The following is a 72,089-nucleotide window of genomic DNA, read 5'->3' as shown; positions in this document are numbered from 1 at the left end:
TCAACCACCAAACTCCGCTTGTTGAAGACTCTGAATGCTTTGCTTGTCGATGAGTATCCCAGAAATACTCCATCATCTGCCTTTTCTTCAAAAGTTCTTAGTTGAGCCTTCCCATTGTTGTGGATATAGCATTTGCACCCGAATGTGTGGAAGTGGCTTACATTCGGTTTTCTTCCATTCCACAACTCATATGAAGTCTTTCCAACTCCTTTCACGATCAAGGACCGATTTTGGGTATAGCACGCTGTATTGATTGCTTCTGCCCAAAATCCTTGTGATATGTTGGCTTGCGATAGCATGGTCCTTGTAGCTTCCTTGAGAGTTCTGTTTCTTCTTTCCGCAATTCCGTTCTGTTGAGGTGTTCGAGCAGCTGACAGTTGATGATGAATCCCGTTCTCGTTGCAGTAGCTCTCGATTACTTGATTAACGAACTCTCCACCTTGATCTGACCGAATCTTTAGTATCGAGACATCCTTTTCAACTTGAACTTGCTTCAAAAGATTTGGCAGGGCAATTTTTGTCTCACTTTTCTTGGTTAAGAACACGGTCCATGTGAATCTTGTGTAGTCATCTACTACCACAAGAGTGTACTTCTTTCCCTTTATGCTGGGTGGATCCACTGGGCCAAATAAGTCCATGTGAAGAAGACTTAATGGTCTAGTGGATGATGTCTCGGATTTGCTCTTGAAGGAGGATTTGATCTGTTTGCAACGTTGACATGCCTCACAAATTTTATCCTTTCGAAACGTCACTTTGGGCAGTCCTTCCACTAGGTTCCTCTTAGTAAGCTTGTTGATAGTCTTGAAGTTCAGATGACTAAGCTTACTATGCCAATCCCAGCATAAATCTTCCTTGCTCCTTGCTAGCATACATAGGGATGGTTTTGCAGACCTCCAATCCACTATGTACATGTTTCCTTTCCTTGCTGCTTCCAAGACGACTTCGAGAGATTCCTCGCTCATAATCTGGCATTTGCTTTTGGTGAAGACAACCTTGTAGCCTTTGTCACAGAACTGGCTTGTACTAAGGAGATTGAACTTGAGCCCTTCAACGTAGGATACTCCCTTAATGACCAGCTCATTCTTTTGAATTTCACCAACAGCTTTTGTGCGTCCTTTCTTCTCGTTGTCGCCAAATGTCACCAAGGGACCTTCGATAGGTTAGATGTTCTCTAGCAGTGTTAGATTTCCCGTCATATGTCTCGAACATCCACTGTCAATGAACCACATGTCCCTGGTGTCCTGCAAGGCAATTAAGCAAGTTTAGGTACCCAAACTTTGGGTCCTGGTGGGTTAGTGAGTTTAGGCATCCATTTATACCTTATGCCCATTATTCCAGGCCTAGGCGCAATGTAGCCATTGTACGTTTGATAATCATAAGGAATGCTAGCAAATGTTTTGGGCCTCTTTGGTGCATAAATCAACTTAGGTATAGACTTTTCGATCGGCTTATGCACAATGCCTTTCATACGCTGTTTGGTCATGTGAAATTGCTGAAAGTGAGGTTTCTTCCAGAAATTGTGATTCGATGACCAATTCTCACTAGATGGATAGAGTCTGCCTTTCTCCATCCGTGAGTTCCTAACTATGTGGATCTCAGACCTTCCATATTTGCCTTGAGGCGCATTATATGGAATGTAGCTCTTTTTGTACTTGGAATGGCCTTGCGAGAGATAGCAAGGTGATCTCTCGATATTGTTTACCCGGCCATTCTTCGTAGCTTTCCTATACTTTCCATTTCTGGTGTATAGGGACGGTTTATGAATAGCTACCCTGGTCTTTTCTGTTGGTCCTTTATGACCTTTATTTGGTTTGGGTTGAGATCCTCCATTTCTTGAAGTTCCCAAACCGTTGGTCTGTTTATTTCTCGAGAGATGGTCTCGATGGAACCCTAGACCGGTTCTATCACTTGTAGGTCTGTTATCATTCACCATTTTCTCCATAGCTTTGGAGGAATTAGAGTATGATGCTATAACCTTTCTAAGATCATTTTCTGTGATCTCTCGAGTTTTGCACTCTTCAGTCAGTTGGATTATTTTAGCTTCTAACTCACTTACTTTGAGAGTTAGCTCTGAATTCTCTTTCGAGACGTTCTTAAGCATATCTCTTTCAACAGTTAGCTTGCTGTTTTCTTCCCTGATTTTGGCATGAGTGTTATTAGCGACTGCGAGATCCCTTTTAAATGTTTCAAGCATCTCAAAGGGATCTTCATCGCTTCTGAAAGAAAAACAACGAGAGGTAGAAGTAGAGCAGCGAGATGTGGAAGTAGAGGTTACCTCATTGTCAATGGCCATTAGGCATTGATTCTCTTCTTCCTCGGTGTATAAGCAGATGAGCCCCCTCTCATCCTCTGAGCTGCTGCTGCTTTCACTGGAGCTCGACGTCTCGGACTCCTCGATTGTTCTCTCGAGTTCCTCAGCAACAAGCGCCTTTCTGCGCAGATGTTTCTTTGTATCTCCCTTGAAGCCAATTTGTGCTAGCTTCTCTTTAGGTTCTTCCTTTCTCCTGGAGTCCCTGCCTTCTAGGCCTTGATACTTGCTTACCTTAGGGTAAGGACAGTCAGCCTTGAAGTGCCCCGGTCTCCTGCAGTTGTAGCATAGACCTTGATCTTCTTCCTCCATTCTTCTGGATGTGTATTTCTCATTTTTCCTTCTTGAGGAGGAAGGTGAACTTGTATTGCTTTCCGGTGTCTTCTTCATGAACTTCCTGAATTTTCTTATGAAGAAAGCAAACTGTTCGTCAGATAAAAAATCAGTGGGATTAGGATCTGACCTTGAGGAGGTGGTTGGTTGGTCCGCAACCAGTGCCACATTCCGTCTGTCCACCACGTCCTCATCTCTCGGAAACATCTCAAATTCGAAGGCTTTGAGATCTTTGAATAGTTGATCGGTTGTGGTGTTCTTCAAATCCCTGTGATCACGCATTGTGATCACCTTCATTTCCCACTCCTTGGTAAGGCCTCGTAAGACCTTCAGGTTTAGCTCCTTTTGTGGAATCTCCTTCTCGAGATCACTGATCTCTATTGATAGCTTCATGAAACGAGATTCCATGCTGTCGATGCTTTCCCCTGGCTTCATCTTGAAGTCCTCGAACTTCTTCATGGCCACGGTGAGCTTGTTCTCCTTCTCCTGTTCGTCACCTTCACCAATTAACATCAAAGTATCCCATACCTCTTTCGCCGTTTTGCACTTTCTTACTTTTGGAAAGATGGTTTCGTCTATAGCTCTGAAGAGAATATCCTTGGCAATGTTGTCCAAGTTGTTTCTCTTCCTATCATCACTTGTCCATTCTTCCCTAGGTTTGGGGACATACTTTGGTGTATCTCTGGTTTGCTCAGCAGTCGTGTTTACCATCATGATCTTGACTGGTCCAGATGTTATAACTTCGGCCATCTCATCATGGAGGGCTGATAGATACGCAAGCATGCGTGTTTTCCAATCATCGAACCTGCTAAGATCAAAGAGAAGATGTCTCGACAACATGCTGTCCATTTTTAAAATTTTATCTCGTGCTTTGAAAATATTTTCAAAAGATGTTTCAAGGAAGGATCTCTAGGCAATATAAACAAAGGTTTATATCGATCAGAGAACTCGCTCTGATACCAATTGTTGGTCCCAAGGGGATGGGGTACAAGTCTAGAGGGGGGGTGAATAGACTTGTATAAGATTTTGCAAATCTTTTCGACCTCTCGTGTGTATTGAACTTAGGATGTTTAGGTTCGATACCTCACGGGGTGAAGACAAAGTTTTATGCGCAGCGGAAATGTTATCCCCTTTTAGTTAGCACGAGTTTGAGTTAGTTCGAGAAGTGTGTTAATATGCAGTGCAATCGAGAGGTTAGCGAGAGATAAAAGCAGTAAGTAAATGCAAGAGAGATTTTTAAGTGGTTCGGCCAACTCGCCTACGTCCACTCTTCTTCCAGAAACTCCCTGGAAGGATTGCACTAAAACTTCCCTTTTTAGTACAATGTCGAGCGCTTGAGCTTTGATCACGAAGCCCGCCTCAAGCCTCAGGTTTTTCGCCCCGCTTCTTGTTACTCCACCTCTCGAGCACTTGACCTTTGATCACCAAGCCCGCGTCAAGCCTCAGGTTTCTTTCACTCGGACAGCTGCCAGGTTACTCCACCTCTCTTGCTTAATCCAAAGCAAGGTGTTTTTGGTTGTCACAGTTGAATGTAACAGGCTCCAATCTGACCACAAGCTATCGTTGAATCAACTTCGATGTAGAGCAGCTTCGGTCACCTTCTAGATGTACAACAGTTTAAGCTTTGTAACTCTCTTAAACACTAAGATGTGTTTTCTCGCTGTTTTGAATATCAGGATGATATTCCAAAGTTAGTACTTGCACTTGAACGTTTTAGATAGACACCTCTTAAGAATTTCGAACTAGTTGAACCCCTTAGAACCTCTTTCTCTTCTGTGTCTTCACGTCCTTTTATATGAGAGTAGAGGAATAATTCCGTTGGAGGGAAAATTATTCCGTTTGAAATTTGTTTCCCATGCTGATCATGGGTCTTGCATATTTTCAGCATATTTCATGGAGTGGTGATCTTGTAACTTGAACCTCTTTGTCTTGTAGTGAATATTCCATAGTTCACTTTCTTGAGTCCATGCTCCACTTTCGTCTTTTGGTAAAAGTTACTCTTTTTATATTCCCATTATTCCTTGTTTGTAGGGAATAAGACCACTTCAGCATTGGTGCACCTTTTGACCGTTTGTGGTGGAAATCTGACGTGTCATCCATTTCCGCCCATTTTGAAATCTTCACGTTCGGCACCTCTTCATTATTCTATCTTCATGATATTCTTCTTTTCCAAACTTTAAGTATGCTTCCTGACCGTCATTCAGCTTTGTTGGAGAATTGTTAGTGTATCGAGACCAAGGTTGACATCTTGATTGCTTGATGTCTCGTACTCAAACATCGAGATGTCTATCTCTCGAACTCTGTTTATGTCTCGAACTAGATAGCTGTATCGAGAGGTCCTACCTCTCGAACTCTGCTTATGTCTCGAGACTTAGTTGATGTCTCGCAGACCCTTATTCCTCCAGAGTTGTCCCATGCTTTCTTCTGTCCCATGCTTTCTATATGATTACAACACGAGACTTCTAAGATGTTCAAACAGGTTTACCTTAAGCTTAAATATTTTCCGAGTTGAGCTCAAAGTTACCCGGTTGTATTTTCGCTCTTGGTTTACTTGTCGAACTTACAGCGTTTTGCCTATGTATCGAGACTTGGGGATTTCTACTTAACAGTTGGTATCATCAAAACCTATTACATGATGTTCCTAACAATTTCCCCCTTTTTGATGATGCCAACACTTATACTTACTCTATATGGCTGATTTGATAGAAAGAATTAACATAGATTTTATTTTTCAGCGCATGTGGTAAGTTTGACAAATACTCTACTAAAAATAGTACTCACGCAACACCCCCAGCAAAAGATATATATATGATTATAAAAGGGAATGTTTACAAAGCAGAGTTTAGTAGGAAAGATTAAAAGACCTATTACAGTTGGGGATTTCTACTTAACAGTTGGTATCATCAAAACCTATTACATGATGTTCCTAACACAAACTGGAGGGCAGCTAGGCGTAAGGAGGGAGTGTCACGGCTGGGAGGTGAGGGTGCAGATCATTTTGAGCACTGGAATCCGCCACTCGGCTTACACTTGAAGGTAAATATTGATGTGGCTTTGGATGAGGGTCGGGGTCAAATGGGGTTTGGTTGGGTGGTTCGAGATGCGGAGTCTTTGGTGGTTGGGGTGGGTATGATGAAGTCTCCGGGTGTTTACTCGGTTTGTGAGGCGGAGACGATGGGTGCTAGGGAGGCGTTAAGTTGGATTAAGAAAATAGGTTGGACTCGTATTGTGCTGGAAACTGACGCTCAATTGGTGACGAATGCGGTGCAGAAGGGGTTAAATATTACTCCTTTTGGAGCAATTATTGATGATATTCAGCTTTTACTAGGGAGTATCGAGGATAGTTCCATTACTTTTGTTAGGCGCAGTGCCAACGAAACAGCCCATGTGCTTGCGCGTAAAGCGTTATGTAATAGGGATTTCTCTCTTGTTGAGTTTTTTAACGCTATTCCTCGTTGTATTTCTGCTACTATTGCTATGCATTAATGAAAGTTTAAGGTTTTGTTCAAAAAAATAAATGAATTATGTGATCAATTCATATTTCAATTGGTGTTTGAAGAAGAGCCAAAAACCTTTGAAGATGTTGTGCACTCAGTCGATTCCATATTATGGAAGGAGGAAATCAAAAGTGAACTAGACTCTATACAATCAATCATACTTGAAAATTGGTAGATCTAGCCAAAGGGTGTAAACCAATTGACTGCAAATGGATCTTCAAGAGGAAATTAAAACTAGATGGCTCTATTGAGAGATTCAAAGTCAGGTTAGTAGCCAAAGGCTACACACAGAGGTTTGGTGAAGATTACTTTATACATATTCTCTAGTAACAAAAATTGCAACCATCTGTGTTCTGTTTGCTCTAGCATCTTCACACAGGTTGCTAGTCCACCAAATGGACGTAAAAATAGCATTCCTCAATGGTGATCTAAAAGAAGAAATCTACATGAAATAACCTTCTGGATGTGTTGATCCTTGTCAAGAAGGAAATGTATGTAGACTCATAAAATCTCTATATGGCTTAAAACAAGCTCCTAAGCCGTGGTATGAAAAATTTCATAAAATTTTAATAAACTTGGGTTATAATGCTAACCGGCCAAACAGAACTCTTCGTGCCAAGTTTGATATGAAGGATCTAGGTAAAACTGATGTTATACTTGGGATAAAGGTTACTAAAACCAATAAGGGTTATCATTTATCACAAAGCCACTATACAGAGAAACTTTTAAAGAAGCTTGCTAGCTATGATATAACTCCGACTAAAACCCATTATGATCCAAGTATCAAACTATCAAAGAATCTGGAGACAAGTGTGTCTCAAGAATAGTATGCAAAATAATTGGGAGTCTTATGTTTCTAATGAACTATACTAGACTGATATTGCTTTCGCAGTGAATAAACCCAGTCGCTATACTCACAACCTAAGTGGTACACATTGGAATGTGCTGAAACGAGTGCTTTAGTATCTCATATGTACCATGGACTGGGACTTAGCTATACAAGGTTCCCATGCCAGCAGTATTGGAAGGGTACTATGATGCAAACTGAGTCAATCACAGTTAAGATGTCAGCTAGACTAGCGGATATGTGTTCACTATGTGCGGAGCTCCTATATCGTGGAAATCAACTAAACAAACTTGCAGAGTTCATAGCTCTTGATCTGACAAGTCAAGAAGCTGAGTGGCTAAGAAGCCTATTGGCAAACGTGCATTTGTGGGGTGCCCAACACCTTTTGTGTCAATACACTGTGATTTTCAAACTGCCATTTGTGTTGCAAAAAATAGTATCTATAGTGGGAAAAGGAGACACATAAGAGTCACTGAGTCAGACATGAGTCTGTACGACAGTTAATAGTGGATGGCGTCATCACAATGGAGTTTGTAAGATTTGAGAGGAATATTGCATATGTGTTTAAAACCATTTGTGTTCAATGTAAAATGATGTAACTCTATAGCCTGGAAAAGGTGGTCAATGTTGAAGATAGACTTGACAGAGTTGAGTGCTAAGAGATTCGAGGAAAGTCAAAGAGTTTTTACTATGCAAAACCTTAAAAAGTTAGAGTTGATTTGTGCATTTGATTTCAAAATTTATCTAACCAGTGAGTTGAAGAGATTTCTCACTCTTGAGAAGAAAATTACTCATCAATGACACTACTTGACAGTTCAAGTTCAAATACTGGCAATAAGGTCGGCTCTCGTGCATCGCTCAGACATTATTCATTCCAATCTTGCTTCTTTCAATGTGTGGGGGATTGTTAGGAAATTATTGAAAGAACTTAAACTTGCAAATCACCTTTGTTGGCAGACCCACGTTCTGTAGCTCACCACTCTTTGCGTATTAAATTATGGTTGAAATTGGATATGACAGTTATATGGAGTATTATATAATCTGTCATATCCTCATCATCAACACACAACAATTGCTTCTTTAATTTCTTCATCTTCCTCTTCTGTCTGTATGAGCATTCTGAAAGTCATGTTCATCCCGAGTAGTTCTTGTTAACCTATCGAGAGCATCGGATAAATGCTTTTAAGGAAGTGATTTAATTAACAAGATACAAGAATTCTTTCATTTTCTTTCCATATTTTTTGTTTCTCAGCCTACATAAAACACGTAGGTTGTTCCTAATACAGTACGTACGACATTGTGTGATGACATTTCGGTCACCATTCCAAATGGGTAGTCATAAAAGAATCATGAGTATTTAAGAAAAAAAAAAAGAGCAAGTTAGAAGAAAGAAATATCATTATCCATAATCAATAGCAATATATGTCTATAATTATTTGGACAAGATTTATTTGGAGACTTTTGAATTTATTATTTAAAACTTGTAGAAAACATGCATGCAAAAACTAAGACACATCCATACACACAATTTATTGCAATGGAAATTAGAGATAAAACCATATGAATTATATAGAGATGCTGTTAGGAATTCCTTTTCCGGCGAGTCCTTCTTCTCCGGTAGGGAAGAGCAAAGTGTACGGGACATTGACGGGGCCTGTCCTGTTCTTCCATTTCCGATCACCATTCATCGTTAGTATGCGCTCTTCTATTGCAACCAGCTTCTTCCCAAACCTCCCAAATGCTTCCAAAGCCTCCTTATCCTTGGTCCACTCAGCGTGCTCTCTTTGCCCCAGGTAAATCTCATCGGAAGCATGCCTAGACAGGACCTCAATGAGGGAAATTCCGAGCAAAGTTTGTGGCAAAGCAGTGATAGTTTTCAAGAACGCCTTATCAGGGTGAGTTTTCAGTTCCTCGTAGTCGGGAGTTCCCGGCTCCGGCATGAACCTTCGGCTCAACGTTGGGCGGCAGGGGTTGTAACCTGCATACCAATGTAAATGAATCGAATCGAGTCAAATACCTTACCAAATTCGACTATATTGAGGACTATTTGTATTCATTAAATATTCGAATCTCAAATTTTATTCGTGTTCAATGCGACTACATTATTCGAATATATTGTATTGGAATATTGAAATTTGAAATGTCTAACTCAAATGCGAGCAGGATTTTTGGTGCAGATTGCAAACACCACATCTAATGGTGCATTTTCAAATACTTTGTGGTGCATTTATGCGTGAGTGACCGCACAGAAAATAAATATGTCCGCACAGAACCCGACTCTCTCTCTCTCTCTATCTATCTATCTATATATATATATTCGAATTCAGATTCGTATTCAATTTATTCAAATTTAAATCGCAATATACAAATCACAGCAGGAATCGAATTTAAAGTATTTGATTTGTTTACCCCCCTAATTACCTGCTATGCATACTGCCCATTAAGTATGCATAAATGTACCCTATAGTGTTCAGACATGCATCAGAATGAAACGCACCACAAAATACACCATACACCAAAAAATACACCACACCTAATGATGCATTTATCTGTGAGTAACCGCACGGAAAACAACTATGTCCGCACAAGAATCTGGCCCCATATATATATATATAGATTTTGGTTCAAATGCGGTTGTGCTCTCCTGTGCGACCGTGCGGTCACACACCACTCAATGTTACGAAATACACCACTCAATGTTAAGAAACACACCACAATGTTAAGAAACACACCACAGTGCATATTTGTGTGGTGTGTTTCTTAACATTGAGTGGTGTATTTCGTAACATTGAGTAGTGTGAACCGCACGGCCGCACGGGAGAACACGGCCGCACCTGATCATGACTCTATATATATATATATATATATATATATATATAGTCGAATTCAAATTCGTAATATACAAATTTAAAGCACGAATAGAATTTAAAGTATTTGATTTGTTTACGTCGCTAATTACCTGCGTATGCGTACTGCCCAAAATTGACGGCGGCGTGGAGGGCCGAGGATATCCAGATGATGGTTGCGCAGGTGTCGATTAGAAGGTGGCGAGAGTTTATTTTGGGCCACCACGGCTCGTCTTTCTTGTCCTCATGTCCCTTTTGTACAACCTCGGTCCACCAAGCTTGCACTTCTGTGTCCTCCCAAACCATGCTGTCATTCTTGTAGTAGAAATTGCAGTAATCAGAGACCCAGCTCTTGATTGCTGACCATATTTCAAGCCCATCAACCGCATATGGATAATCTTCGATTAGTAAGCGTACCCCGTGTGGTGAACTTGAGTCCTCCACGGCCATTCCTCTGCATTATTAAATAGCAGCAATTAGTTTATTTACAAGTTAATACTCAATATAGTTCTGAATTACATTAGTTTTATTTTTTGAATTAGTTTTAAATGACTTTTGTGCTTAATTGGGTCTTAGATTTTGATTATTTTATTTAATTAAGTCATGGCCGTCAGAATGTATGACTAAATCAAGAAAAATTATTATAGCAGAGGACTAATAAATTCGGTAAAAATTACTATAATTAATGATGAAAATTAGGTAAAATCATTATAGTTAAGAACTAAATTGGTATTAATAGACGGAAAAAGACTAAATTGGGTATTAATAGACGAAAAAAGACTCAGTTACATAAAACCATCCAAATCCATGATCCAATTAAACACAAAAAGTCATTTAAGACTAACTTCAGAAAAATCAATATAGTCTAATACTAAATTGGGTATTACCGGCCATCTTTTTTTCTTTTTTCCTTAAATTAAATTTCATTATATAAATTTGCTTAATTAGTATCTAAGGAGGTCATTAGAAAGCGAATGATATGGAAACCCCAAGTTTTATACAAAACAGTAGACACATAAAATGAGTCTGGAGGAATTATCTCTTTAGGAGGTCATTAGGAAGAGAATGATATGGGAAAACCCAAGTTTTATAAAAATCAGTATACACATAAAATGGGTCGGAGAAATTACCTGTTTAGGAGGTCATTAGGAAGAGAATGATATGGGAAAACCCAGTTTTTATACAAAACAGCAGACATTTCCATTGCATATTTTCCAGGAAGACATGTTTTCTCAATAACTCCATCAGCGTTAGTGAGGAGCTGTCGGCCCAATGCTTTGATATGCATTGTGTCACGGAAATGAGGGTGGAGGAGCTTGTAAATCGGGTGAAGAAAGCTTAGCTGTCTATTTGTTGCAATTATAATTGGCTCAATCACAGCATGAGTGTTCAACCTGCAGCATATATATATATATGTGATTAATCATATAGCCAAGAAACATTTGACTTCTTTGTGGGAAAGAACTCCGAATAACTCGAGTTCGATTTTCACAAGTGACAATTTCTCTTGGACCAGTTCCTGTGCCTCTCGGAACGAACAAGAATTAATCGAGTGGACTTGAACAGTTAAATAGACGGAGAAAGACTCAAAACACATCATGAGTTTGCACAAAATATATATATATATATATATATAATGGTTAAATTTGAGGAATTTGTATTACCAATGGCTGATGAGTTGATGGACTCCAGAGTCGTTGACGGCTGCATAAGCTTTGGCCAGTTGCCAGATTGAAGCCTCGACGCCTTCTTCAGCTGGGGTGTACACTTTGCTAACACAACCAAATTGATCGCCATTAGGATGGGGCAAGCTAAGTTCAATAGCTATTGGCCTCAAAGTGCCATCCTTCTGCAAGAACAGCAAAGTCCTTGTAGCATAGATTTTCCTGTCCGTGTTGTCATTTATTCGCCTTGCATATACCATAATTCCATCATGGTGGTCCAGTATGAATACTCGGTTACTCCAAATGGCCTATATATATGTCAAACAAATCTTGTTTTACTTGGAGAATTCATTCAATAATTAAAAAAAAAAATGCCGGCATAAGTAACTCAGTTGGTTTTTAGATGGTTGATTGTGGGTAAAGATACAAGCTAGATTGAGCTCGGGCAATAGCCCGCAGTGTGAAGTTACACCCAATGTGGTGAGCACCGAGACACTGGTCCTCTCATCTAATAGTATGTTGAGTCATTGTGAATTTGTGATTACTTCAATATTATCCTGTTAATTCATAGGGATAGGAGAGGGAATTTTGTTTTTTGTGGGCAAGAAAAGAAAACTATATATATATATATACCTGCTCAACTCTTAGCCCATCTAACTTATCTGCAATGTGTTCTCTTGTTATAGTGCTGGTATGGTCTCCATACACTTTAGGGTCGAGCGTGCTTCTTGGTGGGAACACCTATAATATTAGCATTGCATTTGTTTTTTTAAACCAAGTTTTAAATTATAAAGTGAATTGATGATCTTATTATATATAAAGATCAGAAGTGATTGAATTGAATTCAATGTAGTTACTTGGAGGCGACTAATGCAGACTGGGTTCACTCCGGCAAGCATTTCTCTCGCGAATTCCTCATCTGTTCTCCATGCGGTTTTGCTAGCTGTTTCATCACAGAAATTGAGTTAAATATGTGTTTGGGCGGAGGCCTTAAAGACCAATCATTATTGTGTGGACTATGGTCCACATAGCTGTGTGGACCACACTATTAAATAATGCACATTCAATATAAAAATAATGTACATTCAGCATAAAAATAATGTACATTATATTCAGGGGACGTACATTATTTGTGTACTGAATGTACATTATTTTTATAGTATAAAAATAATGTACATTCAGTACAAAAATAATGTACATTTAGTACATTAAAAATATACATTTGATTATGGTCCACATAGCTGTGTGGACCATGGTCCACACAATAATTTGCCCTAAAAGACCTATTAGGCTCAGGCGTGAAGGGCTAAGTCAAATACAGTGGCTAAGTGATTGTTGGGCAGAAGGCTGAAGGACCAAATTCAACACTATTAATGGGTAAATTAAATGATTGTTGGGCAGAGGTCTGAAAGGTCAAGTTCAGCTCAGGATTGATAGGCGGAAGTCTCGAAGGGCCAAGTCTAGCACCTAACTTATAAAAAATGTGATGAGTATAAAGAAAGAAAGTTTTATCTTTAGTTTAACTTTTGGAACAGTGATAAATGTTTGATCTATAGAAAGCAAAGTGGGAGAAATTAAACAGGCACATGTACTACGTACTACCTGCAATAACTTGTGGCGTTGGGAATTTGAACAATTTCTCCCCATCACTTCGGAGAAGTTCCTTCACCATCTCAAGAGAAATGTTGTTCTGGACGTGCTCCAGCAATAACCCCCTGGATAACCCTCCCTCGTACAGCGCATTCACATCGTCGAAGCTGTCAAACTCATCACGGGTTGCATCAAACCGGGAAGCAATATAAGGGAGAACAGATTGCCCAATGGACTTCAATGCATAACCAAGAAAATCCGATTGCTTGATATGCCCAAATTTCTCGTCCCTTGGCACATATATGTCAGCACCCGCAGGTAACAATGGAAGTCTACTTTCATACTTAGGATCTGCACACAAACACAGTAAACACTTACCACTATGCCAAAACCCAAAAGCTTTAGCTGATAGCAAACTGCCATCACATTTTCGAAAGTCAAGTGTTGGATTTGACCCTTTACCAATATCTACCTAACCGTCCTCAACAAATTATTGTGTGGACCATAACAAAAAGTACATTTTTAATATACTAAATATACATTATTTGTGTACTGAATGTACATCATATTGTATAATGTACATTGAGTACACAAATAATATACATTTCCTTTATTTAATAGTATGGTCCGCACAGTTGGGTGGACCATAATCCACACAATAATGATTGACCATCTTCCTAGTCACATGGGGTTGGGTTTGGACTTAGCCTTTTTTGGCCTCCACCCAACATATATAAAAGAAAATGAAGAAAAAAAAAAAAAAAAAAAAAAACGTCACCAGAGTAATTTGTAAACGTTTTAGTTAGATGGTTCATGACCTGTTTTCGTCATTTTCCGACCAGTTCTACCGCGACGAGGATACGGGTATTCTGGGTTTCCTCCAAGGATTGGTCGAACGTAATTTTGGCCCTTGTCGGGATCACCCAAGTCATTGTAGTAATCATAGTCATAAACCCTGTCCCACTCCTTGCGTTCTCCGGCGCCGTCTCCTCGCAAGTTCTTCAGCTCCGCTTCCCTGAAGGGGCGGAGCGGCGCCGGCGTTTGGCTGGGGAGATACGCCTGGTTGGCGAAGAAGATGCGGTCGTAGTTGTACTTATCGGCGGGGTAAACCCAAGAAAAGCAGACAAACTGAACGGCGCCGTGATTGGGGAGGTCTTCCAGGGTGAGTGTCTTGAGATAGAATTCACTGTGGTGATTGTTCTTGACGATGACTGCCCCGGGAACTCCAAAGCTTTCGTCCCATTCGAATGTAACGTCGTATGCGCTTTCTCCGGCTACCAAGGATGTTATCTTGCTCCAGTTTTCCAGGTACGCTGCCTTGCTTCGTTTCCCTGCTAAATTTTGTGATAAGTTAGGCTTATCAAATATTAAATGCACATTTTTTTTGTTAATCAAAATTAACATTCATTGATCCTCAAAATTGTATATGTACACGAAGGCCCAAAAGTGACCTCATGCTAAGAAAAGAGCGCAAATTATACCGTGCACCACGATGCACATAGCAATGTGCACCACGTACGTAAACGACGTCGTTTTAAGCATTGTAAACTAACCGTTCGTTTTTTTAGAAATCATGTTTCCCGTTTCGGCCGATCTCTGTATTTATGTTAATATTCTGTGTATTCCTGGTAATCATTCTGTGTATTCTAGGCAACCGTTCTGTGTATTCATGTTAGTAACACATGTTGTGATGCGTTTGTGCATTCGAATGTTTAGGAGGATGAGTTATGTGTATTTTGTGCCAATATTCTGTGTATTCATGTTATTAACACAGGTTGTGATGTGTTTGTGCATTCGAATGTTAGAAGGATGAGATCTGTGTATTTTGTGTCAATATTATGTGTATTCTGGACAAACATTCTGTGTATTATAGGCAAACATTCTATGTATTCTAGATAATGATTATGTGTATAGATAATGAATTCACTGGAGTCATTCGCATCCGTGTCCACTAACATCTGTGTATTTTGTGTCAATATTCTGTGTATTCTGGACAAACTTCTTTGTATTATAGGCAAACGTTTTGTGTATTGTAGATAATGATTATGTGTATTATAGATAATGAATTCCATGGAGTCATTCGCGTCCGCGTCCACTAACATCGAAACGACGTCGTTTACGTACGTGATGCACATTGCTATATGCACCGTGGTGCAGGGTATAACGATTGAGAAAAGAGGCTAGGAGCCTTACTTCAAGACGGGCCAAGAGACTAACCATAAAACCAACTAACTAAGCAAAACAAGGCCAAAAGGCTCTCAAACACATCAAGCGAGTTCTTATGCCATAAATCTAAAGTCTCCCCAATTATTGTGTGGACTATGAATATAAAAGTACATTTTTATTATATTAAAAGTATATTACTTTTGTACTGTAGGTACCTGATTTGGGCAAATTATTGCATGGACCAAAAATAAAAAGTACATTATTTTTATACTGAAGGTACATTATTTTTGTACTGTAGGTACATTATTTGACAGTATATATCAAATAATGTACCTTCAGTACAAAAATAATGTAGTTTTTATTTTTGGTCCACACAGCTGTGTGGACCATGGTCCATGCAATAATGATTGCCTTATTTGATAGTATATATAAAATAATGTACTTTCAGTATTTACATAATGTATTCTAAAATAATATACTTTATGTACAAAAATAATGTATTTTTAGTATATTAAAAATATATTTTTTATTTATAATCCACACAACTGTGTGGACCATGGTCCATGCAATAATGATTACATCATTCATATCAAAGTTGCATATACAATCACAAGTTTCGTGCCCCACACAAGAGGGTGGGACCGATGCCCTTATGGCGCAATTTATCATCTAATCCCCTGCCACCCTTAGAGCAAACACCAATCCTCAGGGTACAGATCTCTGTACATTATCCCCAAGAACCATAGAGATGTTCACCCTAAGCAATAGCACTCACCTGTTACACCCTTGACCTCAAAATCACCCCCAAATGTACGGAGCTCCGCATTCTATCACCGGGAGCTCACAGTTTATGAAGCCAAGCAATGGCTCCCTATCCCACCACCCTTAGCATTCAGGTCAACCTCCCCGCACAGATCTCTGCGTCGGGAGATCCTGGTACGTAACTTTATTATCGAGAATGAAAGATGCTAATGATTATAGTGGAGAAAAATTAGTGGATCTAAACTTTATTTTTGAGAAGAAAGTAGATCTAAACTTATAATTAAGGAGGTGTTTGGTTGGATGGAAAATTTTTTCAAGGAAAATGTTTTCCTTAAATTTGAGAAAATCTAGATTTTCCTTTGTTTGGTTGGATGGAAACCATTTTCCATTGGAAAACATTTTCCTTAAGAACAAGGAAAACATTTTCCTTGGCCATTCCATTTTTTTTTTCATGGAAAACAAGGAGGACAATTATGCCCTCACTAACTTTCTTTAATTATCATTATTATTGTTGTTGTTATTATTATGTAGGGGTATAATTGTCTTTATACTCATTATTCCTTACAATTCTAAATCCATCCAAACAATGGAATTTATATTCCTAGTAATTTCTTTTCCACCAACCAAACAATGAAATCTATTTTCCTGGTAATTTGTTTTCCATGGAATTTGAATTCTGTTCCTTCAAATATTTTCCAGCGAACCAAATGGGCGGTAACATGTACTTCCAAATTTTATTCTCTCTTACTTTTATTTCATGATGTGGTAAACAAGGATTGAATATTTTCATTATGTGTATTCATGTAGTATTTTCCTACATCAAGAATTTGTGAGAGGGTGTAGAAGTTGGGAGTAAGAAGTGGGAGTATATATAGTACTTTTCCTACAAAATTTAAACTACAATTGAAGGAGATAATACTAGTTTAAATATGAAAATCCCCTATACCCTAGAAAAATTTCAAGAATGGATGAGTCAAAAAAGAGCATGGGGAGTAGTAACTTTAAAATCAAGAGTTGAAGACATGTTAAGACAATAAAAAAGCTTGTGTAGTAGGACATAGTAAAGGAGGAGAAGTAGAAGAAAATTACATTATATTATAATAATTATGAAGTAATAACCAGTGCTCCAACATACTTAATAGAAATGCATAATAAATTAATAAACTTAGAACATAAGCATGACCCAACTACTATCGAGTATTATACAAATGTCATCGAGTAGAGGAAAAAGCAAGTCACAGTCGAGGCAAGCTCGAGCTCTGAAGATCCATTTTGAAGAAGTATTAACTGGCCTGATGTAATATCGTGTGTATTATCAATTATTAGCAATCAACTGGCCTAATGTAGCCTAAAAAACTACAGTATGCCAACGGCTGATCTCTGGCCCAATGGGAGTATTAACATATTATTATCAAAATATTATCATGGCCTAGTGATGACATAGTATGACACAAATATATTATCAAGGTTCTCTGTCCAAAGTGGCGTATTATCTGGTCTAATGCACGTATTATCAAAATGTTATCAAGGAAGATTTGTCCTGGCGAAAAATTCAAGAGTATTGCCATTGTATTATCTCAGTATTAGCAAGTATTAATGGAAAAAACCCCAAGAGAAGAAATCAAATTCAGCCAAAGATCAGTGACAAAGTATTATTATCAGATGGTGGCAAAAGAAGATCAAGAAAAATGCCTTATCAACAATGGAGCAAGAAGACAAAAATGTTAGATAGCAAAAATAAAAAAGACTTTATTAGATCTTATCTTATTGTACTTAGGACTTATCTTATTGTACTTGATGTAATAACTTAGATCTTGTATTATTATACTAAGTGTGTACTAGTTTGAAGACTTTTGTGTAACTTGTTAGCTAAGTTTGAAGACATTTCATGTAATAGTTATCTCTTAGGAATTGTAAAAACTTTGTAAGTTTCCTACAAAGTTTTCTATATAAGGAACCTCTTTGTGAAATAAAATCATCAGCTAAGTTCAATTTCATTTGAATTCTTGTGTTTCCTTATGGCCTTCTAAACTTTCTTTCTTCTATAACCAACCTTCAAGAGTATAAATAAACATACTACCCATAGAAGAGAAAAACTCTAGAAAAAATTATTAAACAATTGTTGGCAAAAGTTTGATATATTGTGTAGAAATGTTAGAAGATTCGTGGAGGACTCCCAGCTTCTAGCCTACATCCCGAAGTGTTGAGTGAACAGTCAAGAGAGAAGAAGGGCAGGAAGGGTTGAAGTAATCCGGTGACCTAAGACGTCTATACAAGGAATGAGCTAAGCTGACTTTGTTTGATGATTTTTAAGAGTAATATCTGAAGGGTATGTTGTTTAGAAATTGATGGGAGGTTATAGATAATTTAAACGCAATGATGTTTACTTTAAAGATGATTTGTGCTTTCCTTATAATGTTTGTTCATATTATTTGTCTTATTAAATTCTTGAGCGTATTAAATAAAATTAGTAACTTATCCACATTTTTTAAGGTTTAAAAGATTTTGGAACGTATTAATATGGAGTATAATGAAGAAGATTCAACTAGTAATAATTCGAAAATTTTTACTAAAGAATGGAATAAAATTATTAATAATAAAAATAAATTAGAGCAAGAAAAAAGAGATTGGTATCAGGTAGTTAATTACCATAGAACTAGATATATATTGTGTAAAAATGAGATAGGAAAAAATTATCATTATGATAAATGTAAATAAACAATAAATAATTTAAACAAACTAGATAAAAAGATAGTAGAACTTGAAAAACTAGCAGCAGAAAAAAGAAGAATAGTATTAACACGTATTATAGAAAGATTTAAAAAATTAGAATACCCAGATTAGAATCATGAGTAGTAAGGACAAATTTAGAGCCGAAAAATTTATTAAAACACTTGATAAAGCAATAAAAATTAACAAAGAAGCCTTAATAGAAATAAAAAGGACTTATGAAATTCTTAAAGAACTACACAATAAAAGTCAAGAGAAACATCACAAAATAACCCATGAACTTTCCCAAGAAATCAGAGGAACTAAAATAGAAATTACAAGGATATATAGAAGCAAATCTACGTGAAGCGACTCAACAAATAGATCAATTTGCCCAACAAATAGAAAATAATGAAATAGAAATACAAGGTTAGAAACTTTAAAGTATAGAATATTAACACATTTATTTACTTAATTTATAAAAATAAATCCCTTATACTCCTACAATTCTAACTAGCCTACCCCACTTTGGAAGGGGAAAAAAAAAACAATTCTAAGGGATGGTATGGCATTAGTCTATTCTCAAACTTTTCGGAAAATTATTTTTGTAATTCCTTTGCCCTTAACTATTTGTTTTTTATATACTAAAAATTTATTCTATAATATACATACATGATACATACATACAAATCTGAGCCATTGATCTGGACAAATCAACGAATCTTTAAAAAAATTCTACACTTATAATCTACAAAAATATGCACTTGAAAGCACAAAACGTACACTCGAATGCACAAAGATGTTGCACTCAAAGGCCAAAATTATGCGCTGGTCCAGAATTGTGCACTCGAAGGGCATAGAGATGTGCAATCAAATGCCAAAAGTGTGCACTGACCCAAAATTGTGCACTCGAAAGCACAAAATTGAGCGCTCTAAGGATAAAAATATGCATTCGAAGGTAAGCACTAAAATGTACACTTAAATGGAGAAATCATGTACACGAAAAGACAAAAATGTATACTCGAACACTAAAATCGAAATTAAATTATAAATAAAAGAATGAAAGTTTGAAATTCACCAGGATCAGCATTTTGAGCACTGATGAGTTGAAAGGAGACTTTCTGACCAACGAACTCATGAATTCTATCAAGGATAGAAGCACCTATGTCTGTCATATCTAAAAAGTTCTTCTTCATCAACACCACCCTGCCTTTAATCTTTTTCTGTTCATCACCATGTTTTGCAGCGAGGGCACCCGCAATCTTGCCCAGAATCATTGTAACAACTTACTTCTTTATATATATTAAAAAAGACAGAAATGAAAGTAAAATGCATGCAGATGTGATTATTGTCAAGTCCCAAGCACTTGTATTTATATAAGATATAAGACGAGTTCGATCAACATAGGCGGCCTCTTCAATTCTGCATTTAATTTAGGAATAAAAATGTTATTTAAAAGGAATAAATTAAAATTGAAAAATAGCTATCCCTAAGAATTTAGGAATAACCAATACCAAATCCCCTATACAGGGATGGCTATTCCTTTTTGCAAAGAGAATAACCCCTTCAATGCTATTCTATTTCTAACGTAATTATTCCATAAGATGTTTTCAAGATTATTTAAGGTGGTTTTTTTATTCCTTTAAAGTTGAGTATATCTACGGTCTACAAATTTAATAAAAGCCAATAAAGTCAGTCCTAATAAAAACTAATTGTTAATACTCAATATATTCCTTGACTATAGTGGTTTTACTTATTCATTGTTCAATGTTCAGTGTAATTTATTATTTTTAACTTATTCATTGATTTTCATAAGGAATGTTTTAGGTTCGAACCCCATAATTATTAAACATATACTATAAATAAGTAAAAGTGTCTTTAAAAAATACAATATAAAATTTAACATGAGTTTTGATCAATTAATTAAAATCACGCATTGGGCATTGATGAAACGGTACACCTAATTTACAGTATATACTCAACACATGAAAAAATATGCCTATTATCATTGTCTTTTTTGGGAAGGAGGATTTGGTTATGTTATTGAAGGTGCATTGCGCTAAGGCACTAAAATTGCAGTGAAGCACACTAGGGGATTAGATCAAATCAAGAATTCATTTCTGGAGCAAGTGGCAACAAGGGGAGGCATGAATCACGTTAATTAATAGGGTTTTGTGTTGCAAAAAATATGCTTGGGTACTATCCAGTGATGGTGTTTCACTCTAAAACTGCTATTGCACCAATTAATCCAACATTTTTGTCACAGGACATAGTTATGCATTTTTGAAATATTTAGTTTTATAAAAAATTTGATAATCTTCCATTGATATATGCTAGGATAACGAATGATACTTTCATAAATTCTAAAACACTAATTTAAAAATATACATTAGACATTAGACTATTCATGCAATGCACATATGGTACATTAGACACTAATTATATACTTATAGCACTTTTCTCCCCTGAATTATTTATGTATTCACAATAGTTCCCTCAATTATTTCTAAAAGTGACGGTACATTTTCCCGGCCCCCTGATATATGTTAAATGGACGTCTTTACCCTCAAAATAAATATTTCATTTAATTTTCTTCTCCAAAAAATTATTGTTTATTATATATGTAGGAATTGCCACGGTTTGGTTCAAACTGACCCAGACACTATAGCAACCAAACCGAAAGGTTCTGATTACGATTTAGAATTAAAACCCAATATTTGGATTTCAGTTGATTAAAATCGCGAACCGAAACTGTCTGGTTCCAAACCGAAAAAATATGTTAATTGTTGAATTTAAACTATTTTAAAAATAAAAAAAAATAGAATTTTTTTGGAAAAATGTTTGAACCAGCGGTTCAAATTGGATATGAAACTGTGAACCGACGATTCAAAATCAGAACTAAATAGCAGTCATATCTACTTATATGTGAGAATCAGAATAAATACTATATGAAAAACAACATATACTATTTGCAAATACTATAATTCTAATTTTAAGCTAATGTCATCCCAATAGTTGTTCCCATTTCGAAATGCCAGTTCACGATTCATAATCTAGTTTTTCTGATTCGCGGATTTAATAAATCGAAGCCCAAATATTGGGTTCTAATTTTGAATCACAACCGGAACCTTTTGATTCGGTTGCTACAGTGTCCGGTTCGATTCCAATCGAACTGTGGTCATCCATGCATATAAGCATAATTTGTTGGAGAAGAAAATAAATGAAATGTTTATTTTAAAGGTAAAAATGTCCATTTAATATATCAAGGAAAAACTGCCACTTTTAGAAGAATTGAAGGGTCTAATGTGGATACATGAATAATTCAAAAAGAAAAAGTGTTATAATAAGCCTATAATTCAGGGGGAAAAGGATAATTTTCCCTTATTACTGTTGTTGTTGTTGTTGTTGTTGTTGTTGTTACGTTGTTGACTTATTCTTGTTGTTGTTGATCTTATCCTTATTATTAGGTTTAGGTTAAGTACAGTAGCGTCTTAGTTGGCGCTCGAATGGCCGAGGGATTATTCATTGATGATAGTATGTAGCTCATGTAGGTTTATTTTTTTTTTATTGTTTTTTTTTTTTTTTTGGTGGTTTAGGTTAACGTCTTTTATGATTGTACTATGTTGAGAGAGGACATATGGAAATTAAACGATGTATATGCCTACCAGTCTACCACAACAAATTATTGTCCTGCAACTGTTAGAAACATTATTTGCGCCGTTGATGGCTCCATGACATACTGTTAAGGGTTAACTATTTACAGAAAATAAGTTATATTGAGTTCAAATATTTTTATGCTTTTCTATAAATAATTTTTTTCTATTTATTCAAATGTTTTATTATTAATTAAGTGAAAATTGTGAGTTTGGTCCTTGAGTTTTAAGTTTTAACCAAGTTCTGACTCAGTCCCTAAAATATGACCCTTTTTTAGTTTAGTCCCTGAGTTATTTGCAAAGTGACGAGTTTAGTGCCCGACCGTTAAATTTGACGGAAAAATTAAAAAATACTTAAAATTTGAGGGATAAAGTAGGAAATTCACATTTTATTCTCTTTATTATATCAAAACCACTTTCACAATATTACTTTTAACTTCTTAGCCTCTTAGTTCAAGTTTATTCAATTCTAAAAGTATTTCAATAACTTTAGTATGACTTGTTATGATTTCTCTTACTAAACATCAAGGGTTATTGATTACGCCTGAAGACAATGATCAAGTGTTTCTTTGTTTGTGCTAACTCTTAAGTTTGTTATACGATAGCCAGGTTCCTAACAAGTCATACTAAAATTATTAAAATATTTTTAGAATTGAAGAATTTTGAAATAAGAGGCTGAAGTGAAAAATAATGTTGTGAAAGTAGTTTTGATATAATAAAGAAAATAAAATGTGAATTTCTTACTTTACCCCTCAAATTTTAAATATTTTTAATTTTTTCGTCAAGTTTAACCGTGGGAGACTAATTAAACTCGCCACTTCGCAAATAATTGAGGGACTAAACTCGAATATAGTCATATCTTAGGGATTGAGTCGGAACTTGGTTAAAACTCAGGGGCCAAACTCACAATTTTCCCTATTATTAATTATTGTAATTATAATTGAGATTTTAATTTTCATTACTTTATTTTTTTGAAAATAATTTTCATTACTTATTTGTTGTTGAAACAATTGTAGCTCTGGCAGAAGGGGAAAATTAAAGGAGTTGGAGAAAGAGTCCACACAACGCAAGAAACAAATCATCCACTAAGAAAGGGAAGATTCACAATAGGATTAGTGTAATTATTGATCATAGTCCATCCAGATTAATCTTGTCATCTAAAAATAAAATACACCAATTATATTTTAATTTACGGAATTCTTGTGTTGGTAGAGAAGGGATGGGTGAAAGTTCACAGAAAAATGGTTTGGGCCTAACCTTAGCCAAGTTTCAAATGTTAACAAAAATGGTTGATGCCCTGCCTCGACCAAGTTCAAGGGGAAAAAAGGAAAGAAAAAACAAGCAAGCAAACAAACCATCATGCCCTAAGGGTGTGGGAGGTTAGACCTTCCCCATCGCCATCCGAGGGAAGTAGTGGTTAGTTAGCTACAAGAACACTAAAACTGTTTGCTAGAGGTTCACTATTCCACACAACTCTAATAGGACCATGGGGTCAAACCCCTACGACACCCAACGAATAGTGGATTTTCATTGAGAAAATACTTGGAGATTTGCTCAATGGCATCTTTAGTGCACTTATACCCGAATCCAAACCATAATAGTACAATTTGAGTTAGAATTTTGTGCCTTGCTTGGGTTACTTTGAAAAAAAAAAAAAAAAAAAAAAAAAAAAAAGTCGGAAGAGGTTGATGACCAACCTTGGCCACAACGCTAAGGCTAGTCCTCAGTCATGGTCAAGGTCCATCCTGAGCTATGCATTGACCATCTTGGAACACGTTCTCGTCACTTCGATTTTGAATTCCTCGACTCTGGGTTGGGGGAGGTTTTGGTGGTATTGCATATTGACCAAAATTAAACTTGAGAAGGGATGGGTTTGATTGTTATTTCTCCCATGCTAACTATGTTACAGTCCCAACTCAGCAGTAGGGGGTTAGTGAAAAGATAATTCAGTAAAATTAATCCAGAACCCTCTTGATCTAACCCGAAGCAATCAAAGCAATTAAAATAGTCAAACAATAACGGTTAGGAGTTGAAAAAAAAGCAGGTAGAACCGTTTTACTTGGAGTAAACAACTTTTTGACTTAACTTATTGATGCCAATAAGTTAAAAATTAAAAAATTACTACTTGGAGTAGCTTTTTTTTTTTTTTTTTTTGAATACTACTAACTCTATTACAATGCAGTATATGTTCATAACTACTTTCTCAACCTATTGAAGCACAAGAGTCAGTATTGCCTCCACTGAGGCTCGAACCCACCACCTAATTGCATTTTTAAAGTCTAATTTACACTTATAGTTGTTAGTTATTATGGTGTTCATGCTTAATCAATTTTTATTTCAAATTTTTATTTTTATTATTAAATTATTTTTAGGGAAAATGACGATTTTAATCAATTATACACATATTGTAGATGTGGTCTATGAATTATTACCATATACAAATTTTTTCTTTTAATTATGTATAAAGTGGCAATTTTAGTCCACTACTAACAAATTATGTTAATATTAATAATGCATTTTAAATTTCCAAATTATTGAAGGACACTTAGTCATTTTTTATTTATATAATTTTGTATTAAATAATTAATTAAACATTGAGTTAGACAGACATTTTTTTGCCATTGGTGTTTAGCTAAAAAATCAAAATTGTTTTGGGTTATAAGTTTACTAAGTATTACTAGTTGAAATAAATACAACGAACTAAGTACGTTGTTGTTTAATTTTCATATCAATAAGTTGGAGTGAATCTTCAATCTACCTATAAGCACTTTCAATTCATATGTCATTTGTATTTTCTTTAAAAATAAAAATAAAAAACAAAAAGAGAGTATTGGTTCAACCACAATTGCATTTTTAATTTTCTATTTGCAACAAGATATCACAATAATACCTACAATATAGGTATAATTAATGGATCGTACCAAAACCACCATTTTCCAAAAAAATAGTTAAAATAAAAAATAACAACAACAACAATAATAAACTTATTTTAAGAGTTATCGCTAAAATTAAAGATAATTTAATAAATAAAATATTATATTCATGTCATTAAATGTCATTTTATAGGTTCATTGTTGACAATAAACAACTAATTTATCAAATGATTTTTTATAAACGGTTAATAATATCAGTTAATCAAAATAAATAATACAATCAACTATATATATCACTTATCAGATAACAACTAATTACTGAACTCTCCATAATTTTATTTATTTAGCATTCCATAATTTTATTTATTTAGCATACGAGATATATATATATATATATATATATATATATATATATATNATATATATATATATATATATATATATATATATATATATATATATATATATATATATATATATATATATATATATAGCTTATTGGTTTGGGCTTGAGTGACATGAGAAAATATTCATCAGTTGTGTTTCAAGTCGGCAAATTATACCGTGCACCATGGTGCATATAGCAATGTGCACCACGTACGTAAACGACGTCGTTTTGAGCATTGTAAACTAAATGTTCGTTTTTTTTGGAAATCTCGTTTCCCGTTTCGGCAGATCTCTGTATTTATGTTAATATTCTGTGTATTCCAGGCAATCATTCTCTGTATTCTAGGCAACCGTTCTGTGTATGCGACCGTTCTGTGTATTCATGTTAGTAACACATGTTGTGATGTGTTTGTGCATTCGAATGTTTAGGAGGATGAGTTCTGTGTATTTTGTGTCAATATTCTGTGTATTCATGTTAGTAACACATGTTGTGATGTGTTTGTGCATTCGAATGTTTAGGAGGATGAGTTCTGTGTATTTTGTGTCAATATTCTGTGTATTCATGTTATTAGCACAAGTTGTGATGTATTTGTGCATTCGAATGTTATTAGGAGGATGAGTTCTGTGTATTTTGTGTCAATATTCTGTGTATTCTGGGCAAACATTCTGTGTATTCTAGGCAAACGTTCTGTGTATTCTAGATAATGATTATGTGTATTATAGATAATGAATTCACTGGAGTCATTCGCGCCCGCGTCCACTAACATCTGTATATTTTGTGTCAATATTCTGTGTATTCTGGGCAAACATTTTGTGTATTTTAGGTAAGCGTTCTGTGTATTCTAGCTAATGATTATGTGTATTATAGATAATGAATTCCCTGAGTCATTCGCGTCCGTGTCCACTAATATCGAAACGACGTCATTTACGTACGTGGTGCACATTCCTGTGGTGCACATTGCTATGTGCACCGTGGTGCAGGGTATAACGGTTGTTTCAAGTCTTTATTTGTTTGGTACTAGCTAAGTTGGTAGAGTCTGGACCTCACAGCAATTATTGAAGGTTGTATAGTGTATGCCCACCATATTATAGATGGCAGGCCCAACTATTAATAATAATAATTATTATTATTATTATTTATTTAGACTAGGATAGGTACGGTATAGGTTTAGCTAACTTCTTGGTTGGCACTTGAGTCACAAATTTTAAAAGCATTGTGGTCCAAGTGACAAAACGAAGTCGTTTTGATTAATGAAAACAGATGGATGAAACGGCCTCCGTTCGCGCAACTACAGTTCCTTTCAACACAACTGCAGTATCCGTTCAACATTACAGTATCTGTTCAACACAACTGCAGTTCCAGACGGATGAAACGGTCTAAACACAACTGCAGTATCAGTTCAATACAATTGCAGTTCCAGACGGATGAAACTACCTCCGTTCCGCGCTACTGCAGTTCCAAACGGATGAAACTGCCTCCGTTCCGCGCAACTGCAGTTCTCTTTCAACACAACTGCAGTATCAGTCCAACACAATTGCAGTATCAGTCCAACACACTGTAGTATCATTTGAGATGAACTGTAGTATCAGTTACGAAGATTTACGGGAGCCGTTTCTCCCACTTAATAAAACGACGTCATTTTGTGACCATGGTCCACAATATATTGTGGACCGCGGTACACGGTATAACCACTGCACTAGAGTGGCACGACGACATTTTCGTTGATGATTATTATTACTTGGTTTAGGTTGAGATTAATGTTATTTATGATTGTACTATGTTGGGAGGGGGCTATTGGACATCTGTATATGCCTGCTACCACAAAAAATTATTGTCCTGCCATTATTAATGAAACATTTGCGGCGATGATGGTCCCATTACTGAAACAGCACATAGTAAGGGTAAACTTTTTACCGAAAAATAATTTATTTATAATATGTTTATTCTGTTTTCAAAAATAAAAAGAATATGTTTATTCTTGAGTTAATTCTAGCAAGTGTCCCTCAACTATGTTGATTTTTTAAAATTGATCCTCGTCTTTTAATTTGGACAAAAAAGACACTCGACTATTGAATTTGTTCCAGCAATGGTCCTTCTATTTATGTCCAGTTAGTTTGGCGTTAAGTGTAGGGGTAAATGGGTCTTTTCACCTTCGTCTTCCTCCATTCTGGTGTAGCGTAGCAATGGTCTTCTCCCTTGCCCAGCTCCTTCTCCCTTGCCAGCTCCTTATTCCTCCCTTGCCTACTCCTTCTCATAATGAAATTATGCTGAGATTATCGATGCCGATAAATCTTGGATGACAACCGCCTTCGAAATTCCCCTCGAATTCAACGAAGGCTGATGGGCCGCGACACCACTTCGAGCGTGACCGACGACGGCGTTGGTCTGGACCTCCGCGAAAGGGATGCGCCGATCAGGAGTGCGAAGTGAAGACTGATCGCCGCCTTCAAAATGGTGACTGGTCTTGGCTGGATTGCCGGCTGTGACGCAACCGACCTGACCTGGTTAGGGTCGCCGGCTGATCCCAGGGCGGAGAGGTCCACGCTGACTCCGCCTCTCGCCGGCCTAATCTGGAGAGATGAATCCGGCCACATGCGGGGCTCTCCGATCGGAGAGCCAAGGCACCCTGCGACTCACGCCGTCTCTCCCCTAAACCTTCGGGATGCGCCGATCTGGTCTCGATCGACTACTTCCAGCGCAAAGAGAGGGGGAAGAAACACAATCACCATCTCTTTTCTTTCGTCGTTCACTGCCATAGGAAAAACGCAGAGAAGAAGAAAACGCAAAACCAGAATGCAGGGAGGAAGAAGCTCAGGGTAATATTAATTTAATTTTATGTTGACTATAGAAAACAAAGCAAGTCACCGGCGAAACGGAACTCAGGGGAAAGACGACTGCTGCGCTACACCGGAATGGAAGAAGAAGAAGGTGATATCATGAAAAGACTGATTTACCCCCACACTTAACGCCAAACTAACTGGACATAAACGGAAGGACCATTGCTGGAACAAATTCAATAGTCGAGTGTCTTTTTTGTCCAAATTAAAAGACGAGGATCAATTTTGGAAAATCAACATAGTCGGGGGACCATTGCTGAAATTAACTCTTTATTCTTTTTATTAACAATTTTTTCAATTTAGTTGGAAGTTGTATTATTAATTATTGTAATTATAATTGAAATTATGATTTCGATTAATTATTTGTTTACACAATTGTATATTTATCCTATTGACCAAGAAATAAATAAATAAATAAATAAATAAATAATAATTAAGGCAATCCCAACCAAGTTGATCGGATAATTAATTTGATAATCATAAGGTTTTATATTCAACTCTTCTTTTGGAATTGTCTTTTGACTTTCTTGATTTAAGTTTAGTTTATCTCTTTGTGGTCCTTACCTAGAGAACACCATCAGGTAGTCTGCATGTTTTTCTGTAAATTAAAGAAATAACTTTTTTTAGAAAAAGGTTAAGACACTTCTAATATTATTTTGACAAAAAAAAAAAAAAAGTGTTTTTAACCTCTCAATTACGCGTTTTGTCAATCGAGCAACGAAACTGTGAACCTTTGTTGCAATTTTGCTTATAAAGTTGTATGTTGCATTGTTCTATTAGTTTTTATTGCACAAAAGTGTCATTACACCGTTAAAAGTTTTGTAATTGTATATTTAAATACCAAATTAGTGTTACACAATGATATTTTATCATTTACCAAATATTGCTCAACTTTATAACATAAACATATTCTTCCTAATCTAAATAGAAATATTACAGCCAATGACCTTGTAATCTAGTGGCATCCGGTTGCACCCCATATGGAAGGGGGTGGGTTTGAGCCCAGATTCTATATTGTAACTGGGTTAGTAGTACTAAAAAAAATAGAAATATTACAAAAATAATTATTTATGTCATAATTATCGGCGATAAATATTACCTAATTATAAATGAGTTTCTTTTTCTTCCGAAAATTAGGGTACTTTCAAAACTTCTTCTTCTCAAGTAAATTTGTACTAAAATTATAATGTGTCAAAATTATAATGCAATGCAATTGTTATTGTTATTTGGACTTGTATCGCTAGAACATATTTAATAGCTCCCAAAATTTACTTAACCATCCAACATTAAACTTCACAAGCTCACATTTAAAAAACTTCATAAAAATAAAAGTACACAACTTAGTTAAACATAATAAAATGTTAAAAAATTAAATAAAATGTTAAATTTTTTAAATGCTTATATCCAAAAAAAATATCATAGAAGGATAATTTTGTCTCAAAGGTATCTTTTTAAAGTTAGAAAAGAGAAGAAGGGTAATTTGTCTCAATGGTGTCTTTTTCTTCGCAACCAATGCAGAATTGAAATACTAGGGGGAGACATGTGATTCTAATTTCATGAAAATGAGAGAATTGCAATTCCGCGTGATTATAATTCCCTCCAACCAAACGAATTGAAAGAATTTGTTTGTTTTTGAAATTAGATGAGAGTGAAATTCTAATTTCCTCCAACCAAACAGGCTGTAAGTGCAATATATTTCACATTCGATGCAATTAATGATAACATTATGATCACTTAATATTGTTGCTCGGTGTACTTTATACTATTATTGCTAGATGTACTTTAAAGGAAAACAATAACTACTAAACTCTAGAGTGAACAAAAAAAAAAACAAAACAAAAAAAAAACAAAACAAAACAAAACAAAACAAAAAACCATTAAACTAAACTAAACCATTAAAAAAAAGTAGACAAATTCATTGCACTTATATGTATCATATGTATCATGGGATGCACTCTATGGTATTATTAAGTGCACTCAATAGTGTTATTAGTTGCACTTAAAGATCAAGTTATTTACAAAAATGTCACCGTATTTTTTCTCTATCTCTCTGCTTTAAAGCCGTTAGATATTTTTAGATAAACAACTCTAATTGGTTCCTAGTTCTCTCTTAGGCATGAGTTCTTATTTGATCCAAAACACACACACACACACACACACATACACACACGGCTATTGATTTTGTTAGATCTAATGGTTATTATTTATTTTGGTATATTTATTATTTGGCAGTTTCTTTAAGAGTGGGTGTTGTTTTGATATTTGGTACCGTGTTATTGTAACTCCGCGAAATTATAATTCCCTCCAACCAAACGACAGAATTTGCTTGCCTTCGAAATTAGATGAGAGTGGAATTATACTTCCCTCCAACCAAACGGGTTGTAAGTGCAATTAATGATAACGTTAAGATCACTTAATATTGTTGCACGGTCTACTTTATATTATTATTGCTAGTACTCTAAAGGCAAACAATAACTACTAAACTCTAGAGTGAACTTCTAAACGAAAAAAAAAAACAAAAAACAAAAAAACAAAAAACAAAAAAACAAAAAAAATGCACACAGGGTAGCTTTGACATCTATTGATCTAGTAGATCTTACGGTTGAAAATATAAAAAAAAAATTATAATATTTATGAAAATGATCCAGCTCATTTTAAAAATTTATAATATTTATGAAAATGACCCTACTCATTTTTTACTTGATTTCCCATCCATTAGATCTTGCATATCAATGGTTTGAATTTGTCCACAAGTTCTCACATGCGTAGTGGCTCTCATATGATCAGGACTTTATATATATATGCTAATACTCAAGTGCATCCACCTATTCCCATGAGTCCTGTGAGACCCTTCGTAAATGAACACAAGTTACTACACAAAATGCACACAGGGTAGCTTTTGTGCATTCATGCTAGGCGAATTATATTGCATATAACCTAGTCTATGTGCATTTATGAAGGGTTTCGCGAGACCCACGAGAAGATGTGGTCTCATTTGTGTTTGTGTGCGCGCATTTATCCCTGACTTTCAATTGAACCATAAATGGTTCATTGATTATTGACCTTTACCAGTTTTCATCATCGACTTTCACAATGACCATAAATGGTCCATTGGCTATTGATTTTATTCTAAATTTGGTCATTCAGTTAAATATCCATTAGTAAACATTAAATTTAAGGGTAATAATGTAAAATTTTGGTTCTTCACATTTCCACTAATAATGAACCCAATTGATAGAGTAAATTGTTTCGGGTAGGGTAAATGTGACTGAGAACTCTATTATAATAGGTGAAAATATATGGTTAGGAAGATTAATAGAGGTGGTTGGCGTGATCGGGAAAGTAATTAAAGACCCGGCCACGTTAGGTCGGGAGTCTTAGCTCCAAGTAGAGTGATGTAGGTTGGGAGCCAAAAGTCCCCCCAAAGGTACGGTGCAATTAATGTCCTATATATTGAGGTGAAAAGGGGACACATGCCGGGTGCTCAGCATGCTCTCCATGTGTCCTAGGTAGATTCGGTGGTGAGGTTATGTTTGCCAAGTGTCCTTAGAGATTTTACATGTGAGGGAGTGCTTGGAGATCGAGAGGTCTAATATGATAATGAGACTAGGAAAGTCTAATAATAATGAGACCGGGGGGAGGGGGTAGGGGGGTCTACTAATATTGAGACCGGCAAGTAGGTATGCTCGGTAAGTGCATTATACTCAGGAAGTGCGTTATGGTCGCCAAGTGCATTATGCTCGGGAAGTACACTATGGTCGGGAAATGCACTATTGAGGTCAGAAAATAAACTAGTGAGCTCCGAGCTCCGAGCTCCGTAGGTCAAGTGCGTTGCCCTATAACCCTTTCACTAATGTATTAAGTTTATGAACTCAATGTGCATGCACATCTCAACAACAAGCCAATTTTTACATTATTGCCCTTAAATTTAATGTTTACTAAATAGATATATAATTTGAGGATCAAATTTGGAACAAAATCAATGCTCAGAGACCATTTATGGTCAAATTGAAAGTCGATGATTAAATTGGTAAAGGTCAATAGTCAGTGGATCATTTATGGTCTAATTAAAAGTCATTGATAAAAATGGATAAATGCCAATAGTCAAACGACTATTTCTAGAATTAACACACTACAAAAATGAGATCATCTATTCCATTCATTAATATCTTCGTTTATCATTTGATGTCTTTTTTTTACATTTAAGGCCATGCATTTTGGTAACATAGTTAGCTTATCAGCTAATATTGGCTTGTTTGACCACTATTGACTGTTTGACTTGGTTAAACAACCAATATGAGTGTTTGGTTAATCAGCTTTTTTTAATAAATTATTGCTCCTAAACGCTAAAATTCAAAAAGTTGCTCAAAGCAGCTTTTCAATAAGCTTTTTGAGAAAATAAATTATACCTTTAGAGGTCATTTTGCATATAATCAAATATCGGTTAACAACTAATTTACGAAAAATCTTTCTGCAACTAGCTAATGCTATCGATCAGCTAATCAAATCCGCTAAATCAATCCGATTTAAGCTATTAGCCAAACACCCCCTTAGTAGTTTATTCAACAACTAATTTTATCAAACATTTTAATTCCACGCTAGATGTTAATTTAAAAATGTAAAAAAAATTCGTTAGGACTGTCGATAAGCTCGTCAATGTTTTAGGGTTATTGTCAAAAAATTTAAACCCAATCAAAAAATCAATTAACTCGAATGGACAAACTTAACCGTGGATAAGACTAGCCCGAAAGTGAACAAACTAGCTAGCCTGATTAACACCTCTTACGACTGAATTGCTATAAATTCTAGTATTCTACTGTAATCATATATAGTGCATCATTGTTATTCATTTCCGGAGCATATCCCCCCAAAATTAAACCAAAAGAATTACATTTAATTTCTTCTGAAAATGTCGTCTGCTTCCTCTCAAAAGAACCTCCCGCTGCGGGAAATCCCCGGCGGCTATGGATTACCATTCTTCGGGGCGATTAAGGATCGCTACGATTTCTTCTACAACCTAGGAGTTGACCGGTATTTCAGAACCCGAATGGAGAAGTATAAATCCACTGTTTTTAGATGCAACATGCCACCTGGTCCGTTCATGGCCAAAAACTCCAAGGTTGTTGCCCTAGTCGACGCTGTCAGCTTCCCCATCCTTTTCGACGTCTCCAAGGTGGAGAAACGAGACATTTTCCAAGGCACGTACATGGCGTCCACCAAATTCACCGGCGGCCACCGCGTCTGCTCCTTCCTCGACCCCTCCGAGCCCAAACACGCCACCCTCAAGGCCCTGTTCCTCCGCACCCTCGCCAAATTGCACCACAGGTTTTGTGAACAAAGAAATTTTGAATATATATATTGAATTCAAAATTCATGTTACATGTAATATATCAATATGGGTGTGGGTATGGGTACAAGCTGCTTGGGACCTCCGGATTTCAAATGGCTTGATCTTCAGGAGGTTTGGATCAACATGATAGGCAAGGAATTTTTACATTTAAGATCATGGGGCTTTTATTTTTATGTCTAAATAAGCTTCAAATCTATTTCTATGATTTTTCCTAGGATGAATACATAGAAATAAAATGTCCTATTTATAGTTATAGGATAAAGAGTTTTGATACGTTCAAACTTTTTTGATATTATCTAATTAACAAATTAGATAATATCAATATTATTCAAAATCTATTCAAATATACTAGGCTCTGTTTGGCAGAGCTTATTTAGGAGCTTATAGCTTATTTTAAACTACTAATAAGTTATAAGCTCTGTTTGGTAATGTTCTCAAAATAAGCTAGTAGCTTAAAATAAGAGCTTATTTTGAAACGCTATTTGGGGTAGATTTTCAAAATAAGCTAGTAGCTTTTTAACTTTTTTCCATCTTTATCCTTATTATTTTAAATAAATGACATCCTTTACCCCTTTCAATTAAAACCTTTTTGACGTTTTTTTTCATTATGTTTGGTTGTAATTTCAGTTTGATATTTATGTTTGAACATTAATTTTTGTATGAACTAATCTTATGAATTATAAATATTTTTTTTTACTTTATATATTTTCAAATATATGTTCTTACTTTATATTTTATTTAAATATATTGATTTCATTATTTTATATTTTAATATATAAACAAACTTATTTAAATTTAAAATTATTTAAATTGTATGAAGATGTCATTTTTAGTCTTTTTACATTTATCAACTTATCAAAAAGTTAATTTTACCAAACACTTTTAAGCATAACAGTTTTTCAGATTTCAGCTTCGAACTTATAACTTTTCAGCTTTCAGCTACCTTTTCAGTTAGCCTAAATATTCAAAAATAAATATATTTAATAAAATTTCAGTGTCAACAGGTTTCTACCGCTGTTCTCCAGTGTAACAGACGACATATTCGCGCAAATCGAGGGAGAGTTGGGTAAGAAAGGCGAGTCTAACTTCAACAACGTTAACGATGTCAAGGCGTTTGAGTTCTTGTTTCGATTGTACTGCAATGATGTCAAGCCGGCCGATACAAAACTCGGGGCCAACGCGGGTAACTTGGTCACCAAATGGCTACTCCCGCAGATCGCGCCGGTTACCTCGTTGGGACTCAAATGGCTCCCGGGTTTCATCGAGGACTTGTTTCTCCACACGTTTCCCATCCCGTTTTTCCTAGTAAAATCCCACTACGACAAAATGTACGACGCTTTCCACAACAACCTCGGACCCCTCCTCGACGACGCCGAGAAGGCCGGCCTCAAAAGAGACGAGGCCTGCCACAACTTCGTCTTCTTCGTCTGCTTCAACTCCTACGCCGCCTTCAAGTTCTTCCTCCCCGAGCTCCTCAAGCACGTCGGCTCCGCCGGCGAGGCCCTCCACCGCCACCTGGCGGAGGAGATCCGCCGCGCGGTGGAGAGAGAAGGCGGGAAAATCACGGTCAACGCGCTAAACAACATGCCGTTGACCGAATCCGCAATCTGGGAGGCTCTCAGGATCGAGCCGCCAATCCGGTACCAGTACGCAAAAGCCAAAGAGGATATAATAATCCAAAGCCACGACGCTTCGTATCTCGTCAAGAAAGGAGAAACCATATTCGGATTCCAACCCTTCGCCACCAAAGATCCCAAGATTTTCGAAAACCCGGATAAGTATATCCCGGATAGATTTGTTGGGGAGGGGAAAAGGTTGATCGAGTATGTTTACTGGTCTAATGGGAAAGGGACGGACATTCCGGGGGCTAATGACAAGCAGTGTCTGGGAAGGGAAATGATTATTCTACTTTCACGGCTGTTCTTAGCGGAGCTTTTCCTCCGTTACGATACATTCGTTGTTGAAGTTTCAAATTACTTGTTCAGCTACACCGTTACATTCAAGTCCCTAACCAAAGCTTCTTCATCTACATAGAAGGGATTAAACTGCACGGGTCATGTTGTGGTATTAGAGAAATGCTATTTTCAACCTATAAATTTACTTATTAATAATGTTTACATACTTAATGAGTTGAAAATAAAACTTTATTTGTATATTAATGGGATCTTAAAGTGAAACAAGATGTTGGACATTATATTCATTAGTTGTTATACCGTGGACCATGGTCATGGTTGATACTGCAGTTGGATGCCGTTTCATCCATCTGGACTGCAGTTGTGTTGAACTGATACTGCAGTTGTGTTGAAAGGGAATTGCAGTTGCGCGGAACGGATACCGTTTCATTCATCTGTTTTCATTAATCAAACGACGTCATTTTGATGCTGCGGTTCACAATCCATTGTGGACTGCGGTCCACAGTATAATTTGCGTTATATTCATGGTGAAAAGAGAAGACGAATTAAATTATTGGTTGAGATTTTTGGTAAAAAAAGTTTTTAATATATATATATATATATATATATATATATATATATATATATATATATATATATATATGAGAAAGATCAAATGAGAACATGATCCTCTCTAAGAATGGAGGAATAATTTCAACCATCTATTAGGGTTCATCATTGGTGTTGAGGGTTATAGTAAAAGAAAATACGTGATTAATTTTATAATTATTGAAACCTTTTAAAGATGGGATACATTTCATAATTATTACGGAGTACAAATTTAAAAGTTTAGTAATTGTTATATCATGGGTGGAGAATGGAGATGTGTTCACAATTTAGCATATGGTAGTGTTATTATGCTAAAGAATTGAATCTTTATATTTACTGCAATTGGTAGAATATGTTCGGCAACGGAATAAGTATGAAAGCAAATTTGTTCAAAAAAAAAAAAAACTAATATTATATTCGTATTCAATTAAAAAAAAAAAAAAAAAAAAAAACCAATATTCACATCTCGACCCTCAGGCCTCCACATATGCTAGTGTATACGGAGTAAATTGTACAAGGATTTAATTCATTAGCATTGGTATTTGGTAGTGTTATTATGCTACTTTAACTACACAAGCAATTATACTTTGGATATTTTACTTCAGCTGTGTTTGGATCATGAATTTACACATAAGGAATGATAATTAAAATTATAGTTACTGTTTGGTTGACAACTTTTCAAAACATAACTATATAGAATTTGATTATCTATTCATCAATTATATTAAAACTACATTCCCTAAGTAAAAAACGAATATCGTTCCATCTTAGCTTATTTGTAATATGATTTTTTTAGTTTTTTTTTTTAGGCTCGAACCCACTCCATTCCATGTGAGAGTGTAAACCGGGTGCCACATGATTTTTTAAAGTTTGGATTAGTGTTTTTAGATTTCTGTTCATCTTGGTGCTTTGGATGTTATTATATTATGATCAATTGTCTTCTTCTTTTTTCTTTTTTTTTTTTGTAGAGTTTTTTCCCAAAATGGTCCTCAACTACTGCTCATTCTCAATTTTGCATTTTGACTTTCAATTGCACCAAATGTGGTCCCTCAACTTTCAAAAACTCACCCAATTTGGTCCTCCATTACATATTCTGTCTAATCAGTGTTAAAATGAAGGGCATTTTCATCCATTTACCTATTGTTATCCTAATAATCATTGAGAAATAGTTGAGGGACCATTTTGAGAATAGTCGATGGACCATTTTGGAAAAAACTCTTTTATTTATTTCATTTTTGTTTATTAAATTAAAATTATTAAAAATAATGTGTCCACATTACAAAATAAATTATACCTGCCTTAATAGTTAATAATTAATTATTAATAAAAAATGAAATAAATAAAAGAGTTTTTCCCAAAATGGTCTATCGACTATTCTCAAAATGGTCCTCAACTATTTCTCAATGTTTATTAGGCTAACAATAGGTAAATGGACGAAAATGCCCTTCATTTTAACATTGTTTAGACGAAATATGTAACGGAGGACTGAATTGGGTGAGTTTTTGAAAGTCGAGGACCACATTTGGAGCAATTGAAAGTCAAAATGCAAAATTGAGAATGAGCAATAGTCGAGGGACCATTTTGGGGAAAAACTCTTCTTTTTTTTTTTGTATTTTTAAAACTTTTATTCCTATTATAGGGTCATACATAACCAAACATCAATATTGATAATCATTATAATGGAAAAATACTATATGGACTTTCATTTCTTACTTCCAACTTTTACTCCCTCTCACAAATTCTTGAGATAGACACTTTTTATGGGACCTACATGATGAAAATATGCAATCCTTATTTGTCATATCATGAAGTAAAAGTGATGGCGTAGAATTTGGTAGTACAGAACTCCATTCCAATTCTACCCGGTTATCAAATATGCAAAATACTTTCACCAAAACCCATTAATATTACAAGTATTTGATTCTCATTCCGATTTCGATTCTCTTGTTCGAACAAAACCACCCTTAGTGAGTATATTCACAACCATTCTCGGCTTTTTTATTATTTAACCTTACTTCATAGTTCATAGTATATTTTAATTTTTTTATGTACTAGAACTAATTTTTTAGTTGACAAATGTGTCACCTCGAAATAAAAGAGAGATTGAAAGACAAAAATTACTTGAAAGAGCCCGTGATTAACACGCAGATGCAAGGGGAGAAACTAGTTCGGGTTTTTGTAATTTAAAATAAAAGAAATATTTTTTAATTACATTAAATAATTAAGCTTTAATTAATTAAATAACAACAAAAACAACAATATAGAAATTATAACAAGAAAAATGTTTGGTTAATGTTGACTTTACTTTTTAATAGGTGAATTCATTTAATTTGCATTGAATTGAATTATACAAGTAAGGTCAAGTAATTTTGGACAATCGTTATACTGTGGACCATGGTTCTGACTGATACTGCAATTGTGTGTTGAACTGATACTGCAGTTTTGTTGGAAGGGAACTGCAGTTGCGCGGAACAGAGACCGTTTCATCCGTCTGAAATTACAGTTGTGTTGAACGGATGAGCAGGCTCTGTTCCGCGTAATTGTAGTTCCCTTTCAACACAACTGCAGTATCAGTTCACCACAACTAAAGTATCAGTCATGATCATGGTCCACAATTCCAGAGTATTTGCGAATTTTGGAAGGAAAGCCTCTTTTTATTATAATGATGATGAAGTACATTGCAGGAAAAAGGAAAGCAAGAAATATGCAGAATTAAACATACAATTTATTGGAATACAAAGATTAAGAGCATAGATATTTGGAAAGAAAGAATTATATAGAGATGCTGTTAGGAATTCCTCTTCCGGTGAGCCCTCCTTCACTTGTAGGGAATAGCAAAGTATACGGGACCTGAACAGGCCCGGTCCTGTTCCTCCACTTCTGATCATCATTCATGGCAAGTATACGGTCCTCAATGGCGGCCAGTTTCTTCCCAAATCTCTCAAACGCGTCCAACACGTGTTTGTCACTGGTCCACTCAGGGTGCTCTCTTTGCCCAAGGTAAATCTCATCGGATGCGTGCCTGGACAGGATCTCAATCAGGGAAATCCCCAGCAGGGTTTGGAACTGGGCAGTGATGGTTTCCAGGAACGCCTTATCCGGGTTGGTTTCCAGTTCCGCGTACTCGGGCGTCCCGGGCTCCGGCATGAACCTGCGGCTCAGCGTTGGGCGACAGGGGTTGTAGCCTGCGTAGGAATATTGGCCGAAATTGACGGCGGCGTGGAGGGCTGATGAGATCCAGATGATGGTTGTGCAGGTCTCGATTAGGACCTGGCGAGAGGTCATTTTAGGCCACCAGGGCTCGTCTTTCTTGTCCTCGTGCCCCTTCTGTACAGTTTCGGTCCACCAGGCTTGTAGCTCTTTGTCGTTCAAAACCGTGGAGTCATCCTTGTAGTAGAAGTTGCAGTAGTCAGAGACCCAGCTCTTGATTGCTGTCCATATTTCAAGCCCATCAACCGCATATGGGTAATCTTCAATCACTAAGCGTACACCGGATGGTGAACTCGAGTCCTCCACAGCCATTCCTCTGCAACATTCAATCCCATCAATTATTTCATTGCATTGACCGGAGGCCCATGAAAGGCCAAATCTAATACCAGGTAGATAGAGAATTATTGGGCAAATTGAGGCCTGAAGGGCCTAGTCTAACATATTGCCTCTCGAAAATGTAGCGGTATAAAGAAATAAAATTGCACCTTCGTTACGAGCTATAGTTTTTGGTTTAGTGGTAAACACTTGATCTAACAAGTGGTACCATTGGGCAAAGGCCAAGGCTAACTCCGGCACAAAGTGGCTAGGTGATTGCTAGGCAGAGGCCGGTAAAGGGCCAAACCCAACACTTTGCCTCTCGAAAATGTTGTGGTATAAAAAAATAAAGTTGCATCCTCGTTTAGTGGTAAGCGCTTGATTTAACAAGTGGTACTATTGAGCAAAGGCCAAGTCCAGAAACAAGTGGCTAGGGAATTGCTAGGCGGAGGCCAGTAAAGGGCCAAGTCCAGCACCCTGCCTCGGAAATGTGACAATATAGAAGGAAATAAAGTTGCGTCTTCACTACAAGTTAGAGCTTGTATCAACAGCAAGAGTAAAAACTGTGCAGTTAAGGGCTAACAAAGATAAATTTTGGTTAGTTTGTACCTTTTAAGGAGGTCATTAGGAAGTGCATGTTCTGGGAAAACCCAGCTCTTATACACAACAGCAGACATTTCCATTGCATATTTTCCGGGAAGGCATGTCTGCTCAATAACTCCATCAGCGCTAGTGAGGAGCTGTCGCCCCAAAGCATTGATATGCATTGTGTCACGGAAATGGGGGTCCAGGAGCTTGTAAATCGGGTGGAGAAAGCTTAGCTGCCGATTTGTTGCAATTATAATTGGCTCAATCACAGCATGAGTATTCAACCTACACGTACAGGCATGCATGGTTAGTACATACTAATTCAAACTAAAATCCCAAACATTTAATTACTATTGCATTAATTTACCAATGGCTGATCAGTTGGTGAACTCCAGAGTCATTGACTGCTGCATAGGCTTTAGCCAGTTGCCAGATTGTAGCCTTAATTCCCTCTTCAGCTGGAGTGTAGACTTGGCTAATGCAACCAAATTTATCGCCATCGGGATGGGGCCTGCTGAGCTCGATAGCTATCGGCCTCAAAGTGCCATCCTTGAGCAAGAAGAGCAAAGTCCTTGCAGCATAGATTTTCCTGTCCGTGTTGTCATTTATCCGCCTTGCATATAGCATTATCGCGTCGTGGTGATCCAGGATGAATAACCTCTTGCTCTCAATGGCCTGTATGTATAACCAACCATTTTTTACTTAGCAAATTCCCTAAAAAAAAATTTATGTAATAGATTAGTCTATATATGTATATATATATATATATATACCTGCTCAACAGTTAGTCCATCCAACTTATCTGCAATGTCTTCTCTGGTTATAGTGCAGGTATGGTCTCCATAGACATTGGGGTCAAGGGTGCTTTTTTGTGGGAACATCTGGAAGATTGGCATTATATTGCATTGTTAAAAATTAAAATTCACATTCTTGATCTAATACATAAATTAAAGAATGGAAGTGAAAATGTAGTTACTTGGAGGCGACTAATGCTGACAGGGTTCACTCCGGCCAACATTTCTCTGGCGAATTCCTCGTCGGTTCTCCAGGCAGTCTTGTTCTCTATTTCACCACAGAAATTTGGTTCAAAATGAGAGAAGAAAATAGAAACCATGAAAGTTAAAGAGAGAAACATTGTATGTATATGTGTGTGTGAGTGTATAGTACCTGCAATAACTTGTGGGGTTGGGAATTTGAACATTTTTTCGCCATCGCTTCGGAGGAGTTCTTTGATCATCTCCAAAGGAGTGTTCTTCTGGATGTGCTCAAGAATTGGGCCATGCGATAGGCCTCCCTCGTAGAGGGCATTCACATCGTCGAATGAATCAAACTCATTAGGCGTTTTATCAAACAGGGAAATCAGCTCTGGGAGAATGAACTGTCCAAGGGACTTCAATGCGTAGCCCAGAAAATCAGAAAATTTGAGATGCCCGAATTTCTCGTCCCTTGGCACATATATGTCTATCCCCGCAAGGAATGAAAGTCTGCTTTCGTAGTGAGGATCTGCATACAACAACATCAAAAAGCAACATTATTCACGACCTCTCGCATAAGATTTACTCTTATACCAAATTAAAGCATATACTCAATCTCAACTAAAAGTCTAATATCATACACAGTTTATTACACCCAATAAATTAAATGAACCAGACCAACAGGCTTAATGGCAGAGACAACAATAGCGAGTTATTATGCCTTAGACGCTAAGGTCTGACCGAGTCAGGCATAAGGCATGACGACCGGGAGCTGGTCATTATTCTCAAACTTGACTATGAAGGGGACTAAGGCAATTCGAAGGACACCACTGGTCGTTCCCCGGATGAGCCCATGACAGGGCAAAACTAATTTGACACATATGAGGGGTACTAAGGCAATTCGAAGGACACAACTTGGTTATTCTCTTGATGATCCCATGTCAGGACTAAATTAATTTGACACGTATGAAAGATAAGGCTGATCCGCAAAGTATGAGAGGGTCTGAACGTCGCATCGTCGCGCCAGACTCTAGGCCAATGACACTAAGCTGATAGTTGAAATGGACGTTTATGTTTATATTATATACTCATCAATCACAAGTGTAGATGGTGGACCTGTTTTTGTCATTTTCCGGCCGGTTCTACCGCGACGAGGATAAGGGTATTCCGAATTTCCTCCGAGGATGGGGCGAGGCTTGTCATTGTCGGGATCACCCAAGTCATTGTAGTAATCATAGTCATAAACCCTGTCCCATTCCTTGCGCTCCCCGGTGCCGTCTCCTCTCAAGTTCTTCAGCTCCGCTTCCCTGAACGGGAGGAGCGGCCCCGGCGTCTGGCTGGGGAGGTACGCCTGGTTGGTGAAGAAAACGCGCTCGTAGTTGTAGTTACCGGCGGGATAAACCCAAGAAAAGCAGACGAACTGGACGGGGCCGTGATTGGGGACGTCTTCCAGGGTGAGGGTCTTGAGATAGAACTCGCTGTGGTGATTGTTCTTGATCACGAACGCCCCTGGAACGCCGATGCTCTCGTCCCATTCGAATGTTACGTCGTACGCGCTCTCGCCCGCCGCTAACGGCGTTGGCTTGCTCCAGTTATCAAGGTACGCCACCTTGCCCCGTTTCCCTTGTAAACCGTTTTCTGCAAATTTATCCACCAAATTGCTTATTATTTTCGCTGCCAAATAATATGGTACATATACAATTAAACACAATAAGAATTTCAAGAAAAACTCATTAATTAATACAACCTTAGCTAAGTTAGTCACTGTTGACTTGCTAATCATAATATTACAAATTCAACTTATAAGATATAGGCCCTGTTTGGTAAATGGCCGTTGGCTGATGGGTTGGTTGTTTAGGTTAGAAGGTATGATTTGTTGATAATATTAGCTGATTGTAGAAAGTTGTTTGATAAATTAGCTGATAGTTGTTTGGTATAATTTCTTTTTCAAGCTAATTGAAAAGGCTGCTTTAAGTAGCTTTTTGAATTTTAGCATTTTGGAGTTACAAAAAACTTATTAACCAAACAACTAATAGTGGTCAAATATGATTATTTACCAAACAGGGCCATAGATATCAATATATGCAAGTTGGTTCGGTTAACGAGTATTGACTAAAGTTATTTTTAATCATAATGTTAAGTTTAGTATTAATACTAGTATATATCTATACAGTCCGGCTTCCATAAGAATCATGCCTCAGAAAAGAATTGTGAGACAAACCTAACCATCCATTGATAATTTATAGACGGATCATATTAGTCCACAATTTTTACCAGATTATTGTTGATATCCTCTAATCCTATATATTAGGATTTTATATTAAATAATGATGTTTTAATTTTTCTTTTTTATTTTATAATTACTAAAATATTTATTCCCAAATAGCAAAAGTATATAAATAAACATTATAACAGACATTAAATCTGATAATAAAGTAGCAGATCAAACGCTACCTTAGAATGCTCAAAGTATATTTTATCTCGTACATGTGAATATTCTATCTTGGGTTGGCATCTTAATGCCAATTGTGGTGAATGGTCCCAAGGAAAGGGACTTTGATGTTTGAAGTACATTTTAAAAAATAACCAGTTGGGCAAGACATTACATGTGAGTTGATGTATAAGCCCTAGGTTATCGTCAGTAATTAGGAACTTCAATTCTATAATGTGAACATAAATTATTAAACAATATATCCACTATTAACATAAATTTAAATAAATAAAATTTTGAAAATTTTATAACGTCAATTATTATGAATAAAAAAACTTATCATAGGAATAGAGGTATTCCACTTGCATGGTATATAATAATATAAGTTCTATTCAGTTACTAATTTCATTACTCTAACTAGATGCTAAGATAAGAAATTCATCATAAATTTTGAGTGAAAAGTAAAACTTACTGCCACTATCTAAAAATGTGCACGATGTTTACCGGCCTTATAACTTTAGCGGGCAAACGCCCGTAAAGTGATAAACTAACTTAAATGTCTGATCTGTATAAATGACACAACCAAGAAGACACAATTTGACAAACTTGATTGGAGTTGTTCTCGAAATTCATCACAAATGAACATATTATTCGCACCAATGTAAGAATTGAAGTAAAATGAATTGTTGTAGGTGGAAAATGTCAATAAATAAATAAATAATATATAAAATAGATTCTAACCAGGATCAGCATTTACGGCACTGATGAGTTCAAAGGTGACCTTCTGGCCGACCAATTCATGGACAGTGTCGAGGACAGAAGCACCAATGTCCTTCAGGTCCAAAGCATTCTTCTTCATCAACACCACCGTTCCTTTGATCTTCGGCTTCTCCTCGACGGCACCATGTTTTCCGGTGATAGCATCCACAATCTTGTCCAGAATCATCCTTAGTTTTCTCGAAAAACAACTTAGTATGTTCCTACGTTTTAGATAGAGAGAGAGAGTGTGAAGTGGGTTTGTGATGGCCAAGGCTGAAGCAAACTAGCCTTGTATTTATAGAACTACAGACCTATGCTAAGCTAGCTTCAACTTGCGCTTCTAAAATGCCGATTATTATTTCTTCAAAAAAAAAATGGCGATTATTGCAGCACATGGACTTTGTGACATTTTATTTTAATAACTATTTTATGTCATCATCAAAATTTCATGGTAACGAACCAAATTTTGTTGTTTCCAATCGATTATCTCTTTGATAATTTTGTTTTCTTTAGTTGCGCTCGCGTGGCACGAGCCCATTAATTTATCATTTTTTTTTTTCATTTTCCTATCCTGTCTGTCAATCTGGAAATTTGACATATAGTATTCCATTGATAATATATATATGTACAAATTATTGAGGTGATGTGTGAATTGAAGCTGATCAAGTTGTTAGAAAATAATTAAAAAATAATAATCTGTGACACCATACTTCTCATCTCAATTCTCATAAAGAAAATTCTAACAACCATCTTAGGTTTTTTTTTTTTTAAATTTAATAAAGACCAAGTGGAATGAAAGGCTTGTAATTTTTGCAAGTCTTTCATTGTGACAATTTGTTGCTTCTTGCTGCATAAATTACGACCAACCTTGCTATTTGGTAATGTGGACTTACTTTTTAGGGGGTGTTTAGTTAGCACATGAGAATCAAATACTTGGTAATGATAATAGATTTTGGTGGAAGTATTTTGCATGTTTGGTAGTAGGGTGAAATTAAAATGATTACTAATATTGATATTTGGTTGTGTATGACCTAAGAATAAATGTTTTAAAAATATAAAAATAAAAATCAAGTCAATTGATCATAATATAATGGCATCCAAAGCATCAATATAAATAAAAGAAATCAAAACAAAAATCTAAAAGTACTAATCCAAACTTAAAAATTAGATTACCAATAAGATAGAATGATGCATACCTCTTTTTAATTAGGGAATAGAATTTTTAATTGAAGAGGTAATCAAAACACATAATTATGTTTTAAAAAGTTTTCAACCAAACACTAACTATGATTTTGATTCTCATTCCTAACATTAACCAAACACACCCTTAATTTTTATTTTTAAATTATTAGGGATATAGAAAAAATAGTAAGGTTTTCAAAAAAAAAATTACTGAGAGAATTGTAAATATATATGATGATACGGTAATATGTTCAACTTTAAAAATTGGCATAATGTAAATTACATAATGTAACTCAACGACTAATCTACAAATCTCCAAATATTTGTACACTAGTGTCCATAACAAGGTCAAATATATACTTCTCATTTTTAGTCGCAATTTCTAGTAAAGTAAGCCTTATTAACTTATTTTGAATTGATTGATGAATTAAGTTGTATCCAAAAATGACATATAATTGAGTTGATTCACTACTTAAACTAGGTACATAGACACTAAATTTTATAACATATTAATTGGTTAATATTCATTTTGTGCCGACTGCCGATAAAAAATTTAAAAAGAATATCATAATCTAACAAACACATCGACCCAATTTAATACATATCTTTGCACATAAGCACACTAGTTTAGCGAGAAACACGTCATGACCTTTTTTTAAATAGATTTAGCCAGGTTGTGATGATTTAGTTGTTGGGATAAATCATATAAATCCACGTTAATAAATGGGGCAAAAACGTTATTTTAAATTGTCATCCATTACAGTGGTCCTTTGTTACAATAGTCATCCATTAGCCGTTATAAAAAGGAGCAAAAACATCATTTTCAATAGTCCAGAGACCAAAATAAGTACTTGATAGTCGAGGGACCAAAATTAGTATTAATTATTATCATCATCATCATTATCATCACCATCATCATCATCATCATCAACCGCACCTGAGAAGATTTACCGCACGCGAACTGAATTATATATATATATATATATATATATATATAAGGGTTCAAGTGCGGGTATAGCTTTTTGTGCGGTTATGCACCTTAAGCATTAAAATGGCGCACCTTAGTACACAAATCACACACCTTAAGCACACAAACAAAGCACTTTAAGAACACAAATCACTTACCTAAAGTTTTAAAACGACGTACATTAAATTTCAGCAAATGACGCACCTTAAGCATACAAATCACGCATCTTAGGAAGGAAAATTACGCACTTAAAACTTTAGTTGACGCACTTTAAATTTCAATATTGACGCACTTTAAGCACACAAATCACGCACTTTAAAAAGAAAAACATTGCACATAAACAACCGCATAATCACAACGGAGAAGATCAACCAACCACACGGGAGAACACAAACACACACACACATATATATATATATATATATATGCAGTATGGAGCATTGTTTAATTTATATGTTATAATGATTCCCACTGCGGTTGATCTAATTGAGATGATTTTGTCGTTTGCCATTGATTTCCACTCTTTGCCTCGAATTGAGAAAGAAGGCGCGTGGCACACTTGACAGAAATACCATTATTTAACTGCACATTGCTTTGCAATTTGATCATCAAATGAGTATTTTTTATTAAAAGAATATCGAAAACTGTGAAATTTAACCCCAACTCCCTAATGAATATTGAAAATAGATTAATGAACAAACAAAAATTATTGAGGTACCTTATATTGTTAAAATAATAAAATTAGATCCTAACTTTTATTTATTTAGATTTGGATATTAAAAGAAGTTTAGATCTAATTTTCTTTTTGAATACTAGTGACTCTATTATAGTGTAGTATCACCACTAGGGATTGAACCTGTGACCTCATAGGTGGGAAGGCCACAACTATACCACTTGACCACCAGGTCTTTGATAAGTTTAGATTATAAAAAGTTTAGATCTAATTAAACAACTATATATAGTTGTTTGAGACAACTATAGTTGTTAGAATTGAGACAATCATATTTGTTTGGACAATTATGATTGTTGTTATCTGTCAAGAGAGGTTGATAATTTTTTTTTAAAAATAAAATGAAATTTATATATTCAAAATCCATGTAAGTATTATAATATTCATAAACATATAAAAGTTTATAGGCATTAAGATTTATGTTTATTGACATTTTTTTTTTTGAAAACCTAAATAGTGAGGGTATATTATTGCATTAAATAGAAATAAAATCAGGAGAGACAAAGTTTCAGTACAAAGTGTCAACTTCAGAATAGGTTCTCGAAACTAAAGAATGAGCTAAAACATGGGATAATCTAGAAATTAAAAAGATTTGAACAAAAATCAAAAGAGTAAATAATATTCTTACACTCGTTAGTGACAATTCCAACATGACATACACCTGCAATTTCTACCCATCCAACACACTCATTGCATTGTCAAACCAAGTAGGAAAGGGGCACCTATAACACATGAAAGTGGAAGAGAAGATTATATTCATGCCATACATGTTGGGAGTAATCACACAAAAGTAGAGAGTGCATGACATCTTCATGATGGTCTCCACACATAGGACATAAAGGGATCACATACATCCTTCTCCGAATAAGATTAGTAGTAGTAAGGAGAATTCATCTCAAAGCTCTCCAGAGAAAGACCATCCACTCGGGGGTCTTATCCTCCATAATGAATTCCACCTATTAAAATCTTAGGGCAATTATATCAGCTAATTCTCCTCTTATGCTCCTATAACCATTTTTTACTGAGTAGTTTCCTTCCAAGGTTTCCAAACTAGTACCATGAATCTTCATAAGTTTGGCTTATTGGGATCTTGACAATATGATTTACATCACTAGGCAGAAAAATATCACTTAAAATGGTCATATCCCAAATTTGCGTAACATGATCAATCAACCTAACCCTGAAACCTTAGAGTCACGCAACTGGGGTAGCATAATAGTTTGAATCAGTGAGTTTTTACTGGAGAAGTATTATGGCAGCCCATGAGTGATTTTCAACGGTCAAACATAGGATTGATAATTTTTATTGACATATAAAATAATATTATTTGTTAAGCACTAATTGTTGCTTAATTTAAAATGACACCGTTTTGGATCAAGATCCATCAAAGAAGATGAATTGTAGTTAATTAATGATATAATTTTATCTGCCAATAGAGACCGATAAGGCAATAACTTAAAAAATAAAAATTATATACTGAGAAGCCACATAACTATGTATCTTGATATTAAAATCTAAAAAGTAAAATATTTACAAATATTAAAGTTTAAATTTATTGACATATAAAATAAGTATTAGGTAAATATTATTTGTGAGGCTAAGCATTAATTAATGCTTATTATAAAATAATATTATTTTGGATTTAACTCCATCATGTAAGGTGAATTATTGTGGAGGATATAATTTACCCTTAAATGGGGCTTTGCCTGGCCTGGCCTTCTGCTCATGACAGAGCAAAAGATAAGATCTTAAGATTAAAAAATAATTTATCTGCGCTTGCGACGCACGAGACTAATAAAATATATGCCAGAACCACTATGCATGTTATCATCATGTGATTCATATAAAATTAGATAGTAAAGAAAAACAATAATTTTTAATCAAGAATAAAACATGCATAAATTGTAGCATTATTTCTTTCTTGAATCTCGCTATAAATTCTACTACTATCAATCACTCCTCACAAGTACTGCTTCTTCTTCTTCATCCCATTTCATCTGACCTCTGTCGCCGGCAAAAACAAAATGTCGTCCGATAACTCTAAGAACCTTCCCCTCCGGGAAATCCCCGGCGGCTACGGAGTGCCGTTCTTCGGCCCGATCGCCGACCGCTACGATTTCTTCTACAACCAAGGCGCAGACGAGTTCTTCAGAAGCAGGAAGGAGAAGTATAAATCCAGTGTGTTCAGATGCAACATGCCACCCGGTCCGTTCATAGCCAAAAACCCCCAGGTTGTGGTTCTGCTTGATTCGGTTAGCTTCCCCATCTTGTTCGACGTGTCTAGGGTGGAGAAGAGGGATATCTTCGAAGGTACATACATGGCGTCCACTAAATTCACCGGCGGATACCGTGTCCTCTCCTTCCTCGACCCCTCCGAGCCCAAACACGCCACTATTAAGGGGCTGTTCATTCAGACTCTCGCCAAATTGCACGATAGGTTCCTCCCGTTGTTTTCTAGTATCTCGGATGATATGTTCGCGCAAATTGAGGATGAGGTGGGTAAGACAGGGGAGTCTAATTACAACGACATTAACGACGTCAAGTCTTTCGAGTTCTTGTTTAGGTTATACTGCAACGATGTGAAGCCTTCGGATACCAAACTGGGGACCGGGGCCGCTAAGTCCATCACGACCTGGCTACTCCCGCAGATCGCCCCCGTTACCTCATTCGGGCTCAGTTGGCTCCCCGGTTTCATCGAGGACCTGCTTATGCACACGTTTCCCATCCCGTTTTTCCTAGTCAAATCCCAGTACAACAAGATGTACGACGCGTTCATCAACAACCTCGGACCCCTCCTCGACGACGCCGAGAAAGCCGGCCTCAAAAGAGACGAAGCCTGCCACAACTTCATCTTCTTCGTCTGCTTCAACTCCTACGCCGCCTTCAAATTCTTCCTCCCGGAGCTCATGAAATACATCGGCTCCGCCGGGGAAGACCTCCACCGGAAGCTGGCGGAGGAGATCCGCGCCGCGGTTGAGCTGGAAGGCGGGAAAATCACGGTCAACGCCCTCAACAACATGCCGTTGACCGAATCCGCGATCTGGGAAGCTCTCAGGATCGAACCCCCAATCCGGTACCAATACGCAAAAGCCAAAGAGGACATAACAATCCAAAGCCACGACGCTTCGTATCTCATCAAGAAAGGAGAGACCATTTTCGGGTTCCAGCCTTTCGCCACCAAAGATCCCAACGTTTTCGAAAACCCGGATACGTATATCCCGGATAGATTCGTGGGGGAAGGGAAGAAGCTGATCGAGTACGTTTACTGGTCCAACGGGAGAGGGACTGATATCCCGACGGCGAACGACAAACAGTGCCTGGGTAGGAACATGATTATTCTGCTTTCACGCCTGCACTTGGCGGAGTTTTTCCTCCGTTACGATACATTCACCGTTGAGGTTTCAAAGTACCTGTTCAGCTCCATCATTAAATTCAAGTCCCTAACCAAAGCTTCTTCTTCAACATGAAGTTAAAGCAATAATCAAACGGCGCGGGTATTGTGACGTGGTGTTGGCCGGGGAGTGTTTTTGTTTCAACCTGTATAATTTTCTTTAAATTATATTTCTATGTGTGCTTTTTAATTTTTATGATGAATTATATTATGCCCCTTTGAATAAAACAAAATATATTAAATATATTACATTTATTGCAAAAACTGGCAAGAGATCGTCACATGAATTTTTGTCTGTGATACGGGTCGGGTCAAGACAAAATGAAATACTAATACTAGCAAATGTAGTACATACTAAATCAAAAATAAAATGTTTATTAAATAAATTTGTTAGTATAAGTATTACATTTGCATATTATCCTGATCCATCTCATATATAATGATTCGTGAGACGGTCTTACACAAATGTGACTCTATATTTATAGGTAGAGATAATTTATAATTATCACTAACATATTTGCCTTGGGAACATGTAGAGACAGATACACACATGGGTTGTCATTGCTAATATCATCAAGCTAGTTGATGTTAATTAATTCAGTAATTCTTATAATAAATTATTAGACTTAACCATCGAATAATTGATCAAGCGTAAGCCAGACAACAAAGGCCACCAAGTAACTATTAAGTAAAATAAACAATACAGGAATGGAAGATTTAAGAAACAAACCAAATAGCAGAACATACTGCCTAAGATCTACATCTTTTGTTTATTGGACATTTTTTTTCGCAACATTGACTAGTATATACATAATATACAATTTATTTAATTTAAAATAAACTGAAATCTTTTTAAAATATATTAAAAATAAATAACCTGGAATGAGTATTGTTGGTTTTATCGACCACATGTGATCGATCGGCGAGCCAACACTACTGAAAAATTAACTAAATGTTTTGGTACGAAATTTGAGCAGCGTTTAGGTTCTTTGGTCTTATGAATTGCTTAGCCTTTCTCAAGGCTTTACACTCCTATTTATACAAGTTATGGATGATTTCTCCCCTTTGGTAACCCTAACTACCATAAATGCTTTAGGATTTATTTCCTTATTACATTTGAGCTAACTTTCTAAATCACGGCGATCTTCTTTCCATATTCCACGCCTGAAATCTGGGCCCAACCGCCATCATCTTTAGGAAACTTCCTAAACCACCTTCCTTGCACCGCCATATCCGCACCGCCATTCGGCTCCAACCCCTCGACCCGGCTACGGCTCCCGGGTCAGTCAGACCACCTTCTTTCCTTCGACTTTCTTAACTCATTTTCCTCTCAATGGTAATTAATTGTTTCAATAGCATGAATCTATTCCACTAAGCAGTCCACTGAATAACCTCAATAAACAATCCGCGGTCGTCCGACCCATCGCTAGCCAACCCTCGGTAGGTTGCCTCCTGGCCCTATCAGACCCTTCAAGCTCGCCCCCCTTCCTGATGAATCCCTTATCTTCATCGTTGGTTTTCCCCTTCCTCCTTCCGAGTATTAGGTCTCGAGCCTTAGTCTTTCTCCCATCATCCAGTCCCTCATTTTTCCGAGCCACGCAAAGCCCGACTCGGGATAATACCATATCTCCTGTTTACTTTCGCTCGCACGTCTTCCCTTTTTGCAGAGACATTTTTTGCTCCCCAACCCCTCACTTTCCCGGGTTACGCGAAGCATGACTCGGCAAAGTACTAGTAGCTCGGTCTCCTCCCTACCATCCGCCCTTTCATCATCTTCACTCCCTTCTCTCTTCCCTTAGCTTAGAAAATTTTTACTCCCCCCACGTCCCTCACTTTCCCGAGTTACGCGAAACACGACTCGAAAAAGTACCAGTAGCTCGGCCCCTCCGCCTTTTCTCCTCGCCGGATTGCCTCCCTCTTTATGCTCCGAGTCCCGATAACTCAATCTCCCCAAGCTTATCCTCTTCACGTCACATCATTTGCGAAATCCAGAACCATAATTATTTTTGATCCTTATCTTTTACGGGGAAGAGAAATTTGACACCATCTCATCATCTTAATGAGATGCGATCTCAAGTGAGATTCAATGCACGGGCTCCGAGGCAAGACTTCCCCTATAAATAGCATCGCATGCCACTAACTTATGCACATTTCCAAACTTTTGCTTTGCAGGAATCATGGGACCAAAGAAGAATGTTGCTTCTCCATCCTAGAGATGTTCATCTCCTCGTCTTGCGGAACGAGGGCGTCGAGTCGAGCGGGCACGAGTGGCCGAACTGAAGCATTGACTAAGAGCCCGGGGCTTTCATCCCGGGGACGATCCGTTCTATCCCATTGCCATTCTACCAGAGGAGGAGGAGGAGGAGGAGGAAGAAGAGGACTGGGTGATCGTCCTTTATGAGCCGGTGCGAGAGGAGGAGGAGCATGTTCCTGACCCCGACTACATGCTTTTCTTAAGGGAAATCCGAGCTATAATCAACCGCGGCACCCCCGACCTGGGAGGAAGTACGCGACATGGCTCCCGCTCCAGCCCCGTCGACTTCGACTGTTTCCTCTGAACTTGCTCCCCACCCCCCTAAGTAGGACAAGGATTTTGTTTTTATTAATTGTATAGATTTTGGGAATTAAATTTTGGAAGTGTATGAAATAAGTGTTTTGTATTGTATGAAAGAAAGTTATTACCAATAAGTGCGTCTCTAGCTCAGTGGATAGAGCGTCTGTTTCCTAAGCAGAATATGGAACCTAATACATATTCAATAATTACATTATTTATCAAATTTAAATAGAATAAATAAATACTCAAAATATTATATAATATTATCAATTTTTGCTTTATAATGACTTATGCCTTATGCCTCAGTATGAAGTGTAAGGCTGCAATCCTTGCTGTAATACATAGACATTAAACATAAAACAGTATAATAGAAAACAGTGAAAAGATTAGTATTAAAACATAAATATATCTTTTTCATACTGCAAACTTAGATCAAGGTAGTATAGAAAATCACCAAAAACAATTAGAAAATCACCATGAATTAAATTGATAACACTACAAAAGTGCTACCAATTTAATAGGTCCAAAACCCTAGAAAAACAACAGTACAATTGTTTGAAACTTCTCATCCCATACAAAGTTACATATTCTCTTGTTTCACAGTAACCATCTTTGACTTCCTAAGTTTCTTAGATGAAGAAAACTGATCCAACATGCATCTTTTGATAGTGTTTAATTTTCTGAGTCTGTAAGCTTTTCATTCTGCTGAGCTGCAATCACTGGACTGTTTACTTCATCACCTTTGGAAGCTTCCTGAAAATAAAACATTAATGTGAAAACATTAAGGTCATATTTTCCTAGTTGGATTCAAAATAAATTAGGTACAATTAGAGCAGATAAAATCTACCTGATCAAAGTCTTCTTCCTTCATCATCTTCTTCAATATAATCATCCTTGAAATAAGGTCCTTCGATCTCTTGGTTATCATTCACCTTGGAACTTTAAAAATCATTGACATCCTAATGAGTGCTCCATTTTTGGAGGAATGTCAACATCAACCTAAAAAAAGATTTCAATATTTATATAATAAGCATTATTACAATCTTAAATGGAATTGAAATTAATATGTTTAATCTGGTTTTTAGTTTACCTAATGATACTTAGCAAACAATAAGCTTGCTGGAACATCTACCAAATTAGCACACTCCTTATCCCATAGTAAAAAGGGAGCATCTTCTATTTTATCCACCACCCTAACAACCAGCTTATACCCCACTGTTCCTTTCTGTCACTTTTTCTCACACTTACTAAGATAGAGTAAACCTTTATCCTTCACAGTTAACTTCTTATTGCATCATGCAGGCCGGCAAATTGGTTCACACAGCTGTGTGGATCATAATAAAATGTACATTAAATGAAGTTATTTCATTAAATCATAATATAAAATATTTACATCAACAATCAATGAAGTGGTAAACCATTCTTTACAGTCAGACATAGAAACAATTTTTCTACGTATGCTATAGAAAACTTGAATCTCAATTTGTTTCATAACTTGGAAGCTAGGTTCCTTAACTTCCTTTAGGGAGCTTAAAGCTTCATCAAAGATCTGGGCTTTCGTCTTCATTCTTTTTTGCTCATTGTCCAGAAAAGGATTAACATTTGCCGAAGCTAAACTAAACGCTTTTATGCATTATGACAATGAAAAGTTCGTGAAAATAACTAGAGGGATAAGCTCGTGAAAGTAACAAGAGGGAAACAAAATAATATTCCAGCAATAACCAAAGCTACTAAAGCAATATACAATAATTATTAGAAAGACAAAAACCATAAAAAGGGGAAAAGAAAGATAGGTAAAACAAAATAGTTGGCAGCTCAATGCAACCCAAAATCCAAAGCAATCAAGAATTTTGTATTAGGATTAAAAAAAAAAAAACGAAGAGTATATTCGTCTTTTTTTTTTTCTCATTCATGCAAAATACATACATATATATAGACAATTTCATATTTTCAGTGGGACGCACTTGTCTTGTCGATAATTTGAGTATTGGTAATGCTTTGCATTGTGATTCTCTGGAACTGCTGCTTATGAGCCATAGTCAGTGTAGAATAAACTAGAATTTGACTTGTATACAAATATGATGACTAAGAATAGTGCATAAACCAAGGCCCAAATTATCGCAAGGCAAAAGCGTCCCAGTGAAATTGTTTGTACATACGGATTTTGCATGAATGAGAAAAAAAAATTAGTTTAAAAAATACCTGATTTAAGTGTATTTGAATTCAAAATTACCAGTAGAGCTTTGATGAGTGTTGGTATTGGGCGAGAGGGAGATTAGAGGCTTCGTTGTACACAGTTGGTTTGAACCCAATTCTACTTGGGATCACTTCATCAGCCATGGCGTAATTTATAGGCCGGGGAGGGCGGTAAGAAATATATGGAACATGCATGCTTTTGGGATGTTGTGGTTTGGTTGTCGGCAGAAAAGGCGTGGTACATCTTCCTTTCACAATATTTAGGCGGTGATTGGCAGAGCTTATTTAGGAGCTTATAGCTTATTTTAAGCTACTAATAAGCTATAAGCTTTGTTTGGTAATGTTCTCAAAATAAGCTAATAGATTAAAATAAGAGCTTATTTTGAAACGCTACTTCAAGTAGTTTTCAAAAATAAGCTAGTAGCTTTTTAACTTTTTTCCATCTTTGTCCTTATTATTTTATATAAATGACATCATTTATCCCTCCCAATTAAAACTCTTTTGGCATTTTTTCTTCAATATGTTTCGTTGTAATTTTAATTTGATATTTGTGTTTGAACAATAATTTTTGTATGAACTAATTTTATAAATTATAAACATCTTGTTTTACTTTATATATTTTCAAATATATGTTCTTACTTTATATTTTATTAAATTATATTGATTTCATTATTTTATATTTTAATATGTAAACAAACTTATTTAAATTTAAAATTATTTAACTTTTATGAAAATGCCCTTTTTAGTCTTTTTACATTAATCAACTTATCAAAAAGCTAATTTTACCAAACACTTTTAAGCATAACAGCTAGTTTAACAGCTCTTCAGATTTCAACTTCGAGCTTATAGCTTTCAGCTTTCAGCTACTTTTCAGCTTTCAGCTACCATTTCAGCTAGGTTTGCCAAACATAGCCTTATATTTGTGAAATCTAGACTTATAATAAGAGCCAATAATGTTAGACACTTAACTGGAACAAAAAAAAATGTTGGTGTAATAGTCTGTATAACATATTGTATTTTGTGTTCTTCTAATTGTGCAACCTCCAATTAAATTCCTAATATATCCTAATCTTTTTATAATTTTACCAATTTTTTCCGTTAAATATAACAGAAGTTTAGCATTAAATTCTTTAGGCAATTTGTTTCTTTATTGCAGTTTTCAAACAAATTGGCAATATTCTATAATACACTTCTGTATAGATTCCTAACTTAAAATTAGAATATTGAAGTCTTAATAAGATTCTATAATACAATTTTGTATAGATTCCTAACTAAACCATTATTCTACCCAAAACAACAGTATATAAACCCCTCCCCTTCTCACTGCTATTCACCCAAAACTAAACCTAACATATTATGCAATACACCATCTACTTGACATTCTATAGGCATGATTGTCAAAATATTATCATGCTAATTCTATTATTTGTATTTGTACTCATAATGATTACAGTTTTTTTTTAAAAAAAAAAATCAATGATGGTATACTCATTAATTAGTATAACTTCAATATCATTATGTAAATATATCTATTGTATAATCTGTTCATCTATACTTGTATTCTTGTATGTAATGTTATGGTTCTTATTATATTCCTCTATAATCTACACATTTTAGTTACTCCTAACTCCCTAATCTATGATTTTTGAATTTATGTTGTGGTTCCCATTATATTATTTCATAACATCCTTTATGAACATATTTTCCATGACACAAGAATATTAGTAATGACAAATGCAGTAAAGTTAATTGATATTGACACATAAACTGTGGGCTGGACAATTTAGCTATTTACAATTTCGTTATGTTTTATTAAAATATATAAGCATCGAGACTATTGTTTTGATTTTTATTAATTTAGCATTTTTCTCTCTCTCATTATTATATGACAACTCTAACCAATTAAGGAACACTAATTTAAAAATACGCATTGGGCATTGGTTTAATCGCGCAATGCGCGTGTGATAACTAGTATTATGAATAAGGGTCAAATAGGTCATCGAACTGTACACAATAAAAACCCTACAATTAAGTCCCCAAACTAACTAATTTCATGCAATTCTTCCAATTTACATGTTTATAACAGGTAATTCTATTTTTTTATTTTTTTTAAATTATAAAACAATTTAAAAAAAAAAGTCTCCGCCGCCGGAGACGAAGTGTTTCTTCGTCCCCATGGCCAGAGATGAAGAGGTTTCACTGTTTTTTTTTAAATTTTTTTATTTTATAATTATTTAAAAGCATTAAAAAAATAAATTTAAAATTACCGGTTAAATACTTATAAATTGGAAGAATTGAATGAAATTGGTTAGTTTAGGGACTTAATTGTAGGTTTTTTAGGTTCAGTGGCCTAATTGCATTATCGTGTACAGTTCGATGGCCTATTTGACTCTTATTCCGAAATATTATAAGCTAAAGAAATTTTATAAATTTTAAAGAATTAGTAGTAAATAATCTATATCTATACTATTAATAAAAACAATATCCTCAACTTTAACTTCCCGCCCAAAACACTCCTATACTGTTAAGGTTTGCGTAATATTGTAAAATATGGTAATGCAATTCCTATTCATAATACAATTGTAAATTAAAATATAGTAACACAATTCCAAATAAAATATATTCTTACCAACGTTCCTATTCGTAATACAATTCTAGATTAAAATTACTAATCGTAATAATACAATACATATATTTACCTGCAATGCAATTTATACTATTAATTAAAATTACTAATCGTAATAATACAATACATATATTTACCCTGCAATGCAATCTATACTATTAATAAAAACAATATCCTCAACTTTAACTTCCCGCCCAAAACACTCCTATATTGTTAAGGTTTACGTAATATTGTAAAATATGGTAATACAATTCTTATTCGTAATACAATTATAAATTAAAATATAGTAACACAATTCCTAATAAAATATATTCTTACCTACGTTCATATTCGTAATACAATTATAGATTAAAATTACTAATCGTAATAATACAGTATATAAATTTACTTGCAATGCAATTTATACTATTAATAAAAACAATATCCTCAACTTTAACTTCCCGCCCAAAACACTCCTATACTGTTAATGTTTGCATAATATTGTAAAATATGGTAATACAATTCCTATTCGTAATACAATTGTAAATTAAAATATAGTAACACACTTCCTAATAAAATATATTCTTACCTACGATCTTATTCGCAATACAATTATAGATTAAAATTACTAATCGTAATAATACAGTACATATATTTACATGCAATGCAATCTATACTATTAATAAAAACAATATCCTCAACTTTAACTTCCCACCCAAAACACTCCCTATACTGTTAATGTTTGCATAATATTGTAAAATATGGTTTAAAAAAAATTCATGTCTAATGGTTGATATTAGTATTGTAAAATATGGTTGAACCAATATTATTGGCCAAATCCCCTAACTTTATTAGTATAAGAGATGATATCATTTTGGATCAAATATTCCATCAAGCAAAGTCCACGATATAATTTATCAGTAAATGGCGCGTTGCCCGGCCTCTCGATCATGACAGAGCAGAAGATATAAGATAATATTGACTAAAAAAAGGCTAATAAAATAAAGTATAATAATGCCCCTAACCACTATGCATGTTATCATCATGACATCATGTGATTCTTTACATGATTCTTATAAAATTAGATAGTAAAGAAAAACAATAATTTTTAATCAAGATTAAAACATGCGTAAATATATTGTAGCATTATTTCTTTCTTGAATCTTGCAATAAATTCTACTGTTATCTTCCATTCAATTCCTCCCAATTCAAGTAGTGCTTCTTCTTCTTCATTGTCTAGTATTCCATCTTCCTCCGCTGGCCGGTCACCTGCTAAACAAAAAATGTCGTCCAACAACTCTAAGAACCTCCCCCTCCGAGAAATCCCCGGTGGCTACGGATTACCGTTCTTGGGGCCAATCGCCGACCGCTACGATTTCTTCTACAACCATGGCGCTGACGAGTTCTTTAGAAGCAGAAAGGAGAAGTATAAATCCAGTGTGTTTAGATGTAACATGCCACCTGGTCCGTTCATAGCCAAAAACCCCAAGGTTGTGGTTCTGCTTGATTCCGTTAGCTTCCCCATCCTGTTCGACGTTTCCAAGGTGGAGAAGAGGGATATCTTCGCAGGTACATACATGGCGTCCACTAAGTTCACCGGCGGCTACCGTGTGCTCTCCTTCCTCGACCCCTCCGAGCCCAAACACGCCACCATCAAGGGGCTGTTCATCCAGACTCTAGCCAAATTGCACGACAGGTTCCTCCCCTTGTTTTCTAGTATCTCGGACGACATGTTCGCGCAAATCGAGGACGAGGTGGGTAAGACAGGGGAGTCTAATTACAACGACATTAACGACGTCAAGGCTTTCGAGTTCTTGTTTAGGTTATACTGCAACGATGTTAAACCTTCCGATACTAAACTGGGGACCAGCGCTAGCAAGTCCATCACGACGTGGCTTCTCCCGCAGATCGCCCCGGTAACCTCGTTGGGACTCAAATGGCTGCCGGGTTTCATCGAGGACTTGTTTCTCCACACGTTTCCAATCCCGTTTTTCCTAGTCAAATCCCACTACAACAACATATACCACGCTTTCATCAACAACCTCGGACCCCTCCTGGACGACGCCGAGAAGGTCGGCCTCCAAAGAGACGAAGCCTGCCACAACTTCGTCTTCTTTGTCTGCTTCAACGCCTACGCCGCCTTCAAGTTCTTCCTCCCGGAGCTCATGAACTACATCGGTTCCGCCGGGGAGGTCCTGCAACTTTTTCCTTTTGTTATTAAATTATGGCTGGCAGACAACCAAAGTATTAAATTATGGCTGGAGGTTAGTAAATTCATTTTCAATTACCACATACATATTAACTGTTCAATGTGGTTTACATGCTTACAGGTCCTCCACCTGCAGCTGGCGGAGGAGATCCGCCGAGCAGTGGAGCTAGAAGGCGGGAACATCACCATTAACGCGCTCAACAACATGCCGTTGACCGAATCCGCAATCTGGGAAGCTCTCAGGATCGAACCCCCGGTCCGCTACCAATTCGCAGTGGCCAAAGAGGACATAACCGTCCAAAGCCACGACGCATCCTACCTCGTCAAGAAAGGAGAAACCATTCTCGGGGTCCAGCCCTTCGCCACCAAAGATCCCAAGGTTTTCGAAAACCCGGATAAGTATATCCCGGATAGATTCGTGGGGGAGGGGAAGAAGCTGATCGAGTACGTTTACTGGTCCAACGGGAGAGGGACTGATATTCCAACGGCGAACGACAAACAGTGCCTGGGTAGGAACATGATTATTCTACTTTCACGCCTGCACTTGGCGGAGTTTTTCCTCCGTTACGATACATTCAGCGTTGAGGTTTCGCAGTACCTGTCCAGCTCCATCGTTAAATTCAAGTCCCTATCCAAAGCTTCTTCATCAACGTAACATGAAAGCAATCCAACGGCGGTGTGGACTGTGGAGGTCCGCGCGTGGTTACGTTGTTTCAAGCTGTATGTATAATTTTCTTTAAATTATACTTCTGTTTTTCATAATTCAAATGGATAATAACGTGTGCAGTGCTTTTTATTTTATGTGATGAATTATACTATGCCCTTTGAATAAAGCAAAGTTAAATATATTACATTTACACATAGAGATAATTTATAATTATCAGTAGCATTTGCCTTTCGAACATGTAGCAACAGATACGCAAGGGTAGATTGTCACTTGTCATTCTTGTTACCATAAGCTAGTTGATGTTAATTAACAATAAATAAATAAAAAAAAAAAAGAACAAACAACTTAAGAAGTCAATGTATGAATAAAACTGAAATATTAAGGATCTAACCTCCAGCCATAGTTGGTGTTTGTTGTTGCGTGAATGAACTGTGCTGCTTGCTGCCTTTGCTTGAATGAACTGTATTTTTCTCTCACTTCTACTCTATACTCTCTGGATGGTGTATGAGACTGAATGTTTTGAGCAGTGAGAGGTGAAGGACCTTAAATAGCTGCAAACCATCATTGCAGCAGAAACCCCAAATGTCTTCCTACAGTAGTACTATTTGCACCACTAATGTTTTGTCTCCCAAATGAAAATGACAGGTTTGGAATATGTCAGATGAAAAACCCTATTTTATGTTTTATTAGACAAAACTTTTCATCTCCTTATTAGACAAAACATTTCATTCTCCCACTTGGTGCAAACATTAAACTTAAAGAACATTTCATTCTCCCACTTGGTGCAAACATTAAACTTAAAGAACAGAATATTCTCCCACTTGGTGCAAACATTAAACTTAAAGAACAGAATAACACCAACCTTGGTGCAAACATTAAACTTAAAGAACAGAATAACACCAACCATGGTGCAAACATTAAACTTAAAGAACAGAATAACACCAACCATGGTGCAAACATTAAACTTAAAGAACAGAATAACACCAACCATAATGATATGTTTTCATTAGTGCGAGTAATATCCATTATGATCAAATGCAAACTGCCTTCAAGCTCTTAATTAGGAAACCAAAAAAAAACTTTATGAAATAAACCATATGTTTATTTCAAGTCCAACTGAAATATTTTCTCAATGAATTTAGAGTGTACACACTTTATGAGAAAATTTCTGAATACGAATGAATTTCATTCATTAAAACTGTATGTATATACAATATTACAAAGTGGGTGAAAGTCCCATCTTTTTCAGCAATATCCTTGAATTTAACTGTAGGCATGCCTTTAGTCAAGGAATATGTTATTACCAACTCAGTACTGATGTGCTCAATGACCACAATTTACTTTTTAACACGCTTCGTTATAGCTAAGAACTTTATGTCGATGTGCTTAATTCGACTCCCACTTTTGTCGTTCTTAGTTAGGAAAACTGTAGCTGAGTTGTAACAATAGATTCTTAATGGCTTAGATACAAAATCCAAAAATTCTAAGCCTAGAGAAGAAATTCTTAAGCCATACACCTTATGAAGTGGCCTCAAAATATGAAAAAAAACTTGGCTTTCATGGTAGAAGTAATTATTAAAGACTGTTTAACACTTTTCCATGATATAGCCTTACTGACCATAATAAATATGTACCCTAAAGTTGATTTTTTGAGAATCAACATAGCCAACAAAGTTCGCATCAGAATATCCAATGACATCTTTAAGATATTCGTCTTCCTAAACCCAAGTTTATATATATATTAGTATCTTTGAGATATCTTAAAATTCCTTTACAGCTTTCTAGTGGTCTATGCCTGGATTATGCAGGTATCGTCATAACATTCCAAAAGCAATGTTCGGTCTTGTACATACTTGAATGTATCCAAGACACCCAACTGCTTCAGCATATGGAATGTCCTTCATGGACTTCTCCAGGTCAATTTTAGAACATTGATTCAAACTTAATTTATCTCCTTTTGTTATGGGAGCTAGAGTTGGTGAACAATTCTAAATCTGAATCTTTCCCAAACTTTGTCTATATGGGTTTCTTGCGATAGATCAGTATGTCCCGGGATCTATCCTTATGAATTTTCATGCAAATGACATAAAATGCATTACCCATATCATTCATATCAAAGTTCTTAGAAAGAAATTGTTTCACGTCATGAAGTATTCCCTATCTCCAGTAGTAGGTAAGATATTATCCACGTATAAAACAAGGAACCAAATTTTACTCCCACTGACCTTTTGATATATATAATGGTTAAAGGGATCTTCAACAAAACCAAATGAAGAAATAACCCTATTAAACTTAATGTACCATTGGCGGGAGGTTTGTTTTAAGCCATATATGGATTTATTAAGCTTACATACTAAATTCTCACCACCTCTAGAAGATAAACCTATAGGTTGTTACATAAAACTTCCTATTCTAGATATAATTTTCACATCCATTTGTTGCAACTTAAGATTAAAATGTGCAACTAAAGCTAAAATAATTCGAAGAGAATCTTTCTTTGATAAAGGAGAAAAAGTCTCCTTGTAATCGATACCTTCTTTATGAGTGAATCCCTTAGCAACAAGCCTGGTCTTGTATCTCTTAATTTACCTAATGAATCTCTTTTAGGCAATAGCCTTAGCCCCATTAGGTAACTTAACAAGATCCCAAACTTCGTTACTCTTGATGAAATTCATTTCATCTTTCACGGCTTCTTATCACAAATTAGATTATGAATAAAACNCAAAACATTTCATTCTCCCACTTGGTGCAAACATTAAACTTAAAGAACAGAATAACACCAACCATAATGATATGTTTTCATTAGTGCGAGTAATATCCATTATGATCAAATGCAAACTGCCTTCAAGCTCTTAATTAGGAAACCAAAAAAAAACTTTATGAAATAAACCATATGTTTATTTCAAGTCCAACTGAAATATTTTCTCAATGAATTTAGAGTGTACACACTTTATGAGAAAATTTCTGAATACGAATGAATTTCATTCATTAAAACTGTATGTATATACAATATTACAAAGTGGGTGAAAGTCCCATCTTTTTCAGCAATATCCTTGAATTTAACTGTAGGCATGCCTTTAGTCAAGGAATATGTTATTACCAACTCAGTACTGATGTGCTCAATGACCACAATTTACTTTTTAACACGCTTCGTTATAGCTAAGAACTTTATGTCGATGTGCTTAATTCGACTCCCACTTTTGTCGTTCTTAGTTAGGAAAACTGTAGCTGAGTTGTAACAATAGATTCTTAATGGCTTAGATACAAAATCCAAAAATTCTAAGCCTAGAGAAGAAATTCTTAAGCCATACACCTTATGAAGTGGCCTCAAAATATGAAAAAAAACTTGGCTTTCATGGTAGAAGTAATTATTAAAGACTGTTTAACACTTTTCCATGATATAGCCTTACTGACCATAATAAATATGTACCCTAAAGTTGATTTTTTGAGAATCAACATAGCCAACAAAGTTCGCATCAGAATATCCAATGACATCTTTAAGATATTCGTCTTCCTAAACCCAAGTTTATATATATATTAGTATCTTTGAGATATCTTAAAATTCCTTTACAGCTTTCTAGTGGTCTATGCCTGGATTATGCAGGTATCGTCATAACATTCCAAAAGCAATGTTCGGTCTTGTACATACTTGAATGTATCCAAGACACCCAACTGCTTCAGCATATGGAATGTCCTTCATGGACTTCTCCAGGTCAATTTTAGAACATTGATTCAAACTTAATTTATCTCCTTTTGTTATGGGAGCTAGAGTTGGTGAACAATTCTAAATCTGAATCTTTCCCAAACTTTGTCTATATGGGTTTCTTGCGATAGATCAGTATGTCCCGGGATCTATCCTTATGAATTTTCATGCAAATGACATAAAATGCATTACCCATATCATTCATATCAAAGTTCTTAGAAAGAAATTGTTTCACGTCATGAAGTATTCCCTATCTCCAGTAGTAGGTAAGATATTATCCACGTATAAAACAAGGAACCAAATTTTACTCCCACTGACCTTTTGATATATATAATGGTTAAAGGGATCTTCAACAAAACCAAATGAAGAAATAACCCTATTAAACTTAATGTACCATTGGCGGGAGGTTTGTTTTAAGCCATATATGGATTTATTAAGCTTACATACTAAATTCTCACCACCTCTAGAAGATAAACCTATAGGTTGTTACATAAAACTTCCTATTCTAGATATAATTTTCACATCCATTTGTTGCAACTTAAGATTAAAATGTGCAACTAAAGCTAAAATAATTCGAAGAGAATCTTTCTTTGATAAAGGAGAAAAAGTCTCCTTGTAATCGATACCTTCTTTATGAGTGAATCCCTTAGCAACAAGCCTGGTCTTGTATCTCTTAATTTACCTAATGAATCTCTTTTAGGCAATAGCCTTAGCCCCATTAGGTAACTTAACAAGATCCCAAACTTCGTTACTCTTGATGAAATTCATTTCATCTTTCACGGCTTCTTATCACAAATTAGATTATGAATAAAACATGATTGGTGAAAATATTTCAGGATCATTTTCGGCTCTAATGTCAAATTATTGTAGATACGATACATAGTAACTAGGTAATGGTGAAATTCATACCCGATTAGATTATTTTTAATGTTGAACCACTGAAACCTTGAAAAAGTTTGCGGGGCAACTACCTCTTCAGGAACTGAGGACAGTTCTTGAATTGGTTAAATCTACATCGGTTCAGGAACTTACTATAAATCCTGAATTGATTGAGTTTCAACAATTTGTGGAATATCAATAGTGGGTTGTATGACCGTAGGAGATAATGAAGGAACACTGCGCATAAGTACAACTCTATTGGATGGCATAAAGGGTGAGAGCCGAAATGATCGAAAGTAGGAACTAAGTTCTTACATCAATCTCTCCCACTAATTAAGTCATCTTCAAGAAACTTAAGCACTTCTTAATTGAATCCAAAATTCTAGTAGTATGTGATGGACATTAAAACTTATAACCCTTAGAAGATTGTGCTTATCCAATGAAGTAAAACTTATAACCCTTAGAAGATTGTGCTTATCCAATGAAGAAAGCACTAATTGTCTTTGGGTTAAGTTTTTATCCAATGAAGAAAGCACTAATTGTCTTTGGGTTAAGTTTCTTTTCATGTAAGAAAGCACTAATTGTCTTTGGGTTAAGTTTCTTTTCATGTGTATCAGCACTAATTGTCTTTGGGTTAAGTTTCTTTTCATGTGTATCTACCATAATTGTCTTTGGGTTAAGTTTCTTTTCATGTGTATCTACCATAATATTTACATCCCTCATCAGATCTAACTATTTGTATTTGCTTCTCGCATTGGTTTTTAATTTAAGCTTTAAACAATTTAAAGACATCCAATGCTTCATACTTATTATGAAGTAAATACACATAAGTAAATCTTGAAAAGTTTATCAATAAAGTAGATGAAATATTTCTGACTATGAACATCCATATCATGACAATATATGTCAGTATGTATAATTTCCAACAATGTTGAACTTCTATTGGCACATTTCTTTGACTTGTTTTTCTGCTTACGCTTAATGTAGTCAATACAAGTCTCAAAATTAGTATAGTCTAGAGTAGAAAGTACTCTATCCTTTACTAATCTTTTAATAAGCTCAAGGGAGATATATCATAATCTCCGATGCCATAACATTGAGGAATTTTTGTTAATACTACAACGTTTGGTACTAGTTTCAACATTTAAGGAATTGTAAATTAGATTGTTTTGTAAGTGAATATGATAAAGACCATCAAACAATGTACCTTTTTCCAATACAAGTAGAATTGTGAAACAATTGAAAATACTTGCAATAAAACTTAAATTGGAATCCAAATGGTACAAGTTTTGAAACTGAAACCAAGTTTCTAGAGAAACTAGATACATAAAAGGTCTAATCAAACCATTTACAAAACAAATCCATTTTCTTAATACTAAAGTACAAGTCCTAATTGCTTCAACTGGTGAGCCCATCTTGTTTCCATATAAGATGGTTCACTTACTTCCCATTGGTTGTTTCAAATTTTGCATATCATGTAAAGAATTTGCAATGTGGATAGTTTAACCAGAATCAATCCACCAATGAATTAGTATTAACATTTGACATACTAGATTCATGACATACGAATGAGGATAGATTACCTTTCTTCTTGATCCACTTGATGCAATTCTTCTTCATGTGTCCCTTCCTTTTACAGAAGTAGCACTTATGCACCTTCTTTATGCTATCTTGAGAAGGAATTTTGTTCTTCCTGTTAGCTTTTGAAGTGGAACCCAAAGATTTGCCAGATTTAGATTTCTTGTGTGCTGTAGCCAGCATGGTACTATCACCCATTTCATTCACCAATCTTATTTCTTCTTGAGCACACATGGTCATTAAATCAGAAATAGACCATTTTCCCTTATGTGTGTGATAAGAAATTTTAAAGGGTTGATATGGTGATGGTAGGGTATTCAAAGCATACTACACCACGAAATCATTTGCCATGTCTACCCCAAGAGTTTTGAGTTGAGCCACGATGTCCTGTAATTCTATGATGTGCACACGCACACCTTTAATGGAAGTGAGGCGGAGAGAAGAAAATCTCATAATAAGGGTGCTAGCTAAAAACTTTTCTAAAGTGACGAACTGGTCGTCAATAGTTTTAAGTAATGCTCGGACATATTTATGCTTTTCACTAATAAAACCTCGAATCCCATTAGATATTTTCGCCTTGATATACATTGTATTGAGCGAATTGGACCTATCACATCGCTCATATAACGCAATGTCATCTTGGGTACTGTCTTTAGTGGAGACCGGTGGTTTCTCATTATGTATAGCATAGTCTAAGTCATTCCACCCTAAACTAAGGAGAATTCTTTCTTTCCATATTTTATAATTGTAACCCCTAAGTTTTTGGAACTTCAATGTTCAGATTTGTATGATTAAGAGATTGAGATGCTGTAAGGAAATAAAGGCTTGGTTAAAATTTTCGAGGCAAAATATAGAGAGAGAGAGACTGAAGTGCATATTGTTACCAATGTAAGTTATGCAAAATATAGATTCGTATGCCATAAAAATTGCCTGTGGGCGAAATTTTTACGCACAATGAATTCATCAGGCTGAATGGTGGAAACAGAATGGGTACGATTTTGATTTGATTTTTTTTCCACCCTTAATAACAAAACTATCAAACTATATGCCGATACATAATTGCCTGTGGGCGAAATTATGATCATAACTTGATATTTTATCCTGATTAATCATATAAATATAACAAAATTGCCTGTGGGCTAAATTTCATTATATTACATATAATTAATCACAATTGATATGTCTAAAACTTTATGTGATCTAACAACTTAATATATAAATTCAATTGATCAAGGATGCTGTGGCTACTCCTCAATTAATTAAAATTATAAGATCACTAGACATATTATTGCCGATCTTTATGTGATTAAACTTAATAATTTTTAGTCAATTAAAGATGTTGTGGCTACTCTTTAATTAATCAAAATTGTAATCACTTGGCAAAAGAGATTTTAAAGCCTAACAAACCAATTAAACCAAATTATGATAGACAATCCTTAGGTATACTCCCAGGAAAGTTGGTAGGTGCTAAGGCTCCTTTAAAAACCAACTCCTTAGACATAGTAGCGTCGCAAGGGGACTAGTAGCAATATGGCTGAAGGCACTATGGCAGTTTCAACCAGCAAGGCGTTTTAAGCCAGGGCCATATAACTAGTATTCCTCCCCAAGAAACTTCCCTAATTCATGTGTTTTCATATTTGAAGTAAAATCGTTTGAGAGATCTATAAGATTGTGAGTTCACCTATGGATAAGGCTTTTAAAAGGGTGAACTATCTTTGGTTCTTTAATGTGCCCTTAAATAGACACAACTGAAGAGTAATAATATGCTTAATCTATCCTTAAAGGCACTAAATTCACCTAAAAGGCACTATATCATGCATAATAAACATTTAATTCAGACCTAGAAGGCTCTAAATTCATCCTTAAAGAACATGCTTTTCTAAAGGCATAATTATAACAGTCAAATAATTATTGCAACAAATATAAATAGCATGCTCAGATTATGCATATTATTAACTTATACTTTATAATTAAATTGCAATACTTAAGGCAATTTAATATAATTCTCATTATTAAATTAAAATCCAAATAGCAAATGTAAAACTTAATATTTACTCACAATTAAATGATAATTTAATAATAAATTAAGGAGAAATTAATCTTGAACAATTAAGGATAGAAGAAGCCCAAATATGATAGAAGGAAAACACTAAAGCAAGCTCATATATAATTATAATGAGCCCAAAAGTTAAAGCATGTCCAAATGACTTAAACAATCTAAATGGGCCCAATTATAATTTTTTTTTAAAGGTATAATGGGCTTGGCCGAATTGGGCCAAACCCAAACTAATATAATTTCCCTTCATCATTCTTCTTCTACTTCAATATTTCCCAAATCAAAAAGTAGGACCAAGCCCAAAGTCATAGACCATTATAATGTTAACATAGCCCAAGCCCATAGACCATAGATCATTATAATGTTATAACCTAGCTGTTACTCCTGCTAGTTCATTATGTATTTTCCATCAGCAGCCATTAGCTCATTTACGCAGACAAGAGAGAGAGAGAGAGCCGACTGAAGGAGAGACGCGAAGAGAGAAAGCGAGAGAGGTTGCCGGCCACCGTTCGCAACCACCGCCATCGCCGGTCACCTTTCACTCCGCCGCCCCGAGCCGATCTGAGACCGGAGGACAGAGCCGCCACCGTCATCGCATCTGCACAGGAGGTGCTCAGCCATGGTCGTCCAGCGATTTTTCGAGTTCCGTCACCGGCATTGTCGAATTCAACGCAAAGGCAGTATGTATATATGACATGTATTTCGAATGTATATTTCGAAAAATTGTTATAATATTTTCCATAAATTATTGTAAAAATTTATGTATATACACAAAAAATCCAAATAAATGTATATGTGGATATGGAAAATATTAATATGCAAATATTGAGCAGAAATTTGCTTATATATATATATACATATATTAAATCCAAATATATATGTACTGTAAAAGCAAAGCACAAATATATATGTATGCTTTTAATATAATAAATATATTCATATTGCATACACATTCAAACTAATAACTAGGCAGAGATTATATTTGGCTCTGATACCAACTGTAAGAATAAAACTGAAATATTAAGGATCTAACCTCCAGCCATAGTTGGTGTTTGTTGTTGCGTGAATGAACTGTGCTGCTTGCTGCCTTTGCTTGAATGAACTGTATTTTTCTCTCACTTCTACTCTATACTCTCTGGATGGTGTATGAGACTGAATGTTTTGAGCAGTGAGAGGTGAAGGACCTTAAATAGCTGCAAACCATCATTGCAGCAGAAACCCCAAATGTCTTCCTACAGTAGTACTGTTTGCACCACAAATGTTTTGTCTCCCAAATGAAAATGACAGGTTTGGAATATGTCAGATGAAAAACCCTATTTTATGTTTTATTAGACAAAACTTTTCATCTCCTTATTAGACAAAACCTTTCAGTCAAAGTATACATTTTTCTGTTAAATATGATCGTGTGGGCTCATGTGGCAATAACATTGCCACATTTTTGTGAGGTGACATAAATTAAAATAATATAATTATATTATTTAATGATATCAAAATTTTATCAAGATTCAAACACTTAATCTCCTAAAATGTCTTCTCTACTATCAAGTTTCACACTAATTTGATAATGTTTCAATTCATTCACTATAGTATAGAGATCTAGCGGATACTTTGACTCTTTGACTCACTCAAAATAAGCCAAAAGCAAAGTATTATGGAAGAATATTGGACAATTATATATAATAGACTTTGCACTTCTCAATGATTACATAAGCTGTGTTTGAGGGATGTATTTTATATGTCAGAATCAAGGTGTACTAAAATTATACTCTAACCATTTAATAACTATTAGGAGTCATATAATTGTGTTATGTTAGGACTCTATGTCTGTATTCTCTTATATTCTGTATACATTCATTATGTTTATTCAATCACAGAATTTCTATTCTCATCCGGTATAGGGGCTCTGTAGAGGCTTCCTCTGAGCGGACCGTCTCCGACATGGCCATGCCTCCTCTGTCTAGTTCATCGCTCTCATCCGTCCATCACTTTGTTTCCCTGAAGCTCTCTTCTCGTAATTACTTGTTCTGGAGAGCACAAATGGTGCTGTTTCTTCGCGGCCAGGGGTTACTAGGATTTGTTGATGGTTTGATTCCCTGCCCAATTGTTCCCGCCGCTACTGCCGCTCCCACATCCGCTGCTGTTCCATCAACTGTGCCCGCTACCTCCGCTGTTGTGCCGGAATCGCCGCCGTCGACTGCAATGTGGATCCGCCAGGACGAGCTTCTGATTTCCTCTCTATCGGACGACGTTATGCATCACGCACTAGGCAAGGCTACATCGCGGCAGCTCTGGGAGGCGATCGAGCATTCCATGGGTTCGGCGACACGGGCTCGGGCGCTGAGTTTGCTCGGCCAGTTGCAGTCCCTTCGCAAGGGCGATGCCTCTGTGACCGACTACCTTGGGTGTGCTCGTCTTTTGGTTGAGGACCTCTCGCTGGCCGGCCGTCCGGTGACCAAAATTTATATGTCTTCCGAGGGTTGCGGGCTGAATATTGCCCTCGGTTCCTATTCTCATCATAACTACCCTTGGCGACAATGCTTTATTCAGAGGTGCCCATAAAATTTTCAAACAAATAGTACAAGTTTTCCGAATATATATAACAGCTAGGTTGGAAATCAGGAATCATGCATCTTCACAAGGCCACATCTGATCTGGTTTAGCATATAATTGAACTGCAAAAACAGAACACACGGCAGAAAGAAAAGATTAGACCAGTGGCGATGGGGAAATGGATAAAGCACAAAGAATGTGCACCAAGCGGTTATGCTATA

The 72,089-nt window shown here is 35.9% G+C and overlaps 6 protein-coding genes across 7 annotated transcripts in view; 4 read left to right on the top strand and 2 right to left on the bottom strand.

The window, feature by feature from the left end:
* Positions 1-6,127, top strand: part of LOC116005672 — a 12,837-nt gene extending 6,710 nt beyond the window's left edge. Inside the window, exon 3 of the mRNA XM_031245916.1 lies at positions 5,589-6,127. Within this exon, the coding sequence (XP_031101776.1) occupies positions 5,589-6,127 (539 nt within the window). The remainder of the gene's footprint in view (positions 1-5,588) is intronic.
* Positions 6,128-8,431: 2,304 nt separating this feature from the next.
* LOC116006926 (probable linoleate 9S-lipoxygenase 5) lies at positions 8,432-20,055 on the bottom strand. 2 transcript variants are annotated; one of them, XM_031247445.1, is made up of 9 exons: positions 19,801-20,055; positions 13,904-14,419; positions 13,098-13,436; positions 12,353-12,438; positions 12,129-12,236; positions 11,496-11,803; positions 10,962-11,225; positions 9,945-10,285; positions 8,432-8,963 (listed from the first exon to the last, which is right to left on the bottom strand). In XM_031247445.1, exons 1-9 carry the CDS (start codon positions 19,997-19,999, stop codon positions 8,551-8,553), a joined length of 2,574 nt encoding a protein of 857 aa, XP_031103305.1. In that variant the 5' UTR covers positions 20,000-20,055; the 3' UTR covers positions 8,432-8,550. The 2 variants fall into 2 exon arrangements, with proteins under 2 accessions (XP_031103305.1, XP_031103306.1); XM_031247446.1 differs by having other exon boundaries at positions 13,904-14,416.
* A 13,271-nt stretch (positions 20,056-33,326) lies between these two features.
* Positions 33,327-35,982, top strand: LOC116006412 (allene oxide synthase 3-like). The gene is made up of 2 exons (XM_031246765.1): positions 33,327-33,798; positions 34,828-35,982. Exons 1-2 carry the CDS (start codon positions 33,383-33,385, stop codon positions 35,855-35,857), a joined length of 1,446 nt encoding a protein of 481 aa, XP_031102625.1. The 5' UTR covers positions 33,327-33,382; the 3' UTR covers positions 35,858-35,982.
* A 2,975-nt stretch (positions 35,983-38,957) lies between these two features.
* On the bottom strand, positions 38,958-44,856 carry LOC116007679 (probable linoleate 9S-lipoxygenase 5). The gene is made up of 8 exons (XM_031248416.1): positions 44,584-44,856; positions 42,528-43,049; positions 41,605-41,940; positions 41,414-41,499; positions 41,211-41,318; positions 40,805-41,112; positions 40,459-40,722; positions 38,958-39,850 (listed from the first exon to the last, which is right to left on the bottom strand). The coding sequence occupies exons 1-8, from the start codon at positions 44,786-44,788 to the stop codon at positions 39,097-39,099; spliced, it is 2,583 nt and encodes an 860-aa protein (XP_031104276.1). The 5' UTR covers positions 44,789-44,856; the 3' UTR covers positions 38,958-39,096.
* Positions 44,857-49,440: 4,584 nt separating this feature from the next.
* LOC116007100 (allene oxide synthase 3-like) lies at positions 49,441-51,126 on the top strand. The gene has a single exon (XM_031247686.1). The coding sequence runs from the start codon at positions 49,505-49,507 to the stop codon at positions 50,945-50,947; it is 1,443 nt and encodes a 480-aa protein (XP_031103546.1). The 5' UTR covers positions 49,441-49,504; the 3' UTR covers positions 50,948-51,126.
* Positions 51,127-59,509: 8,383 nt separating this feature from the next.
* On the top strand, positions 59,510-61,213 carry LOC116005671 (allene oxide synthase 3-like). Its single transcript, XM_031245915.1, has 2 exons — positions 59,510-60,418; positions 60,557-61,213. Exons 1-2 carry the CDS (start codon positions 59,510-59,512, stop codon positions 61,088-61,090), a joined length of 1,443 nt encoding a protein of 480 aa, XP_031101775.1. The 3' UTR covers positions 61,091-61,213.
* Positions 61,214-72,089: the final 10,876 nt, after the last annotated feature.

This window comes from Ipomoea triloba, chromosome 15 (assembly GCF_003576645.1).
Source record: "Ipomoea triloba cultivar NCNSP0323 chromosome 15, ASM357664v1".
NCBI classification, from domain to species: Eukaryota; Viridiplantae; Streptophyta; class Magnoliopsida; order Solanales; family Convolvulaceae; genus Ipomoea; species Ipomoea triloba.
Note: the sequence above shows the minus strand (reverse complement) of the source record. Positions and strands in the feature narration are given on the sequence as shown.

Coding starts and splice junctions, on each gene's coding strand:
- LOC116006926 (XM_031247445.1), bottom strand. CDS start 19,999: ATGATTCTGGGCAAGATTGCGGGTGCCCTCGCTGCAAAACATGGTGAT. Junction 14,420..19,800: donor TGCTCAAAATGCTGATCCTG/GTGAATTTCAAA, acceptor CACAAAATTTAG/CAGGGAAACGAAGCAAGGCA. Junction 11,226..11,495: donor CATCAACTCATCAGCCATTG/GTAATACAAATT, acceptor TATATGCTGCAG/GTTGAACACTCATGCTGTGA.
- LOC116006412 (XM_031246765.1), top strand. CDS start 33,383: ATGTCGTCTGCTTCCTCTCAAAAGAACCTCCCGCTGCGGGAAATCCCC. Junction 33,799..34,827: donor CTCGCCAAATTGCACCACAG/GTTTTGTGAACA, acceptor CAGTGTCAACAG/GTTTCTACCGCTGTTCTCCA.
- LOC116007679 (XM_031248416.1), bottom strand. CDS start 44,788: ATGATTCTGGACAAGATTGTGGATGCTATCACCGGAAAACATGGTGCC. Junction 41,500..41,604: donor AACCCCACAAGTTATTGCAG/GTACTATACACT, acceptor GTGGTGAAATAG/AGAACAAGACTGCCTGGAGA. Junction 41,113..41,210: donor ATGGACTAACTGTTGAGCAG/GTATATATATAT, acceptor TTATACATACAG/GCCATTGAGAGCAAGAGGTT.
- LOC116007100 (XM_031247686.1), top strand. CDS start 49,505: ATGTCGTCCGATAACTCTAAGAACCTTCCCCTCCGGGAAATCCCCGGC.
- LOC116005671 (XM_031245915.1), top strand. CDS start 59,510: ATGTCGTCCAACAACTCTAAGAACCTCCCCCTCCGAGAAATCCCCGGT. Junction 60,419..60,556: donor ACATCGGTTCCGCCGGGGAG/GTCCTGCAACTT, acceptor ACATGCTTACAG/GTCCTCCACCTGCAGCTGGC.